Source organism: Haliotis cracherodii, unplaced genomic scaffold, assembly GCF_022045235.1.
Source record: "Haliotis cracherodii isolate W230 unplaced genomic scaffold, xgHalCrac1.p SCAF_21, whole genome shotgun sequence".
Lineage (NCBI taxonomy): Eukaryota > Metazoa > Mollusca > Gastropoda > Lepetellida > Haliotidae > Haliotis > Haliotis cracherodii.
The window spans coordinates 1,726,055-1,798,143 of record NW_027266277.1 but is presented as its reverse complement, the minus strand read 5'-3'; the positions used below and the strand labels follow the sequence as shown (position 1 = coordinate 1,798,143).

Sequence of the window (72,089 nt, the reverse complement as noted above, 5' to 3'; positions counted from 1 at the left end):
CCGGAGTAAACGTGTTTGAGCGGGAAGATGGTGATGATCATCTTCATGATATCCGAACCCACGAAGGCACTCCTTAGCTGATCAACTCCACGCAGCGAATTTCATTGCGGTGACGTTAACGAATGGGACATTTGTGCACCGACTGGGATAGGATATGCTCTGATCACACAAAGACCATTACTGGGAATTTCCATGAAAAATTACATATTCATGTAATAGTAATAAAATAATGTTATATAATTGTGAATTTTAAAATACATATTGAAAACTGTTTTACTTCTACCTTCCAGGATTTTCGTTTGGAATCATAGCCACGTTCACAATATCAGGATATATGTGCATCTATGGTTTCGATCATGGATGGGGGTCCATTTTCTATGTTCCAGGTAATCATATGTGTGTGTGAGAGAGAGAGAGAGAGAGAGAGAGAGAGAGAGAGAGAGAGAGAGAGAGAGAGAGAGAGAGAGAGAGAGAGAGAGAGAGAGAGAGAGAGAGAAACTGTTAAAGTGGAAAGGTGCCATTACATGGATTGACGTTTTGACTCGGGGGTCATGGTGCTAGACCCATGATTCATCACCCGTTATTAATCTCTTTTTGAATTTGACAAAATCCTCCTCAATTAGCTCTAAATTTTCTCTGGCAATGCCAGTTCTTTTTTCCTTAAAATCGGAATTTAGAAATTTTGGCACCCAACAAGCAGATATCTTATTCATCTGTAAATGTTAATGAATAATAGTTTTAATGTATCCATGCCTTAGACCTGTGTCTTCCTCAAGTTCAGCAATGGTAATACGTCTATCTGACAGTATAAGTTTTTATATCCCCTTGATTTAATCTTCATCAAGGCTTGTTCTCCCAACTTCAAACATAGCTTCCCAACGTTTAAAAATAATAGCTAGGGAACCTATCCACATACTCTTGAGACATTCGGTTATGAATTTCTTGGGAATACATTTGTTTTAAGTCAAAAACTTGATGACTGCTCGGTACTTGTTCTTTTCCATTACGGTATCGATTTGGACCCCCGTCACGTTCAACTGGCTGTCACCAACATTCACATGGCCTCCACAGACCAAATACACTTGCAATGAACTACTCAAACAACGTACTAAATTGACTAGTTCACTTTGTTATGGCTTGGAACCTTTTGACCAGCCCTCGTATATTTGCTCCTATACATTTACAGTTAAACCCTGAGAAAACACGACCCCGGTAATGCGGAAGCCAACATTTCGACCAGTTTGAACGTCAGGAACTGTCAAAAGTATTCCTTGACACTGATTTGTTAACCCGAAAACTGGTTACTCCGGATGGTGTCCGTGGGAACTGTATTGTCCGACTTAAAGGGGGTTCACTTTAAGTGTGGAGACAGCTGTACTGGTACACGTCCTTGTATTATGTGATAGCCTTTATGATATAACGTAGATAATACATGTTTATCTGTCGTGTACGTGTCTATGTCTACAGGAGCTATATCGATGTTATGGTGCTTCCTGTGGTATATAACGATCGCCAGCACACCGGCTCAGCATCCTCGAATTTCGAAGAGGGAGCGGAACTACATTATTCAGGGAATAGGGGAGACATCGCAGGTTTTTAATGTTTATCTCATTGTTTATTTATCACTCCTCGTCGTGTTTATTCTTATATACTGATGAGCGTCGACTTCCCAACTGAAACAAAACGTTAACCCAGAAATCTAGTGTTTGAATGTGAGTGTTTTATGTTTATGCGTATATTTTATTTATTTTATCAATCCTCTTAATAACTATGTTCCATCAAATTAAGGACTTTATTATTAGTTCCTTTATTCAGAATGAACTAACCATTAAATCCTTTATTAGCAGACTTACACAACGCCATGGGCTGCCATTTTGACGTCTCCCGCGTTTCGGGCGTTTGTAGTCGGACATGTGTGTTTCGCCTGGCTCGTGTACACTCTGACGACCAATACACCCACGTTTCTCAAGGAAGTTCTGAACTTTGATATAGCAGAGGTATGTACATTTTCGTGTGCCCGTCTGTTAATTTATTGGGTAACACCACACTCAGCTGTAAGTTTAGACGCCTCTAATGAACAGCATAGAGACGGGGATTGACTGACAAACAATATGCAAACTATATTTGAAGACATTTGGTTTTATGGAATATACAGTCCTTTTAATGGCTAAACTTGTTTTTCACAAACAACATTTCCATTCTATAAGTAGTCTTTATTTCACGGAAACCACGTGGCATGAACACAGAAAATAATGCCATTTGATGAACATTGACTGGAGCCATGTTGGTAGATTTGTAGCTTTCCGTGAAAACGGTGATGCGACTTCATCCGAAATTGCGTGCAACGTTTTATTGTGTTATTGTGGCTATAACAGGTTGATGTATTACTAAGAGAGAGATGCGTATACCATTCTCTCCACCTAGAACGGGTTGTTGTCCGCCGTCCCCTCAACCAGCCAGACCGTTTTTGGGCTGCTGGCTGGTCAGGTATCAGACTATCTCCGGTCAAAGAAATACCTCAGCACAACGGCCACTCGGCGGATATTTCAGAGTATTGGTAAGTGAGTATGGTTTTAATTCCTTTCTTTTTTGCCCAGTTCCAGCAATATCTAGCAGCGATAACAGATCATGGGTTTCCATTTGGGAATCGAACCCGGGCTTTACGCTTTTACCGCTAGGCTACCCCATCACTCTACCGGTCAGTGTTGTGTTTACTGTGTGGTTTGTTCGGAAACTATATGGGTAAAAAAATGAAACTGAAACAAACTGTATACTTTTTATTGGAAGGGCGGGCGTAAAAATTCAATTATTGAACATCTTTCAGAGTGAGTGATTAGTGAGTAAGCTATTAGCAATATTCCAGCAATATCACGGCGGGGGACACCAGAAATGGGCTTCATACGATCACCTTTCAGAAGCTTCTCTTCAAAGGCGAAGCGGGGGCACGGGTGGCCCAGTCGTCTAAGGCGCCGCGATTCGCTGTGCAGAGTTGCGTCCCCTGGACACGCCAGAAACCTATGATTGTGGGTTCGAATCCCGGTTCACCCTGATTATGTTTCTAGGTTTGTCAGCACCATACCCGTGCTCGTGGGTTTCACCGAAGTGGTAAACGTCTGAGACCTGCATCACTTCGAGCTTTCCTCCCACATTAAGCTGACACGCCGCGATATAACTGGAATAATGTTAAAAGCGGCGTTAAAACCCAACTCACTCACTCACTCAAAGGCGAAGCGGCTCAGAGACATGATATTTCAATTGGACATGTGCCACGACAGTGGCTTTCACTTTGAAATATATGTTAAGCATTGCCTTATCATGTTATTGCGCAGAGAACTCCTGTGTTGATAGAAAAAGACGTTGGAACACTTCCATGAGCAAACATCATACGATGAAACTGGCTTTTCGACGCCTTGCAAAACCGATAAAAGTGTCCTCGTCGGGACTCCACAATGTCATTACGTCACAATGTTTGATGTGACGTCACTTGCATGTCACGTCATAAATGATCCTGCTTTCAGTCTCCGTTCTGACAGGCGGTCACAGTATAGATGTACTTTTTACCGAAAATAAGTCTTACTTGTATGATAAAATTGATACATGTTTGGGTATATGGGATTTTACAAGTTGAACATGTACACACCTCGACCCATCACTGGAGAGAACCTTCACATTTAGCTCCTAAATCCCGAACAGCCGGGAAGTCATCATCCAAGAAAGTCATAGTCCTGTTCACTTTAGAATGTTACTATTTTAATTGCAGCATTCCTTGGAGCAGGTGCGTGTCTTGTTGGCACAGGCTTTATGGACGCTGAGAGGCGATATGTTGCAGTGTTTCTGTTAGCAGCTGCAATGGCATTCATGGGATTAGCGACAGCCGGAGTGCTGGTCAACACCGCCGACTTTGCTCCTAGGCAGGTGAATTCTGCGAAACTTGTGGGAAAAGCCCCCGGAAATTGTCACAACTAACGCTTGTATTACACACACATCTGAATAATAATAATAATATTAAGAAGAAGAAGAAGAAGACTTTTTTGTCCCTTTTGACACAAATGTGATTGATAAGATTCAGGAAATACATGGCAAATATGCGGACTTCGATTTCGAAATGTCACGCTTGCATTCAAAGTACTAAGTTGTCCGAATCCCGATTGTCTCTGTGCCTTGGGTTTGGAACCTCCCAATCTGTTGAATGACATTGGGAGAGTACCCGGGTTTGCTACCAGGAATACAGCTCTTCTGACGATGTGTGTAATACAGAAGGCTGCAGTCTTAAGGAGTCTTCACATTCTGGGTGGGTTTGACTAGGCAGCGCTTCCTGGGAGAAGTCCCATTCGCTGTCTGGGCTGCGTGTAGAGGAGGCAAGGGCCCTGAGCTGATGATGAGCCTCACCAGTCTGAGCCAGGATCACCCAAACCCAAAACTTCTATCGCGAAATTTTCAATGCGCAATGCATGCTGGAAGAGCTCCATCGCATTGAAAAACGTTAATAGGAGATCAGGAGGTTTTAGGCGAGGTTTAAACAGTAAAAAGCTTGGAGACTGTCTCAGTTGTGGAGGGTGTTTCAACACAATGATACTGATCTTATAAGAATGATCTTAAAGGTGGTGTACTCTTTGTTGACTTCAGCTTTTTACAAATCGGCGTTGAAATGCATACTCAATTCATTCACTTAACTATTATTTAATAACAGGCAGCTTTTGAGACATTTTCATGTTACAGATAACGCAAGACTATTTATAGATAAGCGAGCTTATTTATATGGACCCGTAAAATAATAATTCTTCGTCAAAGAAATGAAAGGATTAAAATTATGAACATGGAATTTTCGTTTCAGATACGCTGGAATATTGTTTGGTATTTCTAACACTGTTGCAACAACACCAGGGATGTTAGCACCTCTCCTTGCCGGCATCCTAACACCGAATGTAAGTGTGTGAGTGAGTTGGGTTTAACGCAGATTTGCACATTATTTTACTGTTAGCTTGCAGTGTGCGTAACGCTAAAAGTTTATCCTAGTAGACGTTATTTAGGCTATTTACATATCATGTACGTTACAAAGAGCTAACTGTGGGAAATGTATTATTGTTTTAAGTTAAATAATCTATCTACGTGACTGGCCAGGCTCGACGCTGCAGTATTTCAGTAAGATCATTGTATGTAAGCTTGACTTGGGAAGAATATTGCAGATTTTAAACATTAACCGTGAGCACGGACATGGTGCTACACAAGAACATGACGTAAGACCAGATCCATCGACTTTCTCTTCTTACAGAAAACTCAGGAAGAATGGCGGAACGTGTTCTACGTCTGTGGGGGAGTCTGCATCCTTGGAACTTTGGTGTTTGGCACCCAGGCCCGGGGGGAGCTGCAGCCCTGGGCCGTGGAACAGGCGACGGTGGACGTGGGGGAGGGGCGGGATGTACCTGGGGGGTTGACCAATGATGTTGTTGTCAACGGGAGGCCTGAACAGAACACTACATTCATGTCAACCCATCTATAAATGATGGTCCAATCAGCCATGGATTGGACTTTCCAGGATATTCCAGGACATTCTTCGTCCACAGTTAGACCCTTTCTGCTACCTTAGTCAATCTTCACTCAGCCGTGGTTTGGACATTACAGGGCATTACAGGACATTCCTCGTCCACAGTTAGACCCTTTCTACTACCTTAATCAATCTTCACTCAGCTGTGGTTTGGACATTACAGGACATTCTTCGTCCACAGTTAGACCCTTTCTGCTACCTTAGTCAATCTTCACTCAGCTGTGGTTTGGACATCACAGGACATTACAGGATATTCTTCGTCCACAGTTAGACCCTTCCTACTACATACGTCAACCTCAGACCGCCGGGAATGTTTCGAGATGTAACCTGAAGTTGTTTAGGTTTATATTCCATTTCAATAATATACAGAGAATATATTAAGAAACGTTTGGCATATCAGCATGTGATTTTAATTGAACTGTACATGGTTGAAGGCATACAGCGGATATGTGGATATAAACATATGTAAAATGGATAACATTCAGAATTGTAATTATATTATTATATTTAATTAGTGCTTCAATCGATCAGTGGGGTCAGGCACTTGACTTGAAAACATTCAAATAATGAAATTTAGATAAGATTGTTATGGTAGCAAAATTAGTTGTATTAAAGGAATTAATATATGGTGAGTAGGATTCATATCTTGATCTAACAGATGGTATGTTCATCAAATAATTCCATTTTTTGAGAATGTTATTGTTGTTATATTTTTCTGCGACAAACGACAGGTCTGAAAGGATAACTTTTGCTGCTTGATGCTTGAGACATACTAGTACATCAATACTTTACCTGCCAGAAGAATGTGTTTCAGAACGGTGTTATCCGTATCAAATCCAAAGACAATAGTATGTCTTGTGAAAGTGATATCAAGTTTAAGGATTTACGAAAAATAATGACTGACCTTGCCTCCAAGGGGCACTAACACATTCACAATCACAATTTATACAGTTGCATGAGGAGCATGTATCATTATCAATCAATTCCATCGTAAGCAAATATTATTATGTTTATAAATAAGGACATTCTGCAAAACTCATATTTGATTTGTTAGGGCCAAACAATCATTCTGTCTCATACAAGCTTCAGGTACATGTTCGGCCTGTTATTGTTTACTCCCTTGAAACACGCCTCCCATCAAAATGTACATATCTCCAATGTAATAGAACTGGTTTGTTTGTTGTTTAACGCCCTACTCAGCAATATTCCAGTTATATGATGGCGGTCTGTAAATAATAGTCTGGTCGAAACAAACCAGTGATTGATGTCATGATCAATGCAATTTGGATACCATGATATGCATCAACCAAGTCAGCGAGCCTGAACACCCTATCCGTTAGTCAGCTCTTATGACAAGCATAGTCGCCTTAGATGGCAAGCATGGGTTCCTGAAGTTTAAATTCTAACTTAGATCTTCTCAGGCAGTAGAACATGTAGGTATTCTTGTCCCTCTTTAAATGAGTAGCATTTTCATGTTTGTATGTATATACATATTTACAATGTCATATGGATCTCCATTTTGTCGTTAATATGCAATAATCCCATTCTATAATAATATTCACACTAGGTTTTCATTTTATTGTACAAACATGTTTCAATCTAGCGGCAACATTCCATTCCACCAGTCGGCACGGCCGTGGTTCTTACAAGCAGGCGACAACATGATACAGCTTATTACTTTAAAACTTTATTCAAAACAAATTTACAAATGTTATGAGGGAAAGCAAGTAATCAATTAAACAATAATTTGTTTTAAGTGCTCCAATGATCAGGGGTGTCATTAAACAAGAAAAAGTAATAATGAAAATGTGGTAACAGCTTTACAGGGTTATTACTAACAACTAATTGTATCAAGAGACGACAATAAACATGATGAAATGAGCCAAATCTGCGATAAAAGGATCTGATTAATTAAATCACAGCAAATACACATGCAGCTGAGCTATTACAATAATAAAATGAGGGTAGCTAAAACAACACTTTGACAACACAACAACAATAAAACTTATCATATCCTAGGGGATAAAGACACAAGATCTTGAAAAAAGGTAGATGTATATACAGGGCGCAGACCTGAGAGAGGTAAGTCTCTCCTTGACTGCTGGGGAATACAATAGTCTGAGGCACTTAACCAACGTGTGTCTCTTAACACCGGGAAAACACGAATAACAAACTACCATGTCCATACTAAAATGATGTACAAATGTAAGCATCAAATTAAAGCACTGAACATGAGCTATCCAATGTTATCATTAAAGATTACAACAAGCTGTGTACAATTATTGGGGAGGCAACAACGATAAAAAATACATGAGAAATATCGGAATGTACATATTAATTCCCCTAATGTTTGAAAATCGTAGTTACAAAAACATTTTCAAAATATGAAAAATGTAGATGCAAGAACACAAAAACTCTGAAACGTTCGCATCACAGGGAATTTATTGTCAGTGTCATATCGTTAAATGTTTCACACTGAAAGTTTCATTTGCATCACGAACATTAACGTTGAAATGATGCCTCCAGTGACGAAGTGACGAGGTGACGAGGTTTAGAAAACTACAATACAAAGTAAAAGAAATTTAGTTTGTGACATTTAGACCTTAATTTTCAGAATAAACATGTTTTTGACATTTCTTAAAATGTATGCATTAATTTCACTTTTTCAACTCAAGAAGTACAATAGCATATACATGCATTTACCTATCATCACAAAAATGTCAGAAATACTAAAAGAAAACTTACATTTGTGCTCCAACATACTTTCATACAGACTGTGACAATCGTCATGCAACATGGAGGATCACACAGCACATGTACATCTAAGGCATGGAGATTGTGTGCTTACACCTGATCACATGACAGGAAGAAGTGAAACTGAGGCTTCAATATACATTTCAGATTATACAAAAAACTCTTAGGTGAAACCTGGCTTTGAACTCACAACCAGCAACCTTACTAGTTTTTCAAGTCTACATCTTTATCCTCTGGACCACAGAGAAGTATGAGAGATGTTGAACAAATTAACATCATAAACCTAATCAACAGAAAAAACTTTCATCTTGGCATATTCAAATAAGGTAGAAAACATACAGGAGATAAACAAACTAATGGCACACTCATGTATTGACTTAAAATTTGTTGTTGAACGCTGCACTCTGCAATATTTCTGCATGATCATGATCATCGATCCACGCAATTGGGATACGATGTCAGGCATCAACCAAGTCAGCGAGTCTGATCACCTGATTCTGTTTTTTGTCTCTTACAACAAACATAGTCACCTTTTAGGGCAGGCATAGGTTGCTGAAGACCGATTCTACCCCAGAGAGTATGCCATTAGATCACAAGAGAATGAAATAGTTGGGTCACTAATTATCTAACACAGAATACAATGACACTGAACTACGACAACTGGTGTCGGAAATATAGCCGGGGAGCGGTGCAGTCACTAGACCTTGATAAGGGTCTATACTCCTACTTTGAAGAATGCCAGGCTTGTTTAGAAGGTATCAAATGAATACATCCAGAGCAGCATGACTCAACCACATCTGTATATATCCACTCTCGTGACAGGCCAAAATAGAGTTTCAAAATTAATATGACAAATGAAGACTGAATTTGAAACATGGCAGAAACCTATGTGCACCCTCATAGCTATTAACACTAAATTTTTATTAGTGAGGCTTTGAATTCCCAAATTATACTAAAATTCCAATTCATTTACGTTCGATCTATGTATGCTTTATAAATTTCATACGTTTATTGGGGAGGCAACAATGATCATAAATACATGATAAATATCGGAGTGTACATATAAATTCCCCTAATGTTTGAAAATCATAGTTATAAAAACATTTTCAATACACAGGAGATAACAAACATCAAGTCAATACATGGTATGAGTGTGCCATTAGTTTGTTTGTTTGTTGTTTAACGCTGCACTCTGCAATATTTCAGCAATATGACAAATAATCGAGTCTGGACAAGTCAATCCAGTGATTGACATCATGAGCATCAATCTATGCAATTGGGATACGATGACATGCATCAACCAAGTCAGCCAGCCTGACCAGCCGATCCCGTTAGTCGCCTCTTACAACAAGCATAGTCACCTTTTTCGGCAAGCATGGGTTGCTGAAGACCTATTCTTCCCTGGAGAGAGTGCCATTAGATCACAAGAGAATGAGTGAGTGAGTGAGTGAGTGAGTGAGTGAGTATAGGTTTTACACATGTACCCATGTCGGGAACCAACCCCGGGTCTTCGGCGTGACGAGCGAACGCTTTAACCATGAGGCTACCTAACCGCCCCTACAAGAGAATGAAATAGTTGGGTCACTAATTCTCTACCACAGAATGCAATGGCACTGAACGACGACAGCTGGAATTTTCTGAGTGGTGTCGGAAATGTAGCCAGAGAGCTTGTGGAGTTCGACTGCTTTCAGCACTATTCAAGAATATCAGGTCAGAAGACATTGTGACAAGTGAGAAGGTGAGGTGGAATGGGGTATAATGTCGTTCAAGCTTATTGCCGAGCTACAGGCACGGTAACAACAAGAATTATCTCTTAACATCATATGGTATGACGCAACCAGGAATCGAACCCCGACCATCCGCTCTCTGGATAGACTCTATCCACTTGACCACAAAGGCAGTGACACGTGACGAATGGAACCCAACTCAGCAAACACTTTAGCCACATTGCTAGGCTGTTACCTCAAGTTAAAACTGTTATACTTTTTAAATATTTAATGTATGTGTGAATGTATTGCTATGGATATGAAATACATTAGTATTGTCATTAATGTCACTGGAATTTGCAACGACAGAGGAAAAATGTGACCCAGATATGTTGAACTTTGAAGAATCCTAGGCTTGTTTAGAAGGTATCAAATGAATACATCCAGAGCAGCATGGCTCAACCACATCTGTATATATCCATTCTCGTGACAGGCGGAAATAGATTTTCAAAATTAATATGACAAATTCAGACTGAATTTGAAACATGGCGGAAACCTATGTGTACCCTCACAGCTATAAACACTAAACTTTTATCAGTGTGGCTTTGAATTCCCAACTTATACACTAAAATTCCAAAACATTAACGTCGCCATTAACTATGCCTGAAGGTATCAATCCTGAGAGAGGCGGTAATAAATTTCATATGCTGGTTTAGAAGTAGTAAGTGAGTTGTATTTTACGCCGCTTTTTAGCAATTTTCAGCAATATAGATACCGGGGGACACCAGAAATGGGCTTCACACATTGTACCCATTTGGGGAATGAAACCCTCGTCTTCAGCGTGACGAGCGAACACTGTGACCACTAGGCTACCCCATCGGCCCCTCGGTTTTGGAGTAGACGGTAACACAACATGGAAGTCCCATTTCACCCACTCCTATACTAACCTAAGTGATACAGTTAAGTACAACGTGCTGACTATGATTATACTGATTGTCGTGTTGGAGTCTTCAGTGTGACTATCAATCAGAGGTGGGAGCAGCATGGCTACTGGGCAGACTCCAGTCCTTCAGTTCAAATACATCGCGGATGAAAGAAGCGGAGTCCAAAACTAGTCCATTGATATAAGGAGGAAATGCCTGTTGGAGACAAAGATACATTTATTCTATATAAATCCAGAGATGGGACGGTTAAACGTGCATGTAAATAGTCATGTCTTAATTATCTTCACCGAAAGATTTAACACATTATTGAAACAGGACTGAATACACATTTTTCTATATTTTCTGTGAAAAACGACAAATAGCACATAGGAGAACCTACGTGTCATAAACAATGGATGACATCATTAATTATATGCAAACAATGCGTTGATATGACGTGGCATTGCTATGGGATGCTTCACAAATAATATAAACAATGGGATAATGGAATTACAAAACATCATAATTACTAATCCATGCTGACTGGCTCAGTGAGAATTAATGAAAATGTTTGTACCAATATCCTTGCCCCAATGGATAATTTGCTATATTACGATGTTGATATAATTACTTGCCTACTGTTATATGATGGTGCAGTGCACCATAGCGGCATCCTCGAGGTCTGTAATCTTTAGCTGGTATGCTACTGCAGTGACTGAGCGTGCAGACACCTTCCCTCTGGCAAGAGCGGAGACAGGTACAGTGTGCAGCCACGGCAAAGGTACCTGTAACCATACAGATTGCATGCACATAGGAACAATTAAGTAGGTGAGGTGAAATGGGGTTTAATGTAGTAGTATAGGTAATGGGGGTTCTGGACCACTTCCACTGGAGCCGGATTTATTACCTATACTGCTACTACAGGGGGGATTTTTTATGCGAAAATGATTATGCGATTCAACGATAGTCATGAGATTAAGTTAAATTGGCTCTAGCTCACCAATATCTGGGGCCAATCATTGCTTTAGATGAGCCTAAATGGTAATAAAAATATTCTTCATTATTTTTATCGATAAAGCGATATTCAACATTTTTATTAAGTTCTTCGTTCATTTTACTAGGAGACCAGACTATATAACTACACTCTTCTTGTAAATTGATAAGAAACAATTGATAACTGTATTTGGTTGATTTGACATCACTGATATAATAAAAACCTTGTGGTAATTCTCTCCATTTAATAGTTTTTTCCATTATCATATATATTTATGTAAGCATTTGTCCAAATGTGATCAAACGATAGTAAGCAATCTATTTTTAATCTCCAACCAGTTCTTTGGTTTTGGCACGGAATAATTGACGCGCTTGTTGCCTCCCCTGTTCTATGAACTTTTTTTTCTCATCCTCGCTAATACCACTGGTCTTACGAGATTTTGATTGAATCTCCTGCTTCATTTCATTGTATTTGGTGAGTTCCGACAGCACTAAACGAAACTCATCCTCGGATTTCTTACAATCGACCATTGCTGTCGAAATATGATCCTCAATGCTGTTCAACTTTGCTTCGGCGAGTATCCGAATACTATCATGTTTTAATGCTTTCTTTTGCAACCTACGAGAAATGAATTTTATCACTATTCCTGCCAGTCCCGAGACTCCGGCGGCTATTTCCATGCCGAGTATGATAGGCGCGGCGATTATAGTTGATAGTAAACCGACACCGGCTACACCGAGTCCCATGCCAGCCACTACAAGAGCGGTGTCAACTCCGTCCAGAGCATTCACGGCTCTGCGATACTTTTTATACAATCCAAGTCTCAACTCCCTATCCTTCTCTATTCGATGTTTCAATTGCTTCATCGAGCGCTGGATATAAACTCATAGTGTATATTATGAATATATAATAGTCTTTAATTGGTCTTGCTTAAATTTTTTGAGTATACATCAACCTTATCAAATGTATATTATACGGCAAGAATATCTTAGTAAGAGAAATACTACCACTTTTAATAATTTGAACCCCCTCGAGGGTTGCAACGGGCGATGCTCCAACATGAATAATACTGCAACGTTGACGCTCGTGTTTCTTAATCGATAGACCTGGTAATATTTCGAAGGCATTTTCCGGCACATCTCCTAAAAACACTTCAATAATAAGCATAGAAATATTAGGTATTGCACTCAAGTTAACTTTAATATCATCGAATTCTGTAACCAAATTTAAACTAACATTTTGGACTGCCGGACGACTATATAACATATGACCTGGTTTTTCTGGCAGGGGAGTGACTAACACACTTTTTCGTTTTGATGGGATATAAGCCGCGAGTACGATACCACTATTTATTATCTTAGTTAAATTATGTCCCTTACCCATCATCGCATAAGGTGGGGTAATGACGATATTCAGTAGCCACTTGATGTTTGCTTCGACCATAGTCCATTTATTCTCGGCGTTGCGAATAATATTGTACGGAGTGTTTTTAAGGAGTCTACTAACGTCGACATCACTTAAATCTTCTAGATTTTCCGGGAATATAACTTCTTTCCGCTTGTATACATTATCGTGTAAGTGTAAAGCGTATAACTTACCATTGTTACCGGGTTTACCGAATCCTTCTGTGTCTCCGAGATCAGAAAGCGCAATTGTATTACATTGTTCCAGGGCCTGATGCATCAACCATTATTTATAATATGGAGTGTTACACTTAAGTATCCTATATGTACAGGTTGGTGTTTTACATCTAATACAGAAATTTTGAGGTCTGAAATAATACCACGCTTCAATTTTTTATATTGTAATGACGAGAAAGATTCCGTTCTACCGCTATTATATTTTTCATTTTTCACTGGAACACTTCTGAGCAGAGTTGAAGGACTTTCTAGTTGAAAATAACCGTCGTGTTTATTTGATCAAGATGGATGAACAACTCTTTATAGGGAACTAAATCAGGTAATTTAACCTCCTGATCTGGTGTCTTGAGTATTGTGCCAACTAAACATGTAAATTCAAGTGTAGCTGATCGGTCCAATAAAATTATATTTGGGTCTTCATGGTCGAACTTCACTGTCCCAGTCGCCTCATTTTGTGTGAGACTAATTCCATTAGGCTTAAAAATTTCATCATTGAGTGAGCTTACGCTGTAATACCCATCAGGTATAGTAATGAATTTAGCAGTACCACGTGCGGATAATAGTACTATCCTATTATTATCTTTTGCAGCATTTATATTGGTCCACCTAGGGTAATACGTTACATCGCATAGAGAGAAAGATTCCGTTCTACTGCTATTGTATTTTTCATCTTTCACTGGAACACTTCTGAGTAGAGTTGAAGGACTTTCTTGTTGAATATTATCCGTCGTACTGATTTGATCAAGATGGATGCACAACTCTTTATAGGGAACTAAATCGGGTAAACCGAGTCCCTGATCTGATGTCTTGATTACTGTTATTTCTCCTCCCCATCCAAGTGTGTATGCTAAGTTCTCGTAAAGCTTTACATCCTTTTTTCCAGTGTTTAAAATCAGTAACCCATTCGCCTCATTTTGTGTGAGACTAATTCCATTAGGCTTAAAAAATTTATCATTGAGTGAGCGTACGCTGTAATACCCATCAGGTATAATGTATTTTTTACCATTTATTTCTGTCTCATTATTATAACCTCTCGCAGCATTTATATTGGTCCACCGTGGGTAATACGTTACATCACAGATAGCTACTTCGAGTTGTCCATCCGAGTTATCGATAGTATGAAGCAGTTCAATAGACTGACCATTTGTTATTCCCGGGAGTGTAACATTCATATTAAATATACAATGATACTATATCATAACTTAAATATGAAATCAACTTACATTACTAATCAATCGATTATAGTAACTGCCTCTGGTGCTGAATTTTTCGTTAAATTCCCTGATATCTTTGAAAAGTACAGGGTCACGGCAACTAGCGATAAAATGGTGCACGATTGGTTTCACAATCCGATGCAATTTTGGCAGAATCAGTTAAACTTTGCCATATGGTGTGCCACAACAGGATGTGGTGTATCTCTTTATGCTCCAGGATTTGAACTGAATAAGTCTGTTATAACATTTCACGTGTACTATCAGATTAGACGTATACTTAAAGAAATTAGTGCTCCATTACCGCAGGATCGAGCGTGGAATTCCACAAATAATAATTATGATAGGTCCGCGTATGAGCGTATTTGTCAGGAATTTAATATTTCTACGAGTAAAGATTGGCGTATTAAAGGAGCAAACCATGGTCTAGGTGTTCCTTACACAAAGGAAAAAATATCCGTCAAAGAAGAAAGCGATTATGTATATAAAGTACTTAATAAATTTCCAGTTAATTTTGGTAAGTTGTATAGTACCAGCAAACTTTACGCAAGAATGTATGATCATCGTCTAAAAACTGGTGATTACTATAAAGGCTGGGAACTTTATAGTAACTATTGGAGAGGGGATATTATGAGTTTTAAGAGTGGTTTAATTTATATTGTTACAAAATTTATACAAATGAACGATACCGCAGACGCTTGGAATGAATTTCTTAATGATAAAACGGAAAATAATTTTACTAACCCAGGATTTGTAAGAGTTAATGAATCGATAAGAACTTATGTATGGGCAATTCTCGGAGCACAATCGCAAACACGAACGGGAATTATCGGTTCTGGGACGGCGCTCGATGCGCAAAAACAGTTTGTCTCAAACGTGGAGGACGCCATTAATTCACCAGTTGACATACCATCGTCTATAAAGCGTTTTCAAGATGCATTACAGTACGCTCAATCCAAAGTGGACTTCGTTTATGCGCCGGGACTATGCATGTCTCCGAGTAATATGGAACTTAAGATCGGTCAAGTGATAGGCTATAATAATAAAATTGTTATCGCTACCGATCAACAAAAACCAGGTATAAATTCAGATATGAACGTCGAATAGTCAAGCCACAAACACCAACTATCGCTCAACCATCTACTAACGCACAAGTGTCACCACATATTGCGGCTAAAAATCAACAACATATCGATGAAAAAACAGCGCTTGTATTAGGTGGAGTAGCGGCTGGTTTACTCATGATTTGGTTAATGAACTGATTTGGTTAAATAGTTCTTAGTGAATACGTACAACAGCCCTGCGATTGCTATGATCAACCCCCACAAGTTTTGACTAAGCCAAGTGGTGGTCTTAGCTAATAAATTCAATAGCCAGGAAACAACACAACCTATTATACCGGGAAGTGCGGCTGCGGCTTTTTCAGCGAGCTTTCCCAGTGCTGAACTTAATGCTTTTAAATGCTTTTTTATCCACTCTTTTATGCCGTTTTTATCGTTAGGAGGTGTGGGCGGTGTACCACCACCTGTACTGCCACCGGTTAACGCGAGAGTCAAAGTCGATAAAATAAATCCCAACGCGGTTAAAATACTGGCAATTGTTATTCCCTGTTCTCTGAACAATGTTTTAATTTTATCGGCCAGTGTAGTGTCATCGTTGAGGACTTGATCGATAGTTTCTCGAATTCGACTCATTTGCGAATGAAGTGCCTTTCTATTACTGGAAGCTGCTTCGATTCGGGTCGATCATTGGTCTTCTAAGTTAGGCAGTCTTTCTGCAACGCGACGTCTACTGAACTCATCACCCGCCTGTTCAAGTTTTGTTTTCTCATTAGCTATATGCTTGTCGAGTTCGGATAGCTTGGCTGTATTATTGATGAGTTCTCCCCGCATTGTTTGCATTGCCTTGTCAAGACCTCGTAATTCCCTACTACTAAACTCCGAGGATGGTACACTGGCCGTAGAATTATCGTAGTAGGTATCCAAGATTTCTCCGAGTCCGTTCGCGGCCACCATCGAGGATGCTTCCAGATTATCTGTATTATCGAGTTCATCACGCATGGTTTGAAGAACCTTAGTAGTCTTCGCGGAAAGCCGCTAGTAGTCTACAAAACTTAATTTATCACGAACAAACACGGTGCCATGTTTACCGGCTATAGTAGACAAGGCTAGGGGCTTACGAGTACGAGAATTCATAAGATCAATATCCGGATCGCCACGCAGTCGCAATATTCCTTTACTATCTATCGTAAACTTTGAATAGTCACGACCTATTGGGTTAACATAATTTTTATCTTCTTTTAAGGCATCGTAATAATCATTGACGTTTGATTGTAAAAGTTCATCTACTAAACCTGGTTTCATCAGTATCTTCGATTGGATTCTGGTTATCAAAGTCATCTAAGGTACTTAGATCAAAGTCATTAAGTTCAAAATCACCCATTTTTATATTAAACATAGGGTACATGTTTTCAATATAACAATGTCTTCGCAATACGGACGCAAGTTAAACCCACAACGTAGACTTCGAGATCCATTAGGTGTCAAAGCAATTCGTCAGTCTGTAACTATAACTAATAACCCTAGTACCATCGATCAGAATCAAACGCTTCTGGTTCGTTTTCCTAATCTCGGCGCACACGATGTGTTAGTTCCCGGAACTGTCCGACTAGCATTTACGATTAGTTTTACTTCTACCGACGTTAACAGGGAGCCCGTTCAGAACATAGGTCGTGCTATCGTTAAGAAAATCGCGATTAAAATTAACAGTAATGAGGTTTTGAGTATCGACGATAGCGATGTATACTATTGTTACATGGATCTCTGGAGAACGGATAAAGAGCGGGAAAACTTACAGTACCAAGGTATTTGTAATAAGAACACATTGAGACTGCGCGTAGGTGCTGAAAATGGTGTTGATACCAACAAAAAAGATAAGGCTGTTGCCGACACATTAGGTAACCGATTCTATATTCCGCTAGACTTTGAATTACTAGATTCCCACATGCCTTTTTATCAAGCTGGAGTACGATATGATAACAGATCCCGAATTAGCCAGACAAATTCGTAACCATTATTCAGGAAGTTTAGCCATTTTGTACGATCGCAGGCTGCGAAATGATACGATGTGGAATATCAGTCTTAACGTCCCCACAAGGTCATTGAAGGGTATTTTAATGTTGTTCGAGGACCCCTCCGATGCGTTTAAAAGAAATAGCGAGAAGTTCTACAATCCCAAGATTACAAAAGTAGAATTGCCTATCGAGGGCGTTCCTAATCAACTATATAGCCAAGGAATGCTAGCGTATCACCAGTGGGATGAGATTAAAAAACTTCCTTGTATAAAACGTTCCCCGGAAGTTAACGCGGTCATGAAAGATCTGTCTCTCGGGAGTGTATCGAGGTGAATACCTCACCACGAAGTACGCGCTATGGCTAGACATGCGAACAACGGACGATGACCAACTACACGGCAGTGGGAGGAGAATAGAAAATGCTAGCGAGGGTGCCACCATACAGATAACGAAGCTCCAGGAATCAGCTGGTAAATTAAACATATATTTATACGTGATTATGGATGCGCAACTTAATATACAGAATGGGCAATTCGTGCAAGCAATCTATTAATGATCTTTTACCTAAAGATCCGCACTGTGCTATCATATGCGAGCAAACGGGCTGTGGAAAAACAGCTTTTATTCTAGATTCTTTACAAAGTCATTATCGGGACGTTTTCGATCATATTATTATTCTGTGCCCGACTATAAGCGTTAATAAAACATACTTATCGAGAGATTGGGTAATGAATGACGACGGGGTACACAGAGTCCATCCGGGCAATCGTTTACAAGACTGTCTCCGTGTGTGTCACGAAAAATACAAAGGAGAATCAACCCTTTTCGTAATAGACGACTGCAGCGCTAGTAAAGAACTCACAAAAAAGAAAGATATGCTTTCATATTTAGCATTCTCCGGAAGGCATACTCAACATTGCGTTTGGGTACTTACTCAAAGATACAAGTCTGTCCTGAAAGATCTCAGAGAGCAGGCCAAATGGGTAGCACTGTTTCATTGCAAAGATCGAGATTCATTCGAGGAATGTTTACGCGAAAATGACGTCATTTATACCAAGCCCGAACGTGATAAAGTCAGAAAACTGTTAGCGGCAACGAAGCACTGTAAACTCGTATTAAAAACCGATCAACCAGCTGCTTATGCAATTGCTTAGCAAAATGTAGCAAAAACGTAGCAAATGTAGCAAAATTATAGGAAATATAGCAAAATGTAGCAAATTGAACATTAGCGGTTAATATGACATAAAATGTGGTTCGAAATCATCATTCTATCGCAACAGTTCATTATTACTGGTTTTATTGGATATGCCATATTCCATTATGTTAGACTTAAATATCTCCTTAGGTATTACATTATGGAATGCGACGAACTCATCGAACAAATGCTCAAAGAATCTGAGCCTGATGTAGATAAATCTTTAGATAAACATAGAGAAAGACTCGCGGCTTTGGTAGCCGGTGGAAAATGTTCCCAATATTTGGGAGAAAATTATACCATCAAAAATATTGATAACATGACCGACGAAGAGATTAAAAAACTGTACGCGCGTTACGAGTCTAGACTGGGAGCTACCATGACTAAAAATGATACAGTCGGCTATGTTACAACTATACACAGCCGTAGCTAGTACATTTCTCCCTATCCCGGCAGAACATGGTATGTATTTATGCGAATCTCTAGAGAAAGACCCATTCATCGAACACGCTATAAGCTCAGTGAGCTGTGAGTTTTATCATAGATACGGAATGTTTTTAGCTCCACTCACCACAGCTTTAATAACGGCTAGTTATTGTCAATTTAAACATACGTGCCCACTTAATAATATAAATGGAGACTCAACAGGTGATACCACAACAGATTGTGAAAGAGGATGCACAACCACAACAGATTGCGGAACAACATGTGAACGAGGAACAACTAGTGAATGAGGATGTGAATGAGAAAATACTAAAACCCAGAGTTACTAAGAACCCCCCAAAAATAGCTGCAGGAAGAATGGAGGCCTGGCGCACAAAGCGAAATTAATAAATAATTCAAATATTAAAACATGATTAAAACATGGGCACTAGTAGGAGTTGCTGGTATAGCGGCTGTATGGTTCTTTTATAAGACCGAAGAAGAGAAAAAGTCACCCCCAATGCAACAAGAAGTTCAATTAGAGGTTAGCCCCCATATAATGCTATAAGAAGCATGACTACTCCAGTTACAGACGGTAAAATGTTGGTAAACGCAATGTATCATTCAGCGGTGTCACCGGCTTGGCCATTGGCTATGCTCGTATGGCTAAAATGATTACTAAAGCCACACCTCCCAAGCTAGATTTTAATAGTTTTGACATCGGTATGATGGTTCTGGATATGGATTGGCTATGGCAACGAAGGATACGCTCATCAAACAAGGGCTTATCCCGGAAGACATAATGAAGTAATTAAACATTTGAATATTTATATTCATATAATATGGCAACAATTGCGATGATGGTCGGTGGAGCTATTGTTAATGCCCTAGCTTTTTCGGGGAGTAATTATTTATGTTCTAGTATGAGGGAATCAAACGCTAAAGCAGTTGAAGCGGCATAACGAAGCTTTAGAACAATACCAAGCAGCCCAGTTACAATATACGCAGCAGAGAATGAAGAGATTAGACTTTATTCAGGAAAAACTGCTTAAGGAAGGACATTCAATTCAAACGTTTCAGGATGTCGAATCTGCCATGCACGAATACTTCCTCGTTTATGGGAAAAAACTCGACCCAATATCGAGACCAACAATGAGTCAGTTTTATACACCGTCAGAGGAACAAAAGAACCGCGAGGTCACATTTGTGATTATGGGATTGACTGCTGTCTTGATTTTCAGCTATACAATTACGCATAAATAATCACAGCTGTGGCTATGCATCACCAGTGTACCTGTTATTTGCATTTAGACAAATGATATGATAGATGTATAACCATGAATAATTGCAAATTTACACTCATGGGGAAGACGACTCTATGTAACCGACGCTGTGTTGATATTTACTGCGGCGTACACAATTATTACATCAGGCGCGGAAACATAAACTATACATGTTCTGAATGCGGGATAGGGGTCAAAGGTCGTTATTGTTTATGTAAGAAACACGGTGCTGATAGGGTCAGGAACCAGATTATTTATGCTAGGAAGAGAGATTACATCAATGAGAGGAATAGGTTGGGGAGAATACGTATTTAGATATATGAAAACAACCAATTAGACATTTGTCTCATTTTGCATATACCATTCAACCACAATGTTTTTTGTCAGAGAGATAAAAGCTATGACAAAGCAACGTGGTCTACGTGGATATTCTCATATGAGAAAAGCTGAATTGATTACCTTACTCGGTTTGGAATACAACAAACCCCAGACTGTTAGAGAACTCAAACCTCGAGCAAGAAACAGTGAGGCTGAGAGGTTATTCTCGAATGAGAAGAGCTGAATTGATCGCTTTACTAGATAATAATGATGATGTTGATGATAATCAACAACAACAACAAGAATTAATATTTGTACCCATATCCGCCGGCATTGGTAAATATCTAAGAGGTTGGAAGATGGATATTAATTCCAACATAGATGTTAACGATATTAAGCCCATCATATCGAGTAAAATTAACGAGGAGTTAGATGATTTACATGGTATAAAATACCAGCTGACGATTAAAATGTCATTGAGTAAAAGTAGCGCAGACGATAGCACCGAATATACCGAACCATATTTCCGTAGCAATCAAGAAGTTATAACCAAATCAGATACTATAAACGCATCATTAGATACATCAATTCAGAGAATACAGGAAACTTTAGAACGCTGGACTAATAGAGGTTCGGGTTGGGGTGTGGATAGAATCGATAGTTTATATTTAGATATAGCAAATTATATGCCCTTCAAAGGTGGATCTTATATAGATTTACCCCCGTATTATAAGAAGAAAAAGCCAAAATTAACGTAAAAAATACATCAGATGACTGTTTGAGAATGATGATAAGATCTGCATTGTTCCCCGTAGACAAGCATCCGGATAGACCTTCTAGCTATCCCCAAAACGATGGACTCAACTTCGATGGTATAGACGAACCTACACCAATATCACAAATTGATAAGGTGGAAAAGCAAAATAATCTAGCTATAAATGTTTTCGGACATTCTAAAGGAATTGTTGTACACAGAATAAGCTCCGCTCCAGAACATATCCCCAGAATCAATTCATTTTTGATCGAAAAAGATGGTAAATATCATTATACGTGGATAAAGAGTTTAAACAAGGTGCTATACGATCAAACAAAACATAAGGAAAAGAAATATTTCTGCGAAAGATGCCTACATGGGTACAGCAGACAAGATCTATTAGAAGAGCATAAAGTAGACTGTAGAGGTGTTGGACAGATCGCTATCAGGATCGATATGCCTAAAGAGGGAAAAAATATATTAAAATTTGAACATTATTGTAATCAAATGCCAGTACCGTACGTAATTTACGCCGACTTCGAAGCGCTTATTAAACCCATAGAAAATACCAACCATAGCAATCAAGGTAGAAGTTTTACGTACAAAACTCAAGAACATATTCCTTGTGGGTTTGGATATATAATTGTAAGGTATGATGGGAAAACAAACACTCCCGTGATTTACAGAGGTCCCGATGCAGCGGGAAAGTTCCTAGAATATCTACAAAACGGAGAGAGAATAATCAGGGAAAAATTATCGTGTAAGAAACCCATGCGTATGACGAGGGATGATTGAAGGGCCCATAAGAGGTCAACGAGTTGTCACGTTTGTAATAAACCCCTGGATGGGGATTCCGTAAGAGATCATTGTCACGTCACGGGTATAACAAACAATACCCATCCCCGTTGTGTTTCACAACCTTAGGGGATATGATTCACATCTCATTATGCAAGCTAACTCGAAGACCGATGGCGGTTTAACGTGCATTCCTAATAATATGGAAAAATACATATCATTCTCGTTGACTAAACCTATACATTTTAGGGACAAGGATGGGAAATCTAGAATAAAGCAAAGTAATGGGCTTAGATTCATAGACTCCGTACAGTTTCTGTTATCTTCCCTGGACAATTTAGCTAATGCGAACAATCCCGATGACTTTGCGATAACAAATCAATATACCGATAAGATAACTCGTCATTTGTTGCTGAGAAAAGGTGTATATCCTTACGAATATATGGATGATTGGTCTAGATTCGAAGAATCTAGATTACCACCCCTCGAATCATTCTATAGTAACTTAACAGAATCTAAAATAACAGATGCCGATTATGAACACGCTCTGACGGTCTGTGATAAATTAGGTTGTAAGAATTTAGGCGATTATCACGATCTGTACTGTTACTCGCCGATATATTCGAAATATTTAGAAAGACGTATTTAAAACAATATGGCTTGGACCCGGCATGGTACTATTCCAGTCCCGGACTATCGTGGGATGCATTGTTGAAGAAGACCGGCGTAAAACTAAAACTACTCACCGATTACGATATGCACTTGTTTATTGAGAAAGGATTAAAAGGTGGTATATCGATGGCGGCGAAAAGGTATTCTAAGGCTAATAATAAATTAGTGGAAGGATACGATCCGAGAAAACCCGACACGCACATATTATATCTCGACGCTAACAATTTGTACGGATGGGCTATGAGTCAACCTTTACCCACGGGTGGTTTTGAGTGGGTCAAGGATTTCAATGTGAATAATAATGATGAGAATAAAGGGTACATACTAGAAGTTGACCTAGAATATCCAAGTTCGTTACATACACTCAGGAAACTCATAGCCAGTCCGGCTTTTAACAGAAGCAAGATATTCGATAACGACTTAGCCGCGAACTCTTTAAGAAGTTACAATCATAGGATATATGGATTAAGAATGAACAAGACATCATTATCCCCCTTAGATACAAAGAGATGGATTGATAATGATGGTGTAACTACCTATGCTTATGGTTATGGTGGTAATACCGTACCGTCAGGAACTATGAACAACTCTTCTCGTACAAATGCCCTACACGGTCCATCTTGAAGAATAGGCTCTCCTTTTTTCGTAACCAGTCGACTAATGTTATACGTCTTAAGGGACCATATGGGATCGGTTGCGCGATGTAGGCCTCCCTCGAGTTCACCGGGCTGGTATAAATATCTTACCCTTACTCTATCCGGAAGTTTTCGTTCTTTGCCTCTCCTCGGTGCTGAAGATTCGGAAGTCACGGATTTCATTTTAATAGCATCGGATGGTTTCTTCCCTATTAATCTCGTCACTTCATTATTCAGCGCTGATACAACGGCTGATAACCGTGTCACCCATTCGGTTGATCTTAATGGTTCCGCTAATGTCCGGTTAAATCTTTTGACGATAGCTTGACTGCGGTGGGCCTGTCTTTCACCACGGACGATTTCGACATCGTGCTTTGTTAACAATTTAGTTATTGATCCCATAAACTCGCGACCGGGATCTACTTGAAATAGCTTAGGCCATTTTAGCGGTCCTCTTTTATATATGCGACTCAGTGCATTAGCTACTTCTGTTGAATCTTTCGAGGTTAATGGCTCAGCCTCTTTGTATCGACTAGCCACATCCACATACTACTAATGTCGCTTTCAAGACTTTTGCACTTATATAGCGACGTGCATGCGCGTGTGTGTGCTTGCTTGTACAAGTCCAGACTAATGCCGATTTTCAAAGTGCTTGCCCACTGAGCTACCATGCCGCAGGTAAAAAAGCCTGAAAACATTTAGAAAACATCTGCCAGCACCCAGTTGAAAGTACACATACTCTGCGGTCCTGCTCCCACACACTGAATGTCAAGTTTCACTGTATTGGATCCCGACACGTATCCATGTGAACGCATATTCGTGCTAATTTCATAATGGTCCATTCGACTGCCATACTGTGCCAGAAGCCAATGGCACACACACAGACCCAGTATCAATAACACCAATCGTACTGATGCCAACCTCATCGTGACTTGCTGGAAAGAGATCCATGTTAGAGTGAGTGAGTGAGTGAATGAGTTGAGTTTAACGTCGCTTTTAACATTATTCCAGCTATATCGCGGTGTGTCAGCTCAATGTGGGAGGAAAGCCCGAAGTGATGCAGGTCTCAGACGTTTACCACTTCGGGGAAACCCAGGAGCACGGGTATGGTGCAGACAAATCTAGAAACATAATCGGGGCGAACCGGGATTCGAACCCACAATCATAGGTTTTTGGCTTGTTCAAGGGACGCAACTCTGCACAGGGAATCTCGGCACCTTAGACGACTGGGCCACCCGGGCCACCCATGCCAGAACAGGTTGTTTCACAATAAACATACCTCTCCGGCAAATGTTGGTAGTGCACAGTAACAGTTACTTTATTTGGAATAACATAAATATAAATGACAAGCTTTCCCCAAAATCATATGAATTATTTGCTCAAAGCAGAATCTGTTAAAACATTCAGACTATAAGATACGTATAAGTTTTATGAGTGAGTGAGTATGGTTTTACGCCGCTTATAGCAATATTCCAGCAATATCACGGCGGGGAACACCAGAAATGGACTTCACACAATGTACCCATGTCGGGAAGCCAACCCGGGTCTTCGGCGTGACAAGCGAACGCTTTAACCACTAGGCTTCCTGAGCGCCCCTATAAGTTTTATGAATCACTATCAATTAATGATGATATTAAGTGTTCGCGGAAATGTGTGTTAGAAATGGTTGTATGTGCCCAGGGAAAAGTTGGAACAGTACTGAAACCATTGCAGTACTGTACGATTACAAGTCTTGGCAATAAGTAGTTTCACCGAACACCCGTAAGAAAAAATATTACGTCACTCGGAATGCAATGACGGCACCAAACTAAATTGCCCACTCAGACACGGTATTCTGACTCTCTCAGGGCGGACGCTCTACCACTAGACCACAGAGTTAGCCTTCGTTGCAACACCCACACCCCTACCCCCACCTCGAAAATGCAGCGGACATGTTTGTCATGAGAAAAATATTTCATTGCAGCACAAACAAATATTTATTAAACAATGTACTAACATGGTACAAATCATCGATATTTCAAATTGCTGACGTTTCCACAGGTTATGAATGGTCCATGAATGAGAGGACACCCTGCAACTTCAGCTGCTTTCAACATATGTTTGCTGACGCTACGCAAAAGATAGAACAGACAACAGAAACAGGCTATCACAATATGATTACAGGTAAGTGCCCCTGAATATATTTCCAAATTATTTGACACTTTGAAAATTCTCCCAGATCAAGACATTTGACAAAGGACACCAAAGCCGGTCTAAATCCATTCTGCTTATGTATAGAATTCCACATCCCATCGATTATATATCCTTCTACATTTAACTTGATACATATAAATTTATAACGTCAAGGCCTGAGAATAACCAGTCTCAGATATCTGAACAAAAAAAAAATCAATTGGGCATTAAGGGAAAATACAGCGGTCAAACATATATGAGCGGATCAGTGATGACACCAGGTGTTCGCGAAAAGGGTAAGCCTACCCGGCCCTACCGTTAGCTCCCGCCACTCTCCAAATTTGCCCTAAAAAGTATGTGCTTGCTGCCCGACACCGCACAGCATTACTCATGCCATGCGACGGTGGCATGTAAACAAACCCAATAATCAAGTGATGGACCAAAACTCCAGTCACACGATAGAGAAGTTTTAATGTGTCGGCCCAAACATTTCTTTTATAGTTGTCTCAGCATAACTGATAAATGCTCAGGGTTAGACCACCAGCAGAAAAATCGACCTAGTTCAAATAAACATAAAGCTAGAGAATAACCAGTTTCGATTATCCAACGGAATATAAAATCAGCGATGAAAATCTTATGAGTGGATGACTCATCCCCCCCTATCCCGTTAGTCGCCTCTTACGACAAGCATAGTCACCTTTACGGCAGGAATGGGTTGGTTAATAATCGAATCACGGCAAGGCGAACTAGAGTCCGAAACCATGAGCAAATATGCACGCCATGGCTTCTCATCAGCGAAGTCACAGGGACTGACTAACTGACCCCCAGTGCAAAAATGCACGCCATGGCTTCTAATCAGCGAAGTGAAAGGGACTCACCACATGAACCCCGAGCAAATATGCACGCAATGACTTCTAATCAGTGAACTTAACAGGGACTTCTTCTCAGAGCAAATATACACGACATGGCTTCTAATTAGCCAAGTCACAGGGACTGACTCTCAGTGCAAATATGACTTCTACAAATGGAAACTGTATGCAAACATTGGAAACAAATATTGAAATGTGATTCAAGCATGCCTATTTTTCTTGTGACATATGCATTGGGACTGTAACTACAACTTACCTGTCATGGACAAACACAATTTATATTCCTTATATTCATAAACGGGGCGATCGGGTTGCCTAGTGGTTAAAGCGTTCGCTCGTCACGCCGAAGACCCGGGTTCGATTCCCCACATGGGTACAGTGTGTGGAGCCCATTTCTGGTGTCTCCCGCCGTGATATTACTGGAATATTGCTAAAAGTGACGTAAAGCCACACTCACTCACTTTAAAAAAAACCCTTTTACATATTGATACATACAATTTGAACTAACCTTGACATCGTCATTGCCTTTTCCTGCATTGTTTTAACATGTTTAGAGAATGGCCATAACATCTTTCTTCATCATAACAAAGAAGCAAGTGTTTAGTTTAAAGAGAAATAAAAATTGCGGCTGCTGCATCGATAGCTTCCTGAAATCGGGTTTGTGAAATCAAGGTGGCATATGACGTACAGTACTTTCCAGGTCACCACCATTACTGATGAAATAAGCACACTCGAGATTTCCTTACAGTTTGGTCAGAAGGAAAACATGACCTCTTAGGCTTACATATGACAAACGTTTATTTCATAAGCCATATGCCAAAAACGATATACACGGGTATAATAACTGTACTGTGACAGAATACGAAAAGGAAATTGTAAATATGATGGCTTTAATACGAATACACAATATATCTGTTCAAATGCTTAATATGTTCAAATGCGTAAAATGAGAACTTGAAAATGTCAATGAAATACGATATTTATGTTTCTGGAAGAATGGTTAGAACACAAAAAAATACTTGTTCATAACATCCTGACCTCCCAAGTCGGCTTCCGTACTTGTTATTTACTACGCGTGTGGCATATGATATGATTGCAGGTTATATTCTGACTACTTGATGATGGGCGGAAGATCAGCTGAGGATTTCGACAAAACTGTGAGAAGAGATATCCAGACCGAGGAGACCTGCATGAAGAACCACACGGTGGAGCACTGTCTGTACAGCCTGGAGATAGCACGAACACTTCAGGTAGGAAAAGTTTGTTATTACATAAGTCTGAAGCACATTCACACAACTGACAAAATGTTATTGCATATTACAATGTCTATTCTTCTTTCACAGACTCGGATTTTCTTAGGGTTCTATTCAGTTTACATGCGAGAAAGGCTGAAGGTTTTTCCAAGAGAGCAATTCCTTATCTTGCGAACAGAGGACCACGATCAAGACCCAAAAGCTCGCCTGAGAAAAGTGTATAACTATTTGAAACTCAGTGAGTTTTTATCTTTTTTTCCCGTTGCGTAAGTAAAATCTTTCCAACTATTGACCCAGAATGGCGATGCTCAGTTTCATGATAACACAATCTTTATTTTATGTTTGGGATACATCAACATCCTGGATCGGCGGATCAACTCTATCAATACTATCATACTCATATGCCTTCGTCAGGACAACTCATTCAAAGAGCCATTGTATTTCAGATTATACAGAAGACTGGCTGACCATCGCCAATATTCCCCATATGCGGGTCAGTTCGAAGAGCATTAGTGAAGGACCTATGCTTGAAAAGACCCGTGTCTTGCAGGGCAATTTTTACAGCAGATACAAGCAGGATTTGGCAAATATCGTAATGGTGGAATAAACATTTTTACCGCCAATACAAGCAAACGGACCTGGGCCTGGTTACCTGGTATTCGCAACAGGATATCTTAGCCTCTCCGTTAGGGGTGTACTTGAAACAGTCCACCTACCAGGAGCTACGTGGATAATAATGCAGCGAAGACAGTGACCTACTGGAGTATCCTGAGGCCACTTGGAACATTGTTCATTTAACCAATCAAGATTATTGATGAAGCTTCGGCCTAGAGCAAAACATATATAAATATTATTTGCTCAGGCCAGCAGATGATCCAAGGTTATTCTTTTACATGCATTTCAAAAACGCTTCAAGTATTTTACAGTCTCCTCGAATATTTAAAAACACATTCACTTGGGTATCTTCGGGTATAGACACGTACATGTACATATCAATTTTGCAGTGTAAACATAGGATACTGGATGAATCTTACCTATGTTATGACATGAGGACCAGAAGATCATAGACTTTCAAATTTGCATTTTGAATAAGCAATCCATTTGTTTAAATGATACGAATTTGGTTGGCCTAAATTACACACAAGTGCAGTTTGAGATGCATCGGTTGTGAGGATGATGGGTCAGGCTATGCAAGAGTGGGGGAAATTGTAATGGCTTGCTTTAGGTTTTCTAATGCCTGTTCACAAATGTCAGACCCTTCGGAAGATGCGTCTTGTTTTAACATGTGGTGTAGAAGGGTGGTCGATGACAGAAAAAGTCTTCCCAAATTTGAGTTAATAAGTTGCTAAACCTAAGCAATGAAGCTCATCATGGACCTTTTCAGGGAATGGGATTTGATTGACTGTATCTATGTTTGAAGGATCTGTACATGTGCGAGTTTACGCTCGCTTTGTAAGTGAGGCCAGCTTCTTTGATCGTTTTAAATATTGCCTTGATGTAGTTCAAAGTACCTAAATGGTTTGCAAGAAGATCATGTTAGCCATATACATGTTTAGGAACTATAACGCCATACCATTTCTGTTGCTTGATGGATTGATGAAGGCCGATTTGTGGAGTGGAGTGGAGTGGAGTGGAGTGGAGTGGAGTGGAGTGGAGTGGAGTGGAGTGGAGTGGAGTCAAGTGTTTTTTGCAAAAAAACACAAGTACAATCAAAAGCGAAAACAGCTATAGATACAAAGATAACATTTAGCACATATTATTTATAAAGGGATAAATATGTTGATCGAGTTCAAAAATCCCCACAGTAATAAAGATTAATTGAATACAGAGTTATGGCCCTTGATGTTTTAACAATATTGCCAATTTCTCGGTAAGCAAAACAGATAACTCTTTGGCCATGATTACCCTTTTAAATGACATTTTCTGGTGCCAGTCCTTCCATTATTTCTCAAATAAACTTTGCAAATTTGTAGGGGATTTGTGGTTGCATGCCTGTCATTATCGCAGAAATCAAAGTTACAATTGTAAGCATGCAAAATACGTATTCAGGGGTTCTTGTTGAACTCTCAATGAACGATGAAGCATTTAATATACACACTCATTTGTTTGCCTGTAATAAAAACACTTCCCTCATTTTCCCTATCTATTCCAAGAGCTGCATCATCGACCATCAAAAGGTTCGACTGGAGGTGTTTCTGACACTGTTATTTCCTGAAATAAATAATATCTTCAGCACGATTTATGTCTTTTCTCATCCCTGACTGTCCCTGCTGTTGTGCTCTTGGTTTGTCCTCTGTACTTATGCACATATTTAGTTGTCAGAGATGTATGTGGCAACAGCAGGGGAAGACCATGACTCTAGCTGATCTGAATGCCGCTACCTTGTACAGCAGTATATACAGTGGCACTCTGTCACCAAGTGATCATGCAGTGATAAAGTCTTGGAGCAACACAGACACATCCTGTTCACGGACACGTGTTGCATTTCATGCGTGCTGACAGGTAAGTTTCAATATCTATTCATGCTTTAAATTAAGTAAGGTTTTATTCAATCTGGTAAAGGTACTTTGTAGCACAAGATAAGGTGTATACATTTTCAAGTTGAAAATTTAAGTCTGGGAGTATTTGCAAAATGTTTGCAGATACACGATTTATATACTGAACCGCAAAAGAAACGTCAGCATGGATAGATATATGAGAAACCTTATTTGTCCAAACACTGTAAACATACTTTGAGACATATTAAAAAAGATGAAGCTTGACAGAGCTGATCAGCAAGGTTGAAATTATAATATTATAATACTTAAAGTGAAACACAACACTAGTCTCTGGGAAAATGGCATCACAAATCAGTATCTCGTGTGTCCGCCACGTGCACTGATGACTGCCGTGCAACGTCGATACATGGAATGGATGAGGCGGTTGATGAAGGCCATAGGCACTTGAGCCCACACTCTGAGGAACGCCTGACGCAGTTCAGCTGCAGTTGTCGGCTTTGGTCGGAAGCTTGACCTGTGCAACACTATTGTCATGAATGCTGTGATCGTATTTACAAAAGAAATCCATGCATGGCTTCCGAAGTTAGAACTCAAGTAAATGCTTGCTCAAAGCGTATTTCAAATGCAGTATTTTTGTGATATGTTCGAAAATTTGTTACGGCTTTCCGTAAGGTTTGAAATATGAGCATTTTCTTAGCCGGAGAAACACTTATTAATTGTTCACTTCAGATTTCATGGGTATGTATTTGAATAGTTTATATATGCTCCTATTACCGGTACTAAAACAAGATGATCACAGATGAAGAAGGGATATAATTCTATGGATATACGACTTCTTTTTTTTACAATGAATGCGACGTTTCCGTGCAGATACCAACACCGTCAGCAAGTGACTTCATGCATATAGAACCCTCCTGTGCACACGCCCGTCACCATGGTACTCTAGTGACTTATTTTATTAACTAGGTACCCTCCTGTATACAGGACTGTCACCATGGTACTCTAGTGACGTATTGTATTAACAAGGTACCCTCTTGTACACAAGACTGTCACCATGGTACTCTAGTGACGTATTGTATTACCAAGGTACCCTCTTGAACACAAGACCGTCACCATGGTACTTTAGTGACGTATTGTATTAACAAGGTACCCTCTTGTACACAAGACTGTCACCATGGTACTCTAGTGACTTATTGTATTAACGAGGTACCCTCTTGTACACAATGACATCCGATGACCTGTGTCGATCATGCATCTCTATCATTCACAGCTGCACGATGTTCTTGACAGTTAGTGATTCATAACTTCACCTTTTGAAAATCCATTATTGACAGCTGACATTGGAGTTCACATCATATTGATCACTATCTAGCTAGTTAATACTTCAGCATGCGCGTGGAATAGGTAACAAAAGTACAATACAATGTGTATTAAAACCATAAATAAAAAGTTCCATGTCACATTGTTATATACTGTTTGGAAGTATGTACATCACTATCATATATTTTTACTTAAACGACTACATAATCTGCATGATGAGTGAACGACCCGGTTCGCCTCATTTAGCTCTTTACACACTGTGTAATATGAATGTTGAGTGAACGATCCGGTTCGCCTCATCTAGCTCTGTACCTGCTGTGTAATATGAATGTTGAGTGAACGATCCGGTTTCGCCTCATTTAGCTATATATTCGCTGTGTGATATGAATGTTGAGAAAATGACCCTGTTTGCCTCATTTAGCTGTATACACGCTGTGTGATATGATTCATGTTGAGTAAATGACCCTGTTCGCCTCATTTAGCTTTGACCATGCTGTGTGATATGAATGTTGAGTGAACGATCCGGTTCGCCTCATTTAGCTATATATTCGCTGTGTGATATGATTCATGTTGAGTAAATGACCCTGTTCGCCTCATTTAGCTTTGACCATGCTGTGTGATATGAATGTTGAGTGAACGATCCGGTTCGCCTCATTTAGCTATATACTCGCTGTGTGATATGAATGTTGAGTAAATGACCCTGTTTGCCTCATTTAGCTTTGTACATGCTATGAAATATGAATGTTGAGTGAACGATCCGGTTTGCCTCATTTAGTTATATATTCGCTGTGTGATATGAATGTTGAGTAACGATTCGGTTTGCCTCATTAAGCTTTCTACATGCTATGAAAGATGAATGTTGAGTGAACGATCCGTTTCGCCTCATTTAGCTATCACTAACAAATAGTGATAATACAAACATGTGTTCACCATCCGGTCGGAAATGTTGCCTAAAGTGAACCTTTACCCACAACGTCTGTGTCCGGTTATATAATATTAACGTAGCCCCCTAGTACTAAAGTACTCATGGAAATGAAAAAAAAACTGTTTTGCTGGATTTAATAATCAACACAAAGCATTACGTAGATGTAAATACGAAATAACAAAACAACTGGAAAAGAACTAGTCTGGATTTGCTAGTTTAATCTCAGTGCTAAATACAAAATGTACTTTACAGGAGTTAATTTGTAGGCACATTCAACATTCAAAAATATAACGAAGTCAAAATTGACATAACATTATGCATTATGGAAAAAAGTTAAAACAACAATAAAAATAACATAGCTGACATGTTAGTTGCTGTTTGAGAAGGGAATATGTTACTTTTACGGTCTGATATTTTGACGATGATTCAGTATCCAACAATGTTACTCACAAATCACTAACCACTGACAAATCACATGCATGTGGGTTTCAAGCACCTGTTTTCACCTGTCGTCAAGGTGTCATAGGTCATGGACATTCACCTTGATCTACTAACACCTGGTTATGCTCAGTTTCACAATAGTCTGTTTTGTTCATATTTTTACACACTTTTACGTGTAAAAAGACATAAAAACCTTTGATACACTGTATTTGTGCCAAGGCCCAATTAGTACTAATTGAGTTGTTTGAATGTTTATATATTTTGTATATTAACTGCATTTATGTAAAATCTGAGATCGAAAAAACAGTTTTTTTTCCATTTCCGTGAGTACTTTAGTATCTTAGGTGGGGAAACATATTTAAACATATTTATAAATTCACAACATATATCTCTTTCCAGCAAGTGAAGATGAGGTTGGAATCAAGACGATGGGTGTTATTGATGCTGGGTCTGTGTGTTTTATTGTATCTTGTGACACGGTATGGCAGTCGAATGGACCATGTAATCAGCCCACACATGCTTTCGCATGGATATGTACCAGAAGCAAACAGAGTAGACGACACATCAGTGAAACTTGACATTCAGTGTGTAGGAGCAGGGCCACATGAGGCAGAAGATCTGTTCTGTATGGTATGTAAAGGGTTTGCTGCGTTGCCACAACCACCTGGAGAAAATATATCATAAGTTTCTATTGAGGAGATTCATGAATCTTCATCTTTTTTTCCTATAACTGAAAAGAATGTCCGTGTCTAAATATATCACACTGATCAAACCAAAACTTACTTCGTTCGCTTTGGCTGTTATTGTCTAAATGAAATATAATCAAATGCAATGATGGTTTCACATATTTGTTACCATACACAATTCTTTTCAAATTCATCAGAAATTGTATGTCAGGCTAGACTGCTTGAACAATGAAATATATAAAGGGATAGTTGACTATTGGAAAGTAGAAGTGATCCCTCTTGTCTGCACGAAGGTGTGTGTGTGTGTGTGTGTGTGTGTGTGTGTGTGTGTGTGTGTGTGTGTGTGTGTGTGTGTGTGTGTGTCCCAGTTGTCTAAGGCGCCGCGATTCGCTGTGCAGAGTTGCGTCCCTTGGGCACGCCAGAAACCTATGATTGTGGGTTCGAATCCCGGTTCGCCCCAATTATGTTTCTAGGTTTGTCAGCACCATACCCGTGCCCGTGGGTTTCACCGAAGTGTTAAACGTCAGAGACCTGCATCACTTCGAGCTTTCCTCCCACATGAAGCTGACACGCCGTGATATAACTGGAATACTGTTAAAAGCGGCGTTAAACCCAACTCATTCACTCACTCACTGCACGAAGGGGATCCTAGTTGGTGCCCATGCAGATGCCAACTTATTGCCTGAATGTCTTGCTCCCAAATCATGACACAGATGTTATCAATGAGAAAGTTCAACATTTCACATATTGTTTTCTCAGTAAACTTCCTGATGACATTTGCTTTAATTACTGACAAATTGTCCTGAACCCTTGAAGACAGATATGTAACTATATATAACTTGGCACATAGATCTTAAACCTACTCAATTGTATAAACACTGCCTCCTATCCTGTATATATTCTTGTCAACTATACTCTGTACTTGCTTGAGAACGTTGTTAGAACCTACACCGAGACCATCGCTCCTAATTGTAATAAAGAAGTCGTTTGTCCATATGTCTCATCCTTACTCATTACAAATACAGTTACATATTCTATCATAAACTGCAGATGGCTCAACAACACCAGTAATAACTTTTTTTAGTGCTGCAATTAGGCCGTTTACAAAAAGGCCCAGTGAACATAGTTCACAGGAGCTAATGCCTTGCATGTCATATTTGGGGGGGATACTAGTATGAATATTTCATGCTTGTTTGATATGTCACGTATGTCGAGTTGTTTGATCATACGATTCATATTGTGATGTTTACATATAATGGTCATGCTATTTGAGGTCTTGTCAGTGGCAACAACTACCAAGATTCCGTGTAGGGCAGCCAGACTTTGTATAACAGCCAGCTGGGACAGAATGGGTTTATTCCAATTCTCTTTCCTCTTTTTCAGTTAGTGCTTTCTAACATTTACAAGATGATTCTACCATTTACTTAACCCACACTTGAAGACATTCAACAGGCTCCTCTTCTATTTTGGCCCATTTTCTGGCATATGGTTTCATAGCATCCATGATGCCTTTATTTTCAATTGGTAACTTTAAACACATGAATGATCACCGTTTTGTAATGCTCTGTTTTAAATCATAGGAGAGACCCAAATATGTGCCGGAATTTAAGAACCCCTGCTGGTACACAAAGGCGGATGGGAAGTTACGTCTCAAGTGCATGCCTTACTACCATATCCTGGGTGTGTGCAAATCGGGAACCACCGACCTCGCCTACCGCATAAGGGCCCATGAAGACGTCCTTGGATGCAATGATTGTTTCAGTCAGAAGGAAATCTTTTACTGGTGCCGTATCAGATATGGTAATGCAAGCATTATTATATGAATACTTCTGTGTGTGGATGGGCGAATGATTGACAAGGGTTTTAAGAACACTGACCATCAAAGTGTATTAGTACATATAAACCAGTAGGATCGGTCTTTACAATTTATTTGTTTCACTTAAGACATACCTCTCAGACAATTATTGGATGAGGGACATAGTACAGAATATATATAGTAGGTGGAGGATTAACAGTAGAGGATTAACAGTAACAACAATTGCATACATGAGTGGGATAACATTGGTAGGTATTGACAACAGAAGGATAATGCTGTCACAACACGATGGACAGAGAACACATAGATGGAAGCCAATAGGGAAATGAAGACAATAAACAGGATAAGTGATTATTGTTTGATGAGTTCATAGTAGGCGGGTGGGATGAAATAGCCTTGTTCTGTTGATTGATGGCTGGTGGCTTCTGTGCTTCTGTTAGTTTTCTTTTAGTGAAATCATTGAGGTTGTTGGCGAGGATTTGGACATTGTCCCAGTTGATGTTGTGATTGGGACAGTTACTGATATGGTCCGAGATGGCTGATTTGCTGTCGGATTTAATGGTGGAGGTTTTGTGCTCTTTCATTCTGGTGTTGATTGGGCGGGATGTTTCACCTACGTAAGATTGTCCACAGTTGCAGTTAATTTTATAAACTACACCTTTAGGTTCTTGGGGTTTGGTGGTGTTCTGTCGTTGGCTCTTAGCAGGGTGTTGACAACAGAAGTAGTCCACATTCACCACCACAAGCCAGCAATCAACAGAGATCAAGGTGATTTCATCCCATCTGCCTACTATGAACTCATCAAACAACAACCAATTATCCTGTTTTATTGGCTTTGTGTCCCATTCCACCTATGTGCTCTCTGTCCATGGTGTTGTGACAGTATTATCCTTCCTACTCATGTTATCCCACTCATGTATGCAATTGTTGTTACTGTTAATTTTCAACCTACTATATATATTCTGTACTATTAGCAGGGTGTTGGTTAACCCAAGGGAAACAACTGAGGACTTACAATTATACTCTCTAGAAGCTAACATAAACCAAGACCAAAACCCTCAACCCCTAATCACCAGCACGCGCAGAATAACCTCAACTAGAAACGGAAAAACGGTCCCAACCTCCATTGTCATAATCAACTTTAAAAAAACCGCTAAATTCCCTGAAGCCCCCAAACACATATCCTTCGGAGCCCACACCAACTTAGAAGTCAAACCCTATATAAAGCAGGTTAAGCAATGTTCAAAGTGCCTCAAATACAACCACACTGCTTCCCAATGCACCTACCCTAAAACTAAATGTAAAAAATGCGCACAAACAGACTGCCCAGGCACATGCACACCCTGGTGCATCCACTGCAAATCCACCCAACACACCTCACTTTCAAACCAATGCCCACACAGACACACACTCACCCAGCAGGCCAACAAACACATAAACATAGAAACGGCTAAAATCCAAACACGAAAATTTGCTACACCTGCATCTAAACCACTCCTCCCTACACCACACCCAAACACCATCCCACAAACAAACACCACACCCATAACCGACAGCTCTGTCTGGGACCCCTACCGAGAAACCGCACCCACCTCACACACACAAGCAGCCACTCAACCAACCACGAACCCTCCCAAAACATCAACCCCCGCATGCAAAACAAACCTCAAAATGACCACCACAACACGACCCTCATCCAAGCACCCTACAGCCCATATGGCAACAACGCTCTCCCACAAGCAAGCACAACAACAAAACACAAACACTAAGAAAACATCAGCTACACCCATCCCGCCAACACCTTCACAACCCTCCACATCACATGCCTCCCCCTTGGAAACTCAACCAGCTAAACCTAATCCAACCCATGACGAAGATTTCTCCACTACTGAGGAAACAATAGACACTACTCCAACTAAAACAAACCAAACTTCCCAACCAGCCAACACCCCAAACCTAAATAACCTCACCTTACTCCTAGCATATATGCATAGTCAAAACTCACCAAAAGCTAGTATGGAATCCTTCCACAAAGTAGCTTTCAATCTAAAATTAACCAATCTTCCCTTCTTCCTCTTTAACCTCCATCTAAAAGAACTCACCAAATAAAATAAAAACTAAAAACTAAATCACCAATCACCCGAAACCAATAATGGAAGGACTAAATATTTTTCAGTGGAACGCCAACGGACTCACCTCCCACGGCCATGAACTAAAAACTAAATTTAAACTAAATAAAGGCCCTCACATTGCTTGTATACAGGAAACCAAATTCTCAAAAAAATCGAAATTCACACTACCTAACTACAACTCAGTTAGAACTGACAGAGCTAAACCGAAAACAAGAAGAGCCGCAGGAGGACTAATCATATTTATCAGGGAAGATATAAATTACGAAGAAATAAAAATAGACACGCCAAACCTAGAAGCCAACGGCATTAAAATCACATTAAATAACCGAAACATAAACATCATAAATATTTACCACTGGGCGGAACAAAAAGTCCAACCTGAGGATCTAAACAAACTACTCAAAATAAGCGATAAATCTACTATATTCCTAGGAGACTTTAACGCTCACCATCCTACATGGAGCATAGATGATAAAATAGATAATCATGGCAAATTAATCTCCGAATGGATAGAAACAAACGACCTAGTACTCCTTAATAGCAACCAACCCACTAGGTACGATAAGATAAACAAAAAAATGTCGGCTATCGACCTAACCATATGCACCGCAGATCTAGCCCAAAGCAAAATTCCATTACAACAAAGCTAACTGGGACCAATTCCAAGATATCTGCAACGAAGCTAACTTAAACGAAATAGAAAATAATGATCCAGAAACCTATTGTAAAAACCTAACAGACTATATAATAAACGCAGCCAAAACCTCCATCCCCTTCAAAACATCTAAGACAGGCAAACCGACGGTACCATGGTGGAATGAGGAAATAGAACAGACTAGACGAAAACGTAAATCAGCCTTCAATAAAGCAAAACGCGACTACAAATATTTAAACATAGCCCACGAACTAAACCACCAGGTTCAAAAACTAGTCCAAATAGCCAAAAGTAGAGACTGGAAAAAATTCTGCGAAGGTATAAATAACCGTACAGATGCCAGAACGGTCTGGCGCAAAATCCACGCCATTAGAGGCTTAAAACGACATAAAAAAAACCCTAACATTAACATTTCCTACTCCCTGGAAACAGGCCCTAGTCATACCAATCCCTAAACCTAATAAACCAGCTAATCAAGCTAACTCATATAGACCAATATCCCTAACTTCAAACTTATGTAAAGTAATGGAATCAATGGCTAAAAATAGATTACAACATTACTTAACCCAAAATAACACCATAAACCCAGATCAAAGCGGTTTCACTCCTGGCCGCTCAACCCTAGATAACCTCGCCCGACTAGAACAAGATATTAAGACAGGACAACTAAATAAACAATATACCACAGGCATCTTCTTAGACTTCTCTAAAGCTTTCGACATGGTATGGCACGATGGGCTAATACAAAAACTTAAAAAAATAGGACTCAAAGGTCAGATAATAAACTACATCCAGGACTTCCTAAACAATCGTAAAATAACCGTGTGTATAGACCAAACTCTATCGGACCAATGTCCCCTAGAAAATGGCACTCCACAGGGCAGTATCCTCAGCCCCACCCTCTTCAATATAATGATAAACGATCTATTCGAGGGTCTATCCCCTAAAGTAAACACATCAAAATTCGCGGATGATGGAGCCATCTGGATCCGCACTAAAAGCATGAAAATGGCCAAAAATCTACTCCAAAAATCTCTTAATAAAATACAACAATGGGCTGACAAATGGGGCTTCTCCCTTAACTCAGAAAAAACAACAGGAATAGTATTCAAACATAAAAACATGAAACCCGCCTCCCCAATCCTCCAGCTCAACAATCAAACAATCAAATTTCAAAAACAAACCAAATTCTTAGGACTTATTTTCGATGAACATCTCACCTGGGATGCTCACATCCAAAACCTAACAACTAAATGCAGTAAAGACCTAAACACCCTAAGATGCCTAACTGGCTCTAACTGGGGAGCCTCCAAAGATACTCTCCTCTCTCTCTACATATCCCTAATTAGATCAAAACTAGACTACGGCTGGGCCATATACAACACCCTAAACAACTCTCTATCTAAAAAACTTGACTCAATACAATATCAGGCTCTCAAACTCATTACACGCACCCAACATGGCACCTCCTACACCTCACTTCAGGCCTTAACAGGAGAAATGCCACTAAGTCTACGCAGGGAACAGCTAAGCTTAAATTTCTGGGCCGCGTCCCAATCAAACCCTCTCATCCAAAACTTAATAAACCAAAACATCAGCCCTAAAAACCAAGCTCTAGCTCGTAAACACCCCTTACTTACCCCAATATCCCAAAGAATAACAAACTACCTAAATGAACACCAAATTAAAAATCTTAAACAAAACTGCAAACAATCAAATATCTTCACCCCTAAACTTAAAATACCCAAAATAGACACAACACTAGCTAGCCAAATAAATAAACAAACCGACCCAAACATAGCTAAAACTACCACACTAGCATACATACACAAAAATTGGCCAAATTGGTGTCACATTTACACGGACGGATCCTCAGATCCGACCTCCAAACACACGGGTTTCGGAGTCCATACCACACAACCAACTAAAACCACACAATCCTTCCGACTCCCAAATAACCAATCAATATTCACGGCAGAACTAATGGGCATGGCCTCAGCCCTCCACAATCAAGAATCCAAAAACAACCAAAAAATCCTAATACTTACTGACTCCCTAAGTGGACTACAAGCCCTCCAAAACAAAAATACCAAAAACCGACCTAAATTAATAAATCAAATACTTAAAAGCTCCAACGACCTAACAAAAGCAGGCAAACAAATAACCTTCTTGTGGATACCCGCCCACGTAGGAATATACGGTAACGAAAACGCCGATAAAGCAGCTAAAGTATCCCTCAAAATCCCAGAAATAAGCTTAAACTTACCCATCTCAAAATCAGAAATTAAAAGTGTAAACAAACAAAAAATCACAAAAAAATGGCATAACCTATATCTAAACTCAAATAGCCAAATCAAAAGAGTGCTCAGCAAACCACTAACCAAACCAAAAATTCTCCATCCATCCAAAAAAATCGACAGAGTAATCACTAAACTCCAAACAGGACACACCAACCTAAATAACCACCTAAAAAAATTTAAAAAACACACTACAGGTAACTGCCCACGCTGCAAACAACCAGAAACCCCAGAACACGCACTCATCCACTGCACACACTACCTAACACATCGAACCGCATTACAAACCACCCTCAATCTAAACAAGGCTCTCACTCTAGAAGCAATACTAAACCCACAAAATAAACTAGAAAACTTCAAGGCCTTAGGCGTATTCTTAATAAAAACGGAACTAATAAAACGCATCTAAAACCATAATAACCTACCAAATCAAAATCACAAAAACAAACAATCATCCACCATACCCAGCTCCCTTAGTTCTCCTCCCCAACCCCATCGGCATCTATTCCAAATCTCAAAATTCCCAAATTCTATATAAGCAACCCCTAAAGCCCCCTCTTGGGTTGCACAGACCACCCTCGCCCCTTTCGGAAACACATTAAATGGCCTGGCCGGGCCCGTGTGCGAAATACGCATCAGTCGGAAAGCGCACGTTAAATCTCCAAAGTAAGTAAGTAAGTAAGTAGCAGGGTGTTACGAAGTAGAAACCGATGATGACGTAAACGAAATAACACGCTCAGCACCTAAAAGAACCAAAAAACTACAACGTAAACCCCAAACTCTCCCCAAAAACACGCTAAATAGTGTTACTCTCCTTCTAGCTTACATGCTAAAACAAATAAATCCAGATGCTAGCACTAAAGCCCTGCATAAAGTAGCATTCAAACTCAAACTCACCACCCAAAACTATAAAGACTTCAATACAGGTTACTAACTAATTATCTCAGATATATAAAATAATACCATAAAACAACCAATCTCCAAACACTAAAAACCCAAATAATGGCAGGACTAAATATTTTTCAGTGGAATGCTGGCGGGCTTAACTCGCACAGCCACGAACTAAAAGCAAAATTTAAACTAAACAAAGGACCGCATGTAGCATGCATCCAAGAAACTAAATTCTCAAATAAATCAAAATTTAACTTAGCCAACTATAACATAGTCAGAACAGATCGTCCTAAAACCAAAACAACTAGAGCATCAGGAGGCTTAGCCATACTAATTAGAGAAGACTTAAACTATGAAGAGATTAAAATAAACACCCCAAACCTAGAAACCAACGGTATTCAAATCACCCTAAACAACAAAAAAATAAACATCATAAATATCTACCACTGGCATCAACAAAAAATCCAAGCAGAGGATCTAAACATACTTCAACAAATAGGCAAAAAGTCAACAATTTTCCTAGGAGACTTTAATGCCCACCACCCCTCCTGGGGCACGGGGGAAAAAATAGATAATCACGGTAAAATAATCTCTGAATGGATAGAGGCCAACGATTTCGTATTACTTAACAATAACCAACCAACCAGATATGATAAAAGCAATAGAGACATGTCGGCTATCGACCTAAGTATATGCACCTCAGACTTAGCCCAAAGCACTCAATGGGAAGTTCACGACGCCCCACTAGGAAGTGACCACTTCCCAATAAACATAACCATAGGAAATACCAACGTCCCCGACAAACCCGAAAACTCAGAACCCAAATTTAACTATAACCAGGCTAACTGGGATAAATTCCAAAATATCTGCAAACAAGCCAATCTAAACGAGATAGAACATAATGACCCAGAAACCTTCTGCAAAAACCTAACAGAATACATAATCACCTCAGCTAAAAATTCAATACCCTTTAGAAAAGCAAACAAATCAGGCAAACCCTCAGTACCCTGGTGGAACGAGGAAATAGAACAAACCAGACAAAAACGTAAAAAAGCCTTCAATAAAGCCAAACGCGACCATAACTACATACCTATAGCCCTCAAACTAAACCATGAGGTCCAAAACCTAGTCAAAATAGCCAAAACCAGGGACTGGAAAAAATTTTGCGAGGGATTAAATAACCGCACAGATGCCAGGACGGTCTGGCGCAAAATTCATGCCATTAGAGGCCTAAAAAGACACAAAAAAACTCCTAATATAAATAACTCAACCAACCCCAGCGAAAAAGCAAATAACCTAGCTAAACACTTTTCGACCATCAGCAGTAACAAAAACTTCAGTGATAAATTCCAAACAAAACTCAAAACAGAATCCAAACCTACCAAAGAATTAAACGATAACCTAGAAATAAACCAACCCTTCACAATAGAAGAATTAAACTATGTACTCCAAAACAGGAAAAAGGGAACAGCCCCAGGACTAGACCTAACATCCTACCAAATAATCAAAAAACTCCCTCCCAAGCTACTCCAGTCACTACTCAAACTCTATAATCTAATCTACCTAAACGGCCAGGTACCAACCTCTTGGAAACAGGCTCTAGTTATCCCTATCCCTAAACCCGACAAACCTACAAACCAAGCTAACTCTTACAGGCCAATATCTCTGACCTCAAACTTATGTAAAGTAATGGAATCTATGACCAAAAATAGATTACAACACTACCTAACTCTAAACAACACCATAAATACAGACCAAAGCGGGTTCACTCCTGGCCGCTCAACTCTAGACAATCTCGCCCGGTTAGAACAGGAGATCAAAACAGGACAACTCAACAAACAATATACTACAGGCATCTTCTTGGACTTCTCAAAAGCATTCGACATGGTTTGGCACAACGGGCTAATTCAAAAACTTAAAAAAATAGGACTAAAAGGATAAATCGTTAACTACATCCAGGACTTCCTAAATAACCGAAAAATCACAGTTGGTATAGACCAGGTTCTATCGGACCAGTGTCCCCTAGAAAACGGCACTCCCCAAGGCAGCATTCTTAGCCCAACACTCTTTAACATAATGATCAATGACCTCTTCGAGGGCCTATCCCCTAAAATTAAAACATCCAAATTCGCAGATGACGGAGCCCTCTGGATCCGCACAAAAAGTATGTCAACTTCCCAAAATCTACTCCAAAAATCCCTAAATAAAATACAGCAATGGGCAGACAAGTGGGGCTTCACCCTAAACTCCGAAAAAACTACAGGAATAGTCTTCAAACACCGAAAAATGAAACACACCACCCCAAATCTTAAATTAAACAATAAACCAATTAAGTTCCAAAAACAAACCAAATTCCTAGGACTCAATCCAATACCAAGCTCTTAAAATAGTCACACGTTCCCAACATGGCACCTCTCTCACTTCACTTCAGGCCTTAACAGGAGAAATGCCACTAAACCTACTTAGGCAACACTTAACCCTTAATTTCTGGGCCTCGTCCCAATCAAACCCTCTCATCCAAAACCTCATAAACGAAAATATCCGCCCTCGTAACCAGGCTCTAACTAGGAAGCACCCTTTACTTACTCCAATATCTCAACGAATTTTCAACTACCTAAACGAAAACCAAATAGATAACCTCCAACAAAACTGCAAACCATCAAATATATTTACCCCAAAACTAAAAATCCCCAAAATAGACACATCTCTGGCAAACTCAATAAACAAACAAACCGATCCAAACATAGCTAAATCCACCACACTAGCTTACATACACGAAAACTGGCCAAATTGGTGCCACATCTACACAGACGGATCTTCCGATCCGATCACAAATCGCACTGGTTTCGGAGTCCACATAGCACAACCAAATAGGAACACTCAATCTTATCGACTCCCAAACAACCAATCCATCTTCACTGCAGAGTTAATGGGCATAGCATCCGCCCTCCATAACCAACATGCTAAAATACATAAAAAAATCCTAATACTCACAGACTCACTAAGTGGACTACAGGCCCTCCAAAATAAAAACACCAAAAACCGCCCTAAACTCATTAACCAAATACTCAAAAGCGCAAATAACTTAACAGAGGCAGGCAAACAAATAGCATTTATCTGGATCCCAGCCCACGTAGGAATATATGGAAACAAAAACGCCGATCAAGCCGCCAAAAAATCCCTCAAAATTCCTGAAATAAGCCTTAATCTACCAATATCTAAAGCAGAGATCAAAAGCATTAACAAACGTAAAATCACCCAAAAATGGCATAAGACATACCTAAAAACAAACACACAGATAATCAAAATCCTCAAAAAACCTCTAACCAAACCTAAAATCCTCCATCCATCCAAGAAAATTGATAGAATAATCACCAAACTCCAAACAGGTCACACTAAACTAAACAGTCAACTCCTAAAAATAAAAAAACACGCAACCGGAAAATGCCCACACTGCCCACACCTGGAAACAATAGAACATGCACTCTTACACTGCACGCACTACCAAACCCACCGAGCAACACTCCAAACAAATCTAAAACTAGATAAAGCCATAACCCTAGAATCAATCCTAAATCCACATAACAATATAGAAAAATTTAAAGCACTAGGCGTATACTTAACTAAAACCAATCTAATGATCCGCATCTAAAAACACTCAACCACACCACATAAACAAACAAACACACACCAACACACTCCCCTAGTACACTACCACACCCCTAGGCATGCATTCCAAATTTCAAAATCTCCAAAACTTATATAAGCAACCACTAAAACCCCCCTCTGGTTGCAACACCTTTATTTTCCCTTCAAAACCACGCTAAATGGCCCGACCGGGCCCGTGTGCGAAATACGCTCCAGTCGGAAAGCGCACGTTAAATCTCCAAACGTAAGTAAGTAAGTAAGCAGGGTGTTCTATGTTTGAATACTATTCCTGTTGGGTTTTTTTCTGAGTTAAGGGAGAAGCCCCATTTGTCAACAATGGGCTGACAAATGGGGCTTCTCCCTTAACTCAGAAAAAACAACAGGAATAGTATTCAAACATAAAAACATGAAACTCACCTCCCCAATCCTCCAGCTAAACAATCAAACAATCAAATTTAAAAAACAAACCAAATTCTTAGGACTTATTTTCGAAGAACATCTCACCTGGGATGCTCACATCCAAAACCTAACAACTAAATGCAGTAAAGACCTAAACACCCTAAGATGCCTAACTGGTTCTAACTGGGGAGCCTCCAAAGATACCCTCCTCTCTCTCTACATATCACTAATTAGATCAAAACTAGACTATGGCTGCGCCATATACAACACCCTAAACAACTCTCTATCTAAAAAACTTGACTCAATACAATATCAGGCTCTCAAACTAATTACAACACGGCACATCCGACACCTCACTTCAGGCCTTAACAGGAGAAATGTCACTAAGTCTATGCAGGGAACAGCTAAGCTTAAATTTCTGGGCCGCGTCCCAATCAAACCCTCTCATCCAAAACTTAATAAACCAAAACATCAGCCCCAAAAACCAAACTCTAGCTCGTAAACACCCCTTACTTACCCCAATATCCCAAAGAATAACAAACTACCTAAATGAACACCAAATTAAAAATCTTAAACAAAACTGCAAACAATCAAATATCTTCACCCCTAAACTTAAAATACCCAAAATAGACACAACACTAGCTAGCCAAATAAATAAACAAACCGACCCAAACATAGCTAAAACTACCAGACTAGCATACATACTCGAAAATTGGCCAAATTGGTGTCACATTTACATGGACGGATCCTTAGATCCGACCTCCAAACACACAGGTTTCGGAGTCCATACCTCACAACCAACTAAAACCACACAATCCTTCCGACTCCCAAACAACCAATCAATATTCACGGCAGAACTAATGGGCATGGCCTCAGCCCTCCATAATCAAGAATCCAAAAACCACAAAAAAATCCTAATACTTACCGACTCCCTAAGTGGACTGCAAGCCCTCCAAAACAAAAATACCCAAAACCGACCTAAATTAATAAATCAAATACTTAAAAGCTCCAACAACCTAACTAAGGCAGGCAAACAAATAACCTTCTTGTGGATACCCGCCCACATAGGAATATACGGTAATGAAAACGCCCATAAAGCAGCTAAACTATCCCTCAAAATCCCAGAAATAAGCTTAAACTTACCCGTCTCAAAATCAGAAATAAAAAGTGTAAACAAGCAAAAAATCACCAAAAAATGGCATAACCTATATCTAAACTCAAATAGCCAAATCACAAAAGTGCTCTGCAAACCACTAACCAAACCAAAAATTTCCATCCATCAAAAAAAAATCGACAGAGTAATCACTAAACTCCAAACAGGACACACCAACCTAAAAAAAATTAAAAAACACACTACAGGTAACTGCCCACACTGCGAAGAACCAGAAACCCCAGAACACACACTCATCCACTGCACACACTACCTAACACATCGAACCGCATTACAAACCACCCTCAATCTAAACAAGGCTCTCACTCTAGAAGCAATACTAAACCCACAAAATAAACTAGAAAACTTCAAGGCCTTAGGCGTATTCTTAATAAAAACGGAACTAATAAAACGCATCTAAAAACACAATAACCTACCAAATCAAAATCAAATAAACAAACAAACATCCACCATACCCAGCTCCCTTAGTTCTCCTCCCCAATCCCATTGGCATCTATTCCAGATCTCAAAATTCCCAAATTCTATATAAGCAACCCCTAAACCCCCCTCTTGGCTTGCACAGACCACTTTCTCCCCTTTTGGAAACAGATTAAATGCCCTGGCCGGGCCCGTGTGCGAAATACGCATCAGTCGGAAAGCACACGTTTAATCTCCAAAGTAAGTAAGTAAGTAAGTAAGCAGGGTGTTGAGGGAGTTGGAGCTGGTGAATAATGTATTTGTGTGTACCCCAACACCTATCGTGTTATCTTTGTTAATTTGATTTGCTATAATTTATTAGAAAAGGTATATACAAAAAAAAGTGGAAACAGTACCGTCAAAGTTATTGACCCAATATAAAAATGCGGTAGAACATGTTTGTTCATGACGAAAGATTTCGTTGCAGTCCATGAACAGTAGAATATAAATCATCTGACATCTACACAGGTTATACACATAGCATGCGACCACGACCACCATGCAACTTCAGCTGCTATCAACAAAAGTTCGATACTGCTGCGCTCCGGATAAAACACACAACTACAGAAACAGGCTACCACAACATGATCACAGGTAAATATACCTCATGAATATATTTTATGAATAATTTGAGTTGTTATATGGCTGAAATAATGCCGATGCGACGCTAAATTTTAACTCATTCACGCATGAATATTTTGACGTATTTAAACATTCCCTGTTCGCAGTATGGTTATATTTCTAGGTTTGTCTGCATTATATACATGGGTTTCAACAAACTGGTAAATTTAAGACTTGCATCAATTAAGCTTCAGGCGTCCTCCAACATGAAGCTAACACGCCGTAATATAACTGTTTTAACGCTGCTGAGCACAATATTTCAAACTCCATCACGTCTCCCTATTCGTCTAGGTGATGCAAGTCCTTCAGATTTTAGTGATTTCCGAGGATGGCCCAAAATACCACAAAATGCAGGTTTAGAGAAACCAGTGGTTATGACACCCCATCTCATGAGACACGTGTATACAGATCCGAAGTTTATTCTCATCTTCAGAAATCCAACTGATAGGTAGGTACCTGTTTTTTGTTTGCAGACACAGGTCTATTTTTTACAGTCGCATACTGCAGTGTAAATGAGTTAGAGTTTGGAGACATATGGTTATTTTTTTAACACTCACATATTGTAAGGTAAATGAGTTAGAGTATGACGTTTAATGCTGAAGTCAGTAATATCTCTACTCTCTAAACGCTGCCTCCTACCTGTAGTGAGTGAGTGAGTATGGTTTTACGCCGCTTTTAGCAATATTCCAGCAATATCACGGCGGAGGACACCAGAAATGGGCTTCACACATTGTACCCTTGTGGGGAATCGAACCCGGGTCTTTGGCGTGACGAGCAAACGCTTTAACCACTCCCCTCCTAACTGTATATATATATTTGTCAACCATACTCTGTACACCAGCTGCTTGATAACAGTGTTAGAACCTACACCTAACTGTAACAAAGACGTTGTTCATCCTTGTATCTTATCCTTACTAATACTCCAACTTCTAAATGCCTCCAAAAGAAGTAAGCCTCATGTAGGGACCAACTTATCCCCAGATCAAATATGCATGCCGTGACTTCAAAACAGCTTAGTTACAGGGACTGACCTACTGATCCCTGCAAGCAGACATTGTGTCTTTTAGGAAAAGGAATATTGAAACGTGACCATATGCATGTCTTTTTGTCTTGTTGTGTATACATTACGCTGCATTGTGTCGTTTTCACGTGTTTAGAAACTGTTCATAACACCTTTCTTTATAAAGACGTTAGATTTTAGCTTTTACAAGGCTTCAAGTAATATAACCATTATAGTTAAGCATCACAGCGTTAATTGTTTGATCAGAGAACTTGGTATAAATGACATGTCAAATAAGACCAGTATGTTTACTGAGAAGGAAATATCTGCAAAAACAACGCATCAGTACAATTAGTACTTTTGGCCCGATGCTGAATCCTAAAGAAAAGTCCATTCTTTTTTTGTACTTGATTCCAAAGCTAAAAAAATTATAATTAGTACATAGATATATGTTTTGATGGGTCCATCAACTGTACCACCTGTCTTGAGGGGCGGTCGGGTAGCCTAGTGGTTTAAGTGTTCGCTCGTCACGCCGAAGACCCGGGTTCGAATCCCGACATGGGTACAATGTGTGAAGCCCATTTCTGATTGTCCCCCGCCGTGATATTGCTGGAATATTGCTAAAAGCGGCGTAAAACCAAACTCACTCACACCTGTCTCGAAGATTAACCATATTCTTAAATACAATCTATGAGGGTTTTTCTTTATAATCACAGAATGTGCTTTAGACAATTCAATTTTGTCAAAATATTTGATGTTTCAATTTTATGCACACCAAACGAGAAACTTAAGGAAACGCATAATTTCTTGATCCATGAGGCTCCAATACGTGGTGACCATAGATCTAGAGAAATCTCTATCTCCAAAGGTTCAGGATAATTTGTCAAAAATGAAAGTTTACTGAGAAAAAATATATATGAAATGTTGAGACTTCCTCATTGATAAAATCTGGCAAAACTTGGGGGTTAGGCATCTTGACCAGAAATAGGCACCAATTGTGCTGCCCTTCTTGCTGATCTGTTTTTTTTATGCACATGAATCGGAATTTCAAAACAAGGTATTCTGGCCAAGACGTTAAACTTATAGGTATAGTGATGATCTGATATGCACGTCGTTCAATAACCTTCAAACAGCCATTTCCCTTCCACTGACTTACCAACATGAACAAGAAACAAAAGAGATACGTGAGAACGCCTCATATGTATCATATTTAGATCTATGCATAGATTTAAAGTGACAAAAACCTCTTCGTGAGACTTTATTTCGAGCAGTATTCTAACAGCTCCAGCCCACATTTTGCAACTTTTGAGATTCAATCGAGCATGCTCTTTATACCAAAATTTCAAAGTGCGTCATATCATTCTTGTTAAAACCATTTTTATCAGGTTTACACAATTCAAGGCCTCTGTAAAGATTGTAAATAATGTTAAGGTATATCGCTATATGATAGTGATTCATAAACACATGCTTATGGTATGGTCGCAATCACAGAAAGGATTGTTTAAGCAGAAATTTCAGATCTTTAAAAAAATTGCTTTTTCGCTTTTATTTGAGAAATGGTTGGATTTATACTTATTTGAAAAAGGGTGGGTGAATAACGGTGACCCTTCAGGCATATGATCTAAAGACTTTAAAGGACATGGTCACTACGTATGAAATTAGCATACAAACAGCTTATTACAGCATAATCTGTAGGCATACAATACTTCTAAGAAGGGGTATACAATGGTTGTTTGTTCGTTTGTTGTTTAACGCCGCACGGTCTATAACTTATCGAGACTACACCGGACAAGCCAGTGATTGACATCATGAGCATCGCTCCACGCAATTGGGATCTATGACATGTATCAACCAAGTCAGCAAGCCTGACCACCCGATCCCGTTAGTCGCCTCTTACGACAAGCATAGTCGCCTTTTAAGGCAAGCATGGGTTGCTGAAGACCTTAACTATCCGGATATTCACGGGTCGTATCCAATGGTATTTTGACAGAATCTTCATAGGGGGTTGAAGTAACGTAAATTAATTGTGTCCCCTATGAGTCCCTTTTCATTCAAAGTATTTTTCATTATCCATGGTTTTAATCGTAGAATGATTGTAGGTTGTAAATGTTTGGGCTTAAACTTTCTAACAATCCCAAGTGGCCAGGGGGATGGTGTAAATCCTGCTGGGGTACCATGCAGGAAGCAGATGTACAGTAAGTCCCCATGGTCCCTAGTATGGTGGCCTAACTTTGGTTGCTGGTGATCTCTAGCCCAGTTTTATGATGTATTGTTTGAAATAGTTAATTTTTATGGTTACATACTAGTTTAAAGTCTATACCTGTGATAATCTAGTACTTTTACTCTCCTTTGTCGACAGATTTTATAATCGATAAATATGTATTATTACTGAACAACTTGATTTAGTCACGATATGGCTGAAATATTGCCGATGTGACTATAAATCTAAATTCACTCACTCACTATTGAAAACTTACCTCATTTTGTGGAAATTCAACATTTGATCTTGTTTAGATTTGAAGGCTACAAACAAATATTGACTATTTTTCAAATTATTACTACTTTGAAGGTACCTGTACATTTCCTAAACATACTTAAATAACTTTGCATGGCATGAACATACCAAGTGCAATCAATATACATAGACATGTTTGTATTTATTCAACAAATATCAGTCCTTTGAAATTTAAATAAGTATTAAATTATAACATAAGAATTGAGACAGTAAAACAGATTTGGCTAACTATCTAAACATGACATATAAACATAAAGTACTTACGTTTGCATGTATGCCAGATGACATAATTTCAGGTTATATTCTGACTATATTATGCGGGGCGGAAGATCAGCGGAGGATTTCCATGAAGCTGTGACAAGAGATATTCAGATCGAGGAAACCTGCATGAAGAACCACACGGTGGAGCACTGTCTGTACAGCCTTGAGATAGCACGAACACTTCGGGTAGGAAAAGTTTGTTATTACATAAGTATGAAGCACATTCACACAACTGACGAAATGTTATTGCATATTACAATGTCTATTCTTCTTTCACAGACTCGGATTTTCTTAGGGTTCTATTCAGTTTACATGCGAGAATGGCTGAAGGTTTTTCCAAGAGAGCAATTCCTTATCTTGCGAACAGAGGACCACGATCAAGACCCAAAAGCTCGGCTGAGAAAAGTGTACAACTATTTGAAACTAAGTGAGTTTTTATCTTTTTCTTTCCGTCTGCGTAAGTTTTCTTTCGATTAGTGACGCAGATGAACGATGCTCAGTTTCATGAAACATAAACAAGTATGAAAGGAAAGATAACATTGTCATAATTATGTGTTTGGGATATGTCAACATAATTTCCCATACCAACTCAGCTACTGACATACACATATTCCGACTTAAGGATAACTCATACCAAGGCACATTGTATTTCAGATTATACTGAAGAGTGGTTGTCTTACATCGCCAGTGCGCCTAAACGCAATGTCAGTAAGAAGAAGAAAAGTATAGAACCCATGCTTGAAAAAACCCGTGTCTTACTGGACACTTTTTATGGCAGATACAATAGGGATTTGGCAGATGTACTACAGGACAAGAGGTTTCTGTGGCTGACATAATATCGGCTAATAGGAGACTCGAACAAACAAACAGTTCATAGGAGTATACTCTTCAAAAAATTATTTCTAATATTATTTTTATCATAATTTTGAAATTCTTACTGTCAATATTTTGAGAATATCTAGTAGAAAGGGGTTTAAAAATTAGCTTATTCTGAATGTCATGATACTCATCCTGAAAATGTATTTGCAAAGAGGGATTGAAAGAATCAAAATTGACGTCTTCAAAATGTAATACCAGCATGCTGCATGGGATTTGTATGGAGACTAGATCTTCCCCCGCTTCAGCTGCAAAACCACATATTTGATAACTAAATTGCAAAAATTGTATTTTTTAAGGCAGAAAATTACTTTTTAGCAGTCAGAGGCATAAATATTTTTATCGAGAATTTTATGGTACAATGTATATTTTCGAAAAAAAATCCCCTATCCCCGAATATAAAATGGTCGAATCCTTACGATAAAGAATCCATAGACAGTCAGTCATGAGCTCTTGTCATTGGTACAAATCCTTGAACTAAGGTACACTGTTCCATCTACATCATGCACAACTGACGTCATTGAGCAAACCCTTACTGAGGAACAATCTGAAAATTGTAGCTTTCCATAGTAATACAGAGGATATTGTTGATGCAATACAAATATTTTTTTGGCACCGGTAACGTTAGTTCCTTGACACAGAAGAACTGTTTCTTTGGAAAAGATAATCATAATTGAAAATGCTTATTACTCGGTTTCATTGGCTTCACCCTGCATCTTTTGGTTTTCCCCCATCATCAGGCTAACACTGAAATACTGAAAAGAACAGTGAGATATAAATAAACTTTGATATTTAATTGCTACCAAATATTGAAGGCTACCATTGCATGCACTGTTGCTTTTAGTGGGACACATTCTCGTTTATTCTGTATGTAGGAATAACCAACACATGTCGCTTGCAAATAATAACCAAAAGTTTTACTACTGACATAAAATAAGGGAACTGAAGAAATAATTGAAAAAATGTCTGAAAAATTCATTTCGGGCGTGAAGATCAATATCTGGTGTGCCCGTCATGTTGGCGATACATGCAACACATCTTGGTGGCATGGTGTTGATTAACATTTCACCTGAAGGGCTGACATGACACAAACACTTGCAAAGGGGAAGTCAAATGTTCAACTGATGAAAACACGGGAACATATGGTTAAAGTCAACATGGGGAATTGCATCGGACATTTCTTTTGGCACTGATGCGTCAATTTTAGAAGTGTCCTCCACATGTCTACCATAAAACTTTATGAAAGCTTAACTGACGCCTTAAATGTTGTAACCTTGATCAAACAACTGAGCAACAGTCGTATGACGCTCTTTGAAATATTGTCGACGGAACATGCTCTATTGTACGTCAAAAGTTGTGAAATGTAGGCACCAAAGGCTAGAGCTGCAGGAATATTGCTCGCCATAAAGGGAAAGTTGAATATTTGAAAGTTGAAATCACCCCTCTTGTCCTACTGTTTTGTAAAGAAGTCTTTGTCACTCTGAATCTTTATGCATAGATCTAACATGAAACACATGAGGCGGTCTCACTGGTCTCCATTATTTCTAGTTCAGGTGGGTAAGTTGGTGGAAGGGAATTGGCTATTTGGTGTCAACAACTGATAAAGATACTCTAAAAAATCTATCAATGTTCATTTATCATGCTATGTTAATTAGAATATGACCTGTTAAACGGATCTGTAACCACTCCCGAAAACAGAATTGTACTATGGGCCTGAGGCCTTTCAGTATGGAATAAAACTTATCCTATCCGATCATAAAGAAAGCAAGAAGGGGAGAACTATTGGTGCCCACAGGGTTGCCTGACTCTTGCCAAAATGGCTTAAACCCAAACTTTACTTTGATGTTGTCAATGAGGAAGTCCAACATTTTACATATTTTTTTTCTCAGATGTGGTATAATTTTTGAACCTCTGAGGATAAATATTTAACTATATTAACTTTTAGTGACATAGGATCAAGTGATGGTGATATACAAAGTTGGTAAGTATATTTGAAACAGAAGCACTTGGTTCTTTTCTGAGATTGCAAACATTCTTGATTCTTGAGTTTTTGAGAATCCACATTGTATTAATTCCACGTGCCTCAAATACTTTCTGTTAATAGAAAGGAAGTCCTTCCTTGATAGTATTAAGGATTAAGGATTATGGATTATGTTCTTTAACAGTTATCAACATGGTGTTAATGTAACAGTTTGATCATCTTTAGATGATGTTGGGCGGGTAACTTGGGCGACTAAAGTTAGAAATATTTTATTCCAATTTGGGGTTGGTTTTGTATGGCTCAATCAAGAGGTGGGTGACTCTAAAGCTTTTATTCTCCATTTTAAGCAAAGGCTCAAAGATAATTTACAGCAATTCTGGAGTGCTTCTGTAAACTCTTCTCCAAAATGTGATCTTTATAAGCATTTTAAATCCATGTTAAATGTTGAAAGGTACTTGTCATGTCCACTCCCTACCCATTTAAGAATTGTTTTTACTAAATTCAGATATTCAAAGTTTAAAATAGCTTTAGAAACTGGCAGATATAGTAAAACAGACCGTTCACTCAGATTCTGTAACTATTTTAGTAGTAAGGGAGTTAATGTCACTGAGGATGAATTCCATGTACTCTTTAATTGTAATTTATATTCTGCCCTAAGACAAAAATACCTTGTTAATCTTCCTATGCCTACTCATTACAGTAATTCTCATGTAATAAATATTCTTAGTAATTATAATGAGCAAACATTATTTCTAGTTTGTAAATTCTTATATTATGCTCACAAAATAATTAATGATAAATTCTGTGCCCTGTAAATGTCATGCTCACATGTCTGTATTTTGGGCCATTGGCCTTTTACTGAATAAACATGTCTGTCTGTCTGTCTGTGTCTGTATCTGAGACAAACCTTCATAAACTAGAATATGCAGATATGTCCCATCACTGCCTTTCCTCTATTAGAATCTTGACCGACACCTTTTCATTAAAGAAGTTATCATATTCCAATATGAAGTCATATACCAAGTCTAGTGATAAAAACACAAATACCTTAATCTAATAAACTCGGACTTAATAACATTATACATATATTCCTTATGACTCACAAAATGTTTCTATGTTCTTGGATGTATGCTTTCTGAAGACAAGCTGTTTAATATAACTGAATTCTTAATAGTTTTTGTATATTTTGTAAAAATAGTATATCAGTAAAAGTTTTTATTTGATGAGGCGTTAAACTTATTATGGTAGCGAACATCAATTAAGGAAAAATTAAATTTGCAATACCACCAATGTTAATATCATTTAAGAACATTTGGTAAAATTCATTCCTAGAAAAATTCACGAAGCCTTGAACAGTCTTGAATCTACCTATCTACAGCCATTCAAAGTTCCAGCTTTGTAGTCACACATAATTCTTTATTCATGTACATGTGTAGCCAGCGGCCCATGGTACAATATTCGGTCCATCATTAACATTTATAGGGTTAGTGTTTGGAGTCTAACATTCATAGCATGGTACATAAAAGTTGCAACATTTCTAATTACAGTTTCATTGTTTACCGCCATAAGCATATTGAATTTAGCAAGAGTAGGATGTACAAAATACTTCTGTGGTAAATACTGAAGACGAAGTTCATCATAAGCGTTACAAATTAATAAAAAATGATATTCATTCTGGACATATCCTTGGTTGCAACTATTGCACAATCTCTGCTCTCGTGGAGTATTAACGTATCTACCAGTCTCAATATGGAGAGTGTGGGAGCTACAGCGAAACTGGGCTAGTGCAACACGAAATTTGTTGATAGTGATAGCAGACAAATACAACTCTAGACTGAATGAATTTTTGAAAAGTGTATAATGGAACATTTTAGAACTATTTGCTAAAGACCAATGCCAGTCCTGTTCGTACGCAAATTTTAACCGATCTCCACATTCGGAAATAAATGATTCGAGGCAAATAACATATTGGTTCTCCCATATATATCCAAATCCAAGGCTGTATAAAAGAGTTTTGACTTTTGTAGCCCAATTAGTTTTACCATGTGTGGCTAGCTGAAATAACATATCATAACTTTTCTTAGGATATCGTGAATTTGGTAGGGACATAAGTTTACACCAATATTTTATACAGCGTTTATACGCAGAAATGTACAGTGGGTATCTTCCACACTCTCCTCGCACAACATGATTGGGAGTAGACGTTTTAACCCTAGCAGACGTTTACAAGCAAGTACATGGATACTTTCTATTTCTTTGCTGTTTTCAAAACTCCACATTTCAGACCCATATAACATAATTGGAGCAATTTTTGTATCGAATATTTTAAAAAATAGTTTCAGTGGAATAGGTTTAAGTGATGAAAGGGATTTTAGAACCAAGAACAATACCTGTTTAGCCTGTAATGAAGCATTGTAAGTATGTTTCGACCATGATAAATTCTTTGAAAATACAACTCCCAAATATTTGTACGATGATACACATTCCAACTGACAACCACTGAAATACCATTTCTCAGATCTAGAAAGTACACCACCATTCTTAAAAACTACTATTTTCGACTTATCAAGATTTACCTTAAGGAAATAATTATGGCAATAGTGTTCGAGTACATCGATGCGTTTTTGGAGGCCATATACAGTATCTGATATAAGAATTACATCATCAGCAAAGAGTAGCAGGAATAGTTGAATTATGTCTGGATGGAGCTGGATTCCGGGTTCACAGTTAGCCTCAATTTCAACAGCTAGATCATTGATAAACAATGAAAACAAAAACGGGCTCAGTACACAGCCTTGACGGACACCCAAGTCACAATCGAATACATCTGAGAAGTTATTGTTAAACTTTACACAGGAACGTACAGTCGTATATATGGATTGTATACATTTAAACATTTTAGGTGACACACCACTGTTATTCAAAACTATCCATAGTTTTGATCTGTTTATAGAGTCGAAAGCTTTGGAGAAGTCTACAAATAACGCTGTATAACTGACTGTAAAATAAACATATTATCAATTGTGGAATAGCCACAACGACATCCTGCTTGCGACTCCACAACTTTATCATAGGCATCACACCAAGCCTGCAACCTTCTATTTAGAACAGAAATATATAACTTGCTAAAAATACTTAATACTGTAATCCCTCGGTAGTTATCGGGCGTATTAGTATCCCCTTTCTTGTGTAAATTGTACAATTTGGCCAGTCGACCAGGAAATCGTTAAATAAGCGGAATCAAACATAACGTTAAACAGACGGGTAATATAGGGAACTAACACATCGCATGCGTATTTGAACATTTCAGCAATAAGTTTATCACTGCCGGCAGCTTTGCCTGTTTTCAATTTGTTAATTGCCTCAATTACCTCCTGCTGTTCAATTGGCGAGTCTAAGATAGATTGAGTTAAGTCATCAAAATTGTTATCTGGCACAGTGTTATCTTCATCCCCCATTTCTGAATCGAACAACCCCTTAAAATGTAAAAAACCATTGCTCAATATTTATATTTGGCCTAGGACGGACAGTGGTAGCAGACAGACGTTTCAAATTTGCCCAAAATATTTTACTGTTATCCAAGTTAGTCAAAATGGTACTCTGTACATTGTCTTGATATAACTTCTTTTTTTCACGGATAACATGTGTATAAGTATTTCTTGCCTTAATATAGTTACAAAGTGATGACGAATCTTTTAGTGATCGGAAAACCTTAAAAAGCCTATATCTTTCACAGCGGTGGTATTCACACTCCTTATCGAACCATGGCTGTTTACTTCTAGAAACATAAGAAGGGCGTTTCATACATTTCGCAGCAGTACATAAAACATCTGAAAATACCTCAACTGCTTTATCAATTTTACCTGAAGCGATAAAATCTGAACACTTGTCAAGCATTGAAATAGAATTTGTAGACAGTAAACTGTCTCTAAAAGTTTGAGTTTTGTCCTCGTTCCACACAAAGCGGTAGCTGTCCCCTGGGTCTCGTGCAACACGCTCACGGTCTCTCGATCCAGCTTTGGCACGTGCGTGAAATGAACATGTAACTGGCATATGGGTCGACTCTGTTCTATTTGCAATGTCAAACTGTTTGCACAACATAAACAATGAAGGGGATGCAACAATACAGTCGATTACGCTTGTGCCATTGTGGCTGATGAAGGTATAGTCACCTTTTGCCGCGTCTGATCCACATCGGCCATTGAAAATGCACAAATTCAAAGCACTACATACGTTTAGTAAAATCTTACCAAGGCGATTAACAGTAGTATCACAAGAGAAACGTTTGGTGATCACGTTGCCATAAATATCAGAAGGTTCCTGGATGCCAAGCCTTTCAGCAATATCACTCTCTGCGGCATCGGGCTCATTACCGGTTCGGGAATTAAAGTCACCTCCAAGCATGATAAACATATCACCATATTTTTGTATAACATCTAACAAGGATTCAAATAATAAACTAATTCCACATTTTGTTGGTTTACCCCTGTACCAAGTTGACCCATCAGGATTGACATAAACACAAGCTACCAATACATCTTTCTCTAGCTTAAATACGGATTTATCCAAAATAACATATATCACATTCTGTCCAATAATGTGCTCTTTGACATAATTGAGTAGAGACTTTCTAATAAGTACTACAATCCCCCCCGATAATCTCCCAAAAGATGACAATCTCTCTGCAGACAAAACATATGGCTGGTAATCACCAAGCTGTTGATCAAAATCACAGTCCTTGGCCCATGTTTCTGTGAGTCCAATAAAGTCAAACTGTGTGATATATGAAACAAATTCATCGTCTAGAAGTTTATTAGTAATACCGGAAATGTTCCAGAACAAGAAATCTGAAATTGATTTAGTAACACAGCGATAATCCGGGCCTCGGCCACACCTCTATTTATCATTAGTATCTGTGTCCTGCCTATCTGAATGCTGTTGGTAATCCTTAACTACAAGGGCACCATTCTTGTAGTAGCCTTGCTTGTTATTACGTCTCAAATCCTGGAGTACTTTCCTCTGGTGTGTGGTGAGATCACTGCCTATACCATATCCACTCTCCTTCAGTTTATCGCGCAGGCCTATTGCTCCCACTTTGCAGTCCATAGAATTGAATCGAACTATAATAGGTCTCGGGCGATTAGACTTTGCATAGCCAATCCTATGGGCGTTCACAATGTCGGTTGCTGAAAATGGAGTACCATCATTATGGGTGTTCAGTGTTTCGCAAATAACTTCCTTTATGTTCATTTTATTTTCATCAGGTTTCTCAGCGGCACCATACAGCAGTATATTCTGCTTCCGGCTGTACTGTTCTAGTTTATCCACAGTTTTCTCAAGGTTGTCAATCTTATCAGTAACATAACTATATGCTGACCTGTCTAAAGTAGAACTATGCTCCTCTACACAAGTGACACGTTCAGATAATGCATCTATGTCCAGCCGTAGTATTTCCTGTTGGCTTTTCATATCTGCTATTTGTAGTTTGAGTTCATCCACGGACTGATTCAATTTACGTGTGTCAGACTTTATATCACGGATATCCCTAGAAAGTTCACACTTCATTGCCCGAAGCTCTTGTAAAATCTCATCTTTACATGTTTGGAAGTCAACCTTTGGGGGCCCCGGGTTTAATTCCACATCCCCTGAGAGAAGCAAACGATTATGTTGATGAATGATTGTAGCACTCACCATAGTCATTGTGTAAAGGACCAGACATGTTGCCATGAGCCGGTAGCACATCTTTGTAAACGGTGTCCATTTCGTCCTGGGGTTGTAATCGCCAATATCGCCGACCTGTCTCGTACCTCGAGGGTGGGTGAAAATGCTGATTCGCACTCTCCAGACTTCAATACATATACCCATCGTGAGTCAGGAGCGTCTTGGGTATGTTAGAAACCAATATGTCCTCACCAGATGTTGATGGTGGCCTTTGGTTTAACTTAAATTACAAAATGCGACGGACCCAAGTTTTGACCAACCGCCCTGTCCAAGGGAGGTCACTGATCCAGCTTTGTAATCCATGTGGTTCCTCTGAAGATTTACTTTTTGGCGAATTTTGATTTTTTTAAAATGATGTTTTTACAAAATGACCAGCAGTAAATTCATATTAATATGAACAAAATATGCTTTCATCATTACAAGGAACATCAGTGTCAAGCAGTTTCAAAATAGAAGATATTAAAACATAGACCAAAAGGACATAGGCTCTTCACTGTATGGTCATGACGGGACTACCATTAGTCACAGGGTCATGTACTTTCAAGATGTCCATCTCACGAGAGAGACCCCTCTTTGAAGGGCTGTAGGTTTCTTACCCCTGCCTTGACAGCGGTGGGGTCTAAATTATGCCTTTCCAATTTTGCACTACCTTGGCTATATGGTTATTATAACTGGATGTTTTCTAAATTAGTAAAGTAACTTATCAGTTTTAATGATTTTACTGCATCATTCTTATGGTGATTAACTGTGCCTATTCCTCAATATGTTGCTTTTTTCATATTAATTTTCAACGATGACAACGGAGCTCTGGTGTTATGAAACTTGACTTGGGGACGGGTACAGATAACGTTCAATATTGGAGGTTATCGTGTTATCTAGTGACTTACTGGATCAGTTTAAAGGCGTAGCATCATAGGTGGCCTCGACTGATTTGGTATCTGCATTATTGCTTATATGTTATAATAGAATTGGGTACCAGTGGGCTCACTCAAAACTTTACAATTGCCTTTTGAAAACAACCCACAACGCCCAAGTGTGGGAAATAATTCTCCAATTACACACATTCTTGTTGTTTGTTTGTTGTTTTTAACGCCACACTCAGATATATTCCAGCAATATGACGGAGGTCTGTAAATAATCGAGTCTGGACCAGGCAATCCAGTGACTGACATCATGGTATTCGATCCACGAACTGGGATACGATGTAAGCATAAGTGATCATATTACAAGAGACAACACCCTAGATTATGACGCCATGGCAACTTGTGTGGGAAACTGATTATATACTACTCAAAAGAAGTTAAGGATCACCTGATTCTTTCATATTACTAGTTAATCCCTCATGTCATGAAAGAATCGGGTGATCCTTAACTTCTTTTGAGTGGTATATATATACATATTATATACAGTCAAGTCTCGTTAATCCGACATCTTTGGTTGCACATGATTGTGTCGGATTAACGAGTATGTCGGATTAACGAAATTAAGTGATTTGTGATCGGACATCTTCACGATAGATAATAACCGTGTGTACCTTGTAATAAAATCATTAAAAACGAAATATTTATATTGTTTTGTTGTTTATTCATTCATTCCTTAATTTATAATTAATGACATTGCAATAATAATAATAATTTTCCCATTTATACATTACTCACTGAATATATCACATCAACCACACACGTTTCCTCGTGTAAATGCAAGTGCTACTGTCTTAACAACTTGCTTCATCTACTTAAAATAGTCTGTCAGTGTTTTCTGTTTCTCACATTTTGAAGGCACATTTCTCAAAGTCCCCTGTTCCCTGAAGTCATCCATGCTTTCTTGTTTACATACCAGTCGACCATGTTTTATATACCTGTTCGTATTTTAAACTGGCTTCATGCACATTTATCTGGCTTCAGTCTGTAAACTACATTAGTATAGCTTTGTTCATACATGTTTGAATAGCTTTTCCTGTTAATTGTTAAAGTTAATCTCTGCAGCCAGTGCGTGTCAAAACATGGGGTTGTGTACTCGCGGGCAGATAACCACGGCGTACGCTGACCACTGTGTCGGATTAACGAGACTGATTAATGAGTGATTTCGGTAATTCATTGCAAATTAGGTGTGTCGGAGTCGGAGTGCGAGAATGTCGGATTAACGGGACTAAATAGCGCTGAATCGATGAAAGCAATGGTGTGTGTGTGTGTGTGTGTGTGTGTGTGTGTGTGTGTGTGTGTGTGTGTGTGTGTGTGTGTGTGTGTGTGTGTGTGTGTGTGTGTGTGTGTGAGAGAGAGCTGGAGTGATACTGAGCTGTGTCAATGGAATTTCAGGGAGAAAGGAGAGCACAAAGACCGTTACCTAAAAATAACAGAAAGAGCAAACCAAGGATCATATATAATGTTGGCGACCTTGGTCTGCATATTAACGTTCAGTGACAACGACAGGTTGTAACTGAACAATTAGGAAAGCTTAATGCGTCCTACACATAATCATTAGGGCCTACCTGAAGTTGGTTCCTCCCTCTCCACAGTCACTCTGCAATAGGTCAGGCAAGGACTCGACAAACTGGCGGATGTGGGTGTGGTCCAAGGCCGACCAGATGTCCTGGTCCGAATACAGGCATTGGGGGTCAAGGTTCAGCCTTAACGGACCCGTAAACAACACAGGGTCCTAAAAGAAGATAGCATGCAGAAATATTAACGAAAATACAATTTGGGTTGCAAATTGATAATTTCCCAAATTGTCGATTGTCTCGATTTGGTATATTCAAATCAGATAGAGAAGTCGATGAGAAATCAATGAGAGCTGTTTCTGATAAGGATGTCGATATGCAAGTTACTATTATCAATACCGTGCGGATATGCTTATAAGGCAGATACTACCTGTGGTATGATAGCAAGTTTCTCCCTGAGATCATGAAGTCTGATGTCAGCAATGTCTACACCTCTGCTGGCTCCACCAGACGGAAAAGGGAGAGCATCAGGGAGGATTTACCCGCTCCTGTTCTGCCAACAACACCGATCTGGACATATGACAGATAACGATAATGCAACAGTATGTGAATGGAAATAGCATAAGTTCAGCAAATGAGACATTTCACCTACCTTCTCCCATTCATGTACAGTAAATGAGACATTTCACCCACCTCCTCCCCTCCATGTACAGTAAATGAGACGTTCCACCCACCTTCTACCCTCCATGTACAGTAAATGAGACGTCCCACCCACTTTCTCCCCTCCATGTATGGAAAATGAGACGTTCCACCCACCTTCTCCCCTCCATGTACAGTAAATAAGACGTTCCACCCACCATCTCCCCTCCATGTACAGTAAATAAGACGTTCCATCTACCTTCTCCCCTCCATGTACAGCAAATGAGACATTCCATCTACCTTCTCCCCTCCATGTACAGCAAATGAGACATTGAATTTTCACCTGCCTTCTCCCCTCCATGATGAAACATTCCATCTACCTTCTCCTCTCCATGTACAGTAAATGAGACATCCCACCCACCTTCTCCCCTCCATGTACAGTAAATGAGACAATCCACCTACCTTTTCCCCTCCATGTACAGTAAATGAGACGTCCCACCCACCTTCTCCCTTCCATGTATGGAAAATGAGACGTTCCACCCACCTTCTCCCCTCCATGTACAGTAAATAAGACGTTCCACCCACCATCTCCCCTCCATGTACAGTAAATAAGATGTTCCATTTACCTTCTCCCCTCCATGTACGGCAAATGAGACATTTCACCCACCATCTCCCCTCCATGTACAGTAAATGAGACGTCACTCCCACCTTCTCCCCTCCATGTACAGTAAATGAGACGTCACACCCACCTTCTCCCCTCCATGTACAGTAAATGAGATGTCCCACCCACCTTCTCCCCTCTATGTACAGTAAATGAGACGTCCCACCCACCTTCTCCCCTCCATGTACAGTAAATGAGACGTCCCACCCACCTTCTTCAGTCCATGTACAGTAAATGAGATGTCCCACCCACCTTCTTCAGTCCATGTACAGTAAATGAGATGTCCCACCCACCTTCTCCCCTCCATGTACAGTAAATGAGATGTCCCACCCACCTTCTCCCCTCCATGTACAGTAAATGAGACATTTCACCCACCTTCTTCAGTCCATGTACTGTAAATGAGATGTCCCACCCACCTTCTCCCCTCCATGTACAGTAAATGAGACATTCCACCCACCTTCTTCAGTCCATGTACTGTAAATGAGATGTCCCACCCACCTTCTTCCCTCCATGTACAGTAAATGAGATGTCCCACCCAATTTTTCCCCTCCATGTACAGTAAATGAGACATTCCACCCACCTTCTCCCCTCCATGTACGGTAAATGAGATGTTCCTCAGCACCAGGTCCCCACCCCGACTGTATCTTATGCCAGTTCAGATGTAGTAAGTGAGTTGTATTTTACGCCGCTTTTTAGCAATTTTCATCAATATTACGGCGGGGGACACCAGAAATGGGCTTCACACATTGTACCAATGTGGGGAATCGAACCCGCATCTTCGGAGGGACAAGCCAACACTTTAACCACCAGGCTATCCCACCAGCCCCTTGGTTTTGGAGTAGAACCAATGTGCCTTTCTAAACACCGGGAAAACACGAATAACAAACTACCATGTCCATACTGATGATGTAAGTATCAAAATAAAGCACTGAACATAAGCTATCACAATGGTAGTGAACATATAGGAGATAACAAACATCAAGTCAATACATGGTATGAGTGTGCCATTAGTTTCTTTGTTGCACTCAGATGATGGTCTGTAAATAATCAAGTCTAGACCAGACAATCCAGTGATTGACATCATGAGCATCGATCCACACAGCAAGCCTGATCACCTGATCCCGTTAGTCGCTCTTACCACAAGCATAGTCCCCTTTCACGGCAAGCATGGGTTGCTTAAGACCTATTCTACCCCAGAGAATGTGCCATAAGATCACTAGAGAATGAAAAAGTTGGGTCAATCATTCTCTAACACATAATGCAATGACACTGAACAACAACTGCTGGACTTTGCCCAGCAGTGTCGGAAATAAAGCAGTGAAGCTGACTTTGCAAGGACATTACAACCGATCAAGGAAGAGGGATTTGAATTGAAGACTTACTTACGAAGGACAATGACGACATTGATATAAAGTGATACAGTTAACCACAACGTGCTGACTATAATTATACTGATTGTCATGTTGGAGTCTTCAGTGTGACAATCACACAGAGGTGGGAGCAGCATGGCTATTGGACACAATCTAATGAAAACGTTCGTACCAAAATCCTTGCCCAAATGAATAATTTGCTATATTACAATGTTGATATAATTACTTGCCTACGGATATATGATGGTGTCGTGCACCATAGCAGCATCCTAGAGGTCTGTTATCTTCATAGTGTATGCTGCTGCAGTGGCCGAGCGTGTAGACGCACCCTGACAAGCGTGGAGACAGATGCAGTGTGCAGTTGCAATGTGTAGTGTGCAGTGTGCATCATGGCAAGGGTACCTGTACACATACAGATTGTGATCAAATGGCATTACATGCACACAGGAACAATTAGTTAGGTGCAGTGAGATGAAATGGGGTTTAACGTCGCGTTCAAGACTTTTGCACTTATATAGTGACACATGTGTGTGTGCATGTGTGCGCTTGTACAAGTGCTAGGCCACTGAGATACCATTAAGCAGGTTTTCACATGAATACCCAACCGAGACACAGTATACTGACTCCGAGCCCACCAGTTCTTGTTTTAGCCCCTTAATGCCAAGCGCCAGACAGGGTAACAATAAGGACCATCTTTTAACATCTTTTCATATGACACAGCTGGGGTTCGAACCTCAAACCATCCGCACTATCCACTAGACCATGGAGGTCTTATAGTTCTTAAGACAGTTGTTTGGAAGAGTCTGCATTTATTTGATAATTAAAAGGTATGAGACTCAGTTGTAGACAGTCTGAAACTCACCTTGTCACTTAGTTCTGTTCAACATCCATCTCAGTGATTGCCTGATACTGCCAACATCCTACCACAGCACCGCACATGATTAGGAATACAAGTCTTTCACTCCGTGTTTCAAGAATATGAACTGAAATAATTTGACCATAACTTGACCCTTCAACCAAATGTAATATCATATTTCTTCGGACACACCAATGAGATTTGACACATTCATTTCATGTTCTGATGAAGATTCCAATCAGTCGTGTCTCAGTCATAAAAGCCGCCATTCGGTTCGTAGTTACATATCAGCTGCCAGTAAGACGTTGGATCATCAGGCTGCCAAACTTGCATGTATGAAGGAGCAAGCCCAACTTAATGAACTTAGCCATAGGCGCCATGAGGAACAGGAGGCAGATGAAGTCTTAAGCATACTAGAAGATGAATTGATTGAAGCCCAACATAAAGCCAAAGAAGAAATAATCAGAGCACATATTCGGGCGCAGATGGTTGAATGAAAGGCAACCCAAAGGCAAGAGAGAATGCATGCTGAATTACAACAAGTAAGGAACATTCAGGATTTGGGAAGAGAACTACATGAAGCCAAGCTACTTGAATCTATGCTGACAGAGAATGATGAACCACTTGAATCCCAGTCACCAAAGAAACTGAATCCTCATGCCCCAGAATTTGAGCGTATTTCCAATGACATCACTGCAAATGTTACAAAATAGTGACAGCCGCCCCAGCAGCTTGTACAGTCTGAAATGGCTACAACTATGCACATAGCTCCAGATTTGGGGAAAGTGACACATCCGAGAACTTTGCCTTGTCTGTTCATTCTCTAGTGGGAATACTGAAATCCCTTGAAGGAGAAAATGGGTATGAACTCCAATGTGGCTCTCATGTTCATAGCCTTCTGGGAAAGTTACCACCTTCAGCTAGTGATAGTTTCGTTGAGTACTGCATCAACAAGAACACCCTCAGTACTGATAAAGATCAGACATACACCCTTGTTCACTTCTCCGACTGGTTGAGAATGAAAGTGTAAGCGATTTACTTCCACAGCCTCATTCCCGCCTCAAGAGTTTGCATAAACTCTTGTTACGCTTACAAAATTCAAACAAGAGGTTCTCCAAGTTTGGGTGGCACTCTGAGTGAGAGAGTAATGCTTAAATCCTAAATAAGGGACAAACTACAAAATTGTTCCACATACTGATTTATTACAATTTTAGGTATTTGCAAACAATATACATGTTTTCCTAGTTCGGTCACAATTGGTTACAAACCAATGGAAATACTAATATCGAAAGATATACAGGTGTTTCTAGTTTGGTCACAACTGGTTACAAACCAATGGAAATACTAATATCGAACGATATACACGGGTTTCTAGTTCGGTCACAATCTGGTTGCAAACCAATGGAAATTCTAATATCAAACAATATATATGGATTTCTAGTTTGGTCACAACTGGTTACAAACCAATGGAAATACTAATATCGAACGATATACACGGGTTTCTAGTTCGGTCACAACTGGTTACAAACCAATGGAAATACTAATATCGAATGATATACATGTGTTTCTAGTTCAGTCACAACTGGTTACAAACCAATGGAAATACTAATATTGAAAGATATACAGGTGTTTCTAGTTCGGTCACAACTGGTTACAAACCAATGGAAATACTAATATCGAATGATATACATGTGTTTCTAGTTCGGTCACAACTGGTTACAAACCAATGGAAATACTAATATCAAACGATATACACGGGTTTCTAGTTCGGTCACAATCTGGTTGCAAACCAATGGAATTACTAATATCAAACAATATACATGGATTTCTAGTTTGGTCACAACTGGTTACAAACCAATGGAAATACTAATATTGAACGATATACACGGGTTTCTAGTTCGGTCACAACTGGTTACAAACCAATGGAAATACTAATATCGAATGATATACACGTGTTTCTAGTTCGGTCACAACTGGTTACAAACCAATGGAAATACTAATATCGAAAGATATACACATTTCTAGTTCGGTCACAATCTGGTTGCAAACCAATGGAAATACTAATATCGAACGATATACATGGGTTTCTAGTTCGGTCACAACTGGTTACAAACCAATGGAAATACTAATATCGAAAGATATACACATGTTTCTAGTTCGGTCACAACTGGTTACAAACCAATGGAAATACTAATATCGAAAGATATACACAGGTTTCTAGTTCGGTCACAACTGGTTACAAACCAATGGAAATACTAATATCGAACGATATACACGGGTTTCTAGTTCGGTCACAATCTGGTTGCAAACCAATGGAAATACTAATATCAAACAATATACATGGGTTTCTAGTTCGGTCACAACTGGTTACAAACCAATGGAAATACTAATATCAAAAGATTTACACGTGTTTCTAGTTCGGTCACAACTGGTTACAAACCAATGGAAATACTAATATCGAAAGATATACACATGTTTCTAGTTCGGTCACAATCTGGTTGCAAACCAATGGAAGTACTTATCGACCAGTATACATGTGTTTCAAGTTCAGACACAACTGGCTACAAACCAATGGAAATACTAATATCGAACAATATACCTGTGTTTCAAGTTCGAACACAATCTGGTTGCAAACCAATGGACATACTTATCGAAAGATATACACATGGTTCTAGTTCGGTCACAACTGGTTACAAACCAATGGAAATACTAATATCGAAAGATTTACACATGTTTCTAGTTCGGTCACAACTGGTTACAAACCAATGGAAATACTAATATCGAAAGATTTACACGTGTTTCTAGTTCGGTCACAACTGGTTACAAACCAATGGAAATACTAATATCGAAAGATATACACATGTTTCTAGTTCGGTCACAATCTGGTTGCAAACCAATGGAAGTACTTATCAAACAATATACCTGTGTTTCAAGTTCGAACACAATCTGGCTGCAAACCAATGGACATACTTATCGAAAGATATACACATGGTTCTAGTTCGGTCACAATTGGTTACAAACCAATGGAAATACTAATATCGAAAGATATGCACGTGTTTCTAGTTCGGTCACAATTGATTAAAAACCAATGGAAATACTAATATCGAATGATAGACATGTAGGCGTTAAACGCTTTTACTAGGCACAGTCCTCGAACATAGCTAACACACTCGGTCGACACACCGGGTCCAAAGTTTTGAAAACTCTTTAGCCTAACCAACACTGGCACACAAATTCCAGCTGAAAATATTCTTAAACTACTGCTAAATCTATCCCATTATAACAAACCTGATAACCTAAACAAACAAACAAAAATAATATGGTGTGACTGGGAAAATAAAAAGAACAAACTACTACTAATACAATTATCTTACCATACGGAACGCACATGTGCACAGATTCCGGCAAGCCTGTCCCCGGAGCCAGATGATGACTGCCGCTCGTGCGGCACGCACAAGCGTAAGTATCCCTTTCCAAAAACCCGGATGTTAAAAACACCCGTATGAACCAAGGTAACTTCCTGTTCCGGTTGTGGCGAGTGTAAACTTCCGTTACATCACCCCCCCTCCATGGACAAAGGACGGCCTCCGGGCGTCCACCTTCGTGCTGGTCAAAAAGAACCTCTTCCGCAATCCTCAGCATATGGTACAGTCCTTTGCCATACAGACCATACCGATTACACACACATTCTAAATCACTTCTGACACAAGCCACAGTCCACCCAAAACAAAAACAAACATACAGTACAATAATGTGGAACAAAAAAAATTGAGTTGCGGGCTCCGGGTACGGAAATGGTTACAATAAAGATTTTAACAATATGGGAATTTAAAGCAAAATTGAAATTTTAAGAAATAGTTATATTGAAAAAGAAAAGGCACCAAACAATACGTCTGCTAAGTAACCCTAACCCTAATTTATATAAACATTCCTATTACTAAAATAAAATCTAAATATACCTACCTTATCTCTAGCTTACGACAAAAACGAGCACTTGAAATCTCGAGCACACCGAATATCGAGCAAACTAAATCTCAAACAAACGGAATCTCGAACAACGGAATTTCAAGCCACCAGGATTTCGAGCCAACACACTCGAACAAACAGAATCTTGAGCAACAGAATCCTAAACCAACCAAGTCTCAAGCAAGCAGAGTTTTGAACAAGCGAAATCGAGCAAACATTAGTGCTTGAATAAAACATATCCAAACATATCAGAACATATCAGAACATATCCAAACATATCAGAACTCATTTTAAACCCGGAGCAACATATCAAAAACACGAGAATGCATACAAACTTATGAATACAGAGTGAATCCAAACACAAGCCAACAAAATTTAACCAGCATACTTGGCACATGAGTTGACATTCCCTCTCACATAACAATCACACTTTCACATTCATAATCCGCAAACCTTGGATTGGCACAAACATGCCGACCAGCTCTGGTTACATAACCAGTATCAGACACTGCGGGAACTCTTTCTGACACATTGCTACTCAAACGACTCAGTGAAGAAGACGGTGCAGGCAAAAAAGTGACATCTCGAAACCCACTAAACGAACTAGTGTTACCACTTTGTCCAAACAAAGTTTCGAACCCAGTAACACCAGTCTGCCTGGAACCAACACCTTGTGCACTACCCCCCTCAACAGAACTCCTTACTGCAGAAAGAATAGTTCCAGAACGTTCATCTTGCCTGGGCCTGACATAACCTATTTCCATTAGTAGTAACCTATGCAACCTTGCCTTACCACGAGGGATAGGGATTTTCTTTTTGCACAACCCGAACATGATTTTACCCAAACCTCTACATCTTTACGCCAACCAGGCCAATAGTATCGAACCTTGACCTTCGACAGACTTTTTCTTTTACCTAGATGTCCACCTCCATCTACGGCCTCATGAACTCTGGTTAACACTAGAACCCTCCAACTTCCTCACCCAAACCCCTTCCACAATAGCTAAGGAATCCCATTGCTGCATTAATACACTGACATATTTTGTAAACGGGCGTTGTACCAGAGACTTATCTTGTTGATCCACGGCCTTATATAAGCTACTCAAATCACTTCGTTGTGCTTGTTCTAACGGAGATTGAATGGACATTGCTAGAATTTCAACTCTATTGCACTGTCGACAAGGTGTACGGGACAATGCATCAGCATTTCCATGCTTCTCTCCAGGTCTATGTTTGATCTCAAAATCATACTCAGATAAAACCTCCAACCACCGAGCTACTTGTCCCTGGGGTTCCTTAAACCTCATCAACCAGGTTAATGAGCCATGATCGGTCCTGATAAGAAACTTCTTGCCCATAAGAAAATGTTTGAAATGAGTCACACCTGTCACAGCGGCTAACAAATCTCTCCTGGTAACACAATATTTCTTTCAGGTCTAAACAAAACTCCACTGGCATCAATGTCTAAAATGAAAGGTTTCTCAAAATCAGGATATGCCAAAATGGGAGCAGAAACCAACAAACTTTTCAACAATTCAAAAGCACTCTGACAAGCCTCAGACCATTCAAATTTTACTCCCTTTTCAGTCAACCTCGTTAAAGGTTTAGCCACACTGGAAAAATCTTTGATGAACT

At 39.4% G+C, this 72,089-nt stretch overlaps 2 protein-coding genes and 1 pseudogene across 2 annotated transcripts; 2 read left to right on the top strand and 1 right to left on the bottom strand.

Moving 5' to 3' along the window:
* The window catches only part of LOC139470822 (uncharacterized transporter slc-17.2-like), a 20,617-nt pseudogene extending 14,967 nt beyond the window's left edge, over positions 1-5,650 (top strand).
* A 22,433-nt stretch (positions 5,651-28,083) lies between these two features.
* Positions 28,084-52,783, top strand: LOC139471025 (carbohydrate sulfotransferase 15-like). The gene is made up of 8 exons (XM_071253327.1): positions 28,084-28,212; positions 33,799-34,029; positions 35,666-35,885; positions 48,019-48,144; positions 48,463-48,619; positions 51,983-52,133; positions 52,227-52,374; positions 52,602-52,783. The coding sequence occupies exons 1-8, from the start codon at positions 28,084-28,086 to the stop codon at positions 52,781-52,783; spliced, it is 1,344 nt and encodes a 447-aa protein (XP_071109428.1).
* A 6,917-nt stretch (positions 52,784-59,700) lies between these two features.
* LOC139470926 (uncharacterized) lies at positions 59,701-60,669 on the bottom strand. Its single transcript, XM_071253251.1, has one exon. The coding sequence runs from the start codon at positions 60,667-60,669 to the stop codon at positions 59,701-59,703; it is 969 nt and encodes a 322-aa protein (XP_071109352.1).
* Between the last annotated feature and the right edge of the window lie 11,420 nt (positions 60,670-72,089).

What these genes read in the sequence shown, in the direction of transcription:
- LOC139471025 (XM_071253327.1), top strand. Translation starts at nt 28,084, where the DNA reads ATGGGCGGAAGATCAGCTGAGGATTTCGACAAAACTGTGAGAAGAGAT. An exon ending in CTGGTGCCGTATCAGATATG is followed by an intron (nt 35,886 to 48,018) that starts GTAATGCAAGCA and finishes ACATCTACACAG; the next exon opens with GTTATACACATAGCATGCGA. An exon ending in TTCAGAAATCCAACTGATAG is followed by an intron (nt 48,620 to 51,982) that starts GTAGGTACCTGT and finishes ACATAATTTCAG; the next exon opens with GTTATATTCTGACTATATTA.
- LOC139470926 (XM_071253251.1), bottom strand. Translation starts at nt 60,669, where the DNA reads ATGGGTATATGTATTGAAGTCTGGAGAGTGCGAATCAGCATTTTCACC.